Here is a 72,089-nt window from a genome sequence, read left to right on the forward strand (position 1 = left end):
AAGAAGCAAGATGTGACCGCCCCTCCAAATTGGTACTGAGCCATGTGACTAACATAGATAAGAATAATAGGTTAATATAAGTTATAAGAGTTAATAAGAAGCCTGAGATAATGGGCAAATCAGTTTATAACTAATGTATACCTCTGTGTGATTTCTTTAGGACCTAATGATTGCAGGGACTACGTAGGACAGAAAAACATCTGACAACAAACGGTGCCCAACATGGGACAATTGCATCCACATAAGCCTGAGAGAGCTTGGAAAGTTATTCTAGATAAAAAAGAATAGAGTTAAACATGTCTTCCTAATAACAGCATTTTCTCAGATGGGCTCTTTTTGCGAGAGACAAGTGCTCTCATTTAAGAGAGGCTTCCTGACTCAGCTTGAGCTGTAAAACCTTGCAGCTCTTTTAAAATGTCCTACCACAAAACACTTAAATGGTGTTGATGAAAAGCTGCCTGCATGCTTTTTGGTTTTCAGCTACAGCGGAAAAAAACTGCCCCATTTTAAAATGCTTGCTTTCTGAGCCATCCTGCCAGCACAAACTCTGATTCTTTCAGGCTGGAAGTCCAGCTACAGAGCATTTGACTGTGGTTTGTGAGCACACTTTTACAGCTTGCTTGCTTGCAGGGACATTGAGATACCATACAGTTTTGGCAATAAACATGGCTCTGGTACTGAATGCCTCTAGGTACTGATTGCAATGCACTGTGAGTGACTGTTCGTGAGCCCAACAGAATGGGTCCTGAAGCAGTAAATATAGTAACTTTGAATTGATGCTGTGCTGGGACAATGAAGAATGCCAGGTTAATAGCGCTTCTAGATGGCAGGCCCATGTAACATCCAAAAGAGAAAAGTCAGAGAGTTGCAAGAGATGCAACCACAGCCCGCTAATTATATCTCCTCTTATACTTCAATCTTGAACACCACTTGGCCTTTGATGGTCATGTCTCCTAAATGTCTTGTGAGATCCTATGTATTACACACGGACACATGGAAACAGAGCATCCAAGAATCTGTGTCCTCTAGGATCCAACCATAGCTGAGGAGTAAACACAAAACAGAATGCATTGATTAACTCTTGCCATGGATGGTAACCAAAGCCTCCAACTTTAATTGCAAGGGCACATCACACATCATTTCCAGAAAGTGTACTCAGAAAACAAGCAGCTCAATATAATGTGATCCAAAGCCTACAGGCCTGCTATTCAACTTGCTTTGACAAGGTTCACAAATTCAGCTTCCTGTTGTCTCACAGCCATGCCAGAGGGAAAGTCAAAGGTTATATGTCAGAAAGAGCCTGAAGTTCTAGTGCCTGAAGACTTAATTCTGTCATTAACACAGCCAATCCAAAGCAGTTCATGAGAGAAGGGCGGGTTCAGATAGAAAGATATTTGGGATTTATAGCATGAGTAAGGAGTTGCTGTGCCAGATTCTGGAACCTCAAACACCTCTGAAGAGTTGAGACTGTGGAGTGAACTGAGTCATCACCACAGATAGGTAAGACCCTGTGTTTACAAAGGCAGAAATGTAGGTGACATTGGGGGAGGTGTTTTGAGAGATTCCAGGGAAAATCAAGTGAATACCAAGACTATAATATAAGCCTCAGCAACCCTGGTGTGTATAGCTGTAGTGGAATAGGTAGGAAAGTGAAAGATGACACCACATCCCTTATAGGTCTGTTTGGATAGAGTCCCATTACGTGAAAGCCTGGATCTGTCCCCATAGATTTACAGTTGGTTCTTTGAACACCAGTAAACATCACTGGCACTTACTGGTCCAGAAGAGATCATCTCTTGCACATAACCTCAGAATGAATCTGTTTTCAGTTCACATGGACAGATGTAGTAGCAGATGGTATGTTCCTATCAAGTCCTTTGGGCAGTGTTGCTTTCGAGAAAAAGCAAATTCAGAAACTGATCATTCCACTATCGACTTGCTATTGTCCTTCACCTACTCCCATGGTTCTGGCTTCCTGTTGGTTTTTTATGTGATATAGGTAGTGAGTTTTATTTCACATTTGCAAGGATAGAACACAAGGAATAGTAAATGACTTTTCCAGCATTCTTATAGAAGATATTTCACAATGCTGTACTAAAAAGGGGAGGGTTAAAGTCAATCCCACTACTCTCTGCATATTAGAAAGGCTTATGGTGCCATGTGGTCTCAATCCTGAAGCTCACCTTGAAAGTAGAATCCAATACCATGTGATAGAAGTTTTGCTTGGTATAAACAATGACTCAGTGATATCCTAGACTATGATAGCTTTTTTGCTTATGTTCCTCACAGTGGGTGAAGACATGTCTGAAGTAATAAGATGCATTTCACCTCAAGTTTTCATTGCTAGAATTCTGGGCTCATGCTTTACATTTTGTATAAAATCTAATAATAATCATTTGATGACTCAGTTCAAACACATCCTACAACTTTTCTGCAGTCTCTCAAAAATTATTTGGAAGAATAATTCAAAACTTTTATTGACCACAATGGATTAATTTATTATGCGGGAGTAAGAAGACATAAAATTATTTCTGTAGTTATGTCTTCATTTCTCTTTCTTATCCAGGCTCTTCAGCGATGACTCCTGCTGTCTTCCTGTTCAACCTGTGCTTAGGAGTTGGGTCACTTGTTTTGGCACTTGATCCCAGTTTGGATGCTAAATGGGAAGAGTGGAAGATATTCTATGAAAAATCATACAGCCTGGTTGGTATCCTGGAAACTGTCCAGAAGGGCCCGAGAGTGCAGCTGTCTAGGCATAGTAGAGGTCATAAGTTCCCCACTACAACTACCACCATGAGGTTGCTTAATCACAACCATTGTGAGCAATGGGTAACCAGATTCCCTTTCATCAGTATGAGGAGAATGTGTGACTATTGAGTCCTAGACTAGCTCTCCTGGGCCTCTAATTACCTGGACAGCAAAACTATATCAGCTTGTACAGGAGTTTAATTATAAAGAAATGTCACCTATTATGTTCTTATCCAGGAGGAAGAAGCACTGAGGAGAACAGTATGGGAAAAGAACATGAAAATGATTAAACTTCACAATGGGGAGAATGGCCTGGGGAAGAATGGCTACACCATGAAAATGAATGCCTTTGGTGACATGGTGAGAGTGACATGCATTACTTCACACTGTGCTCTCTTGAGTGCTTTACATGGAGTCTTTTCTTTTATAATCATTTATGTATGCTTTCTTGAAGACCGATGAAGAATTCAAGAAAATGATGGTTAATTTCCCAATGCAAACTCACAAGAGGGGGAAAGGCATCTGGAAACGAGCTCTTAGCGGTTTACCCAAATTTGTGGATTGGCGAAAAGAAGGATATGTGACCCCTGTGCGGTACCAGGTTTGACAGTGCCACCTGCCCTTCTTATTAAACTTATTGAAGAGGAAAGAACTTAGTGTCTGTTTTCTTATTGAATGAGGAGAGATTTGCAGCTCATTTTTTAAATAATATTTTTCCTTCTTTGAAATCTTCATACATTTTCCAATATTTATTGATCTTAAAAGTCCACCAAACATACTCTACGGATATGAACTTCTACCATATCTCATTGTAGAGTTCATGTCCCTTCTATTGTCATTAATTACCGATAAAAGCAAGAAGTCTTTCACAAATATGGGTGGGAGAACCCACAAATCATGTGCATACAACCAGCATCCAAGTTTTCTTTGAGACTGACAATTCTTTCTAGACATCTGTCAACTGCCAATTCCTCATTTTCACAAATTATTCACCTCTCTATGTTGTTAGCTGAGTTAGTATTTGTTTGTGAAAGACCATATTTTCTTCACTCTAGGGCAACTGCGGTTCTTGTTGGGCTTTTGCTGCAGCTGGTGCCATAGAAGGACAAATGTACAAAAAGACAGGCAAACTCATTCCTCTGAGTGTGCAGAACCTAGTGGACTGTTCTAAACCTCATGGCAATAATGGCTGTGATTGGGGTAACACATCCTTTGCCTTTCGGTATGTTTTGCACAATGGAGGTGTGGAGGCTGAGGCGACCTACCCATATAAAGGAAAAGTAAGTAGACCTCATATATTGTCATTTCACCTCAACATTGAGTGAAAGACAACTGTAGATATGATACACCATCCGCAGCACTCAGATCGGTGATAGAATCTCTCTCTATACTCTCATTTCAGTAAATAAATATTGACCTTTGCATATATTTTTGGTGCAATGGTTTTGGTGTGGTTCTCTTCGATGTACATAGAGAATATAGAATTTATTGTACCTGTAATAGAGATTTCTGTCATGATATAGGATGTCCTGTTGTATATATGTTGCTTTTATTGGCTGATGAATAAATCAGTTGTGGTCAATGATTTAGTGAAGTAAAGCCAATTGTGATATTCAAACAGAGATAGAGAGAAAGAGAGAGTAATCAGTGTCAAGGTGATGCCATGTAGCTGCTGAAGGAGAAAGATGTCAGAACATTACTGGTAAGCCACAGCTTTGAGGCAATACATAGATTCATAAAATTGGGTTATTTTAAGATATAAGAGCTAGCTATGAATATACCTGAGCCATTGGCCAAATATTGATGCAACTAATATAGGTCCTAGGTGATTATTTTTGTCTGGGTGGAAGGGATATGAAAGCACAGTCTCAACTTACACTGCAGCAATAAAAATTCTTATGGATACGAGGAAATATTAGTTGTCACTGAGGACAAGAGAACTTATTTTCAATTCTAGATCTTCCAGTACCATTTCACTTCTTGGGATGATTTACAATAATGTAGAATTTTGCATGCTCAGTTACAAAGTGGTTGTGATTCTCTCCTATGACATGGAGAGAAGAAACTGAGTCTTTTATCTCTTCACCTTTTAAAGGAAGGACCTTGCAGGTACAATCCTCAGAATGTAGCTGCTAAAATCAGAGAATTTGTGGCCCTCCCAGAATATGAGGATATTCTAATGGATGCTGTAGCAACTCAAGGGCCCATTCCTGCTTCAATTGATGCTCTCCATGATTCTTTTAAGTTCTACGATGAAGGTTAGCATATTTCTTTCCAGATATAGAAAAGGCCATTGTGACATCTCTATGTCATGACAAGTTTACAGACTGGCTACTATGTAAAAAATGTGATATGAATGTTTAACTTCCTGGATTTTACTAATCTAATACTAGTAGTGAGTAAAGAATTTCAACTGGTATGCACCCTCATATAAAAGTTGATGTGTCCCATTTAATAAAATATATTGGTTAACTAATTTCTCAACTCCTCTCCTTTTCATGGACCTTTTAGTTGTTTATCAAAACTGATTATCTGAAATGAAATTATAACAGAGACTTTGAATTAAATAATTTATGCCTTATAAGTTTAACTTGGCATTAGACACTAGTAGATAAACTGTTAAGTTCCAAGGAGTCATTTCATGTTCATGCAGCAAGTAGCTATCAATAAACCTCACTATTTTGAATATTTTCAGTTTTCTGTGAAATTGTATGTTTATGTGTCTGTGTGTGCACCCATGTGTGAGTATTAGTATACTTGTGAACAACTAACTAGCTCAAGTCTGTTTGTATCATTTCACTGATTGTTGAAACAGATCTATTGTTGGTGGCTGTGGTCACTGCCAGGTGTCCTGTGCATCTCACATTAGTTTCTGTGTTATTTCTCAGGCATTTATCATGAACCAAATTGCAGCCGTTATAATTTGAGCCATGCAGTTCTGGTAGTTGGCTATGGATTTGATGGAAATGAAACAGATGGCAATAACTACTGGACAATTAAAAACAGGTATAAATTGTCATAAAAATCTTTATTTGAAATTTTGGGGGCTGGAGAAATGGTTCAGTGCTTAATGACACTGGAGGCACGTACAGGGGATTTTTGATGAGATTGCAATTTTCAGACAATATTTTGATATAAAGTTAAAAGATTTTGTTTCATTTAATTTGAACAAAATCTGTTCTTGTTTTCCCATGTGCATGGATGAAGTACATTTGACTGTCTGCATGTCTGTGGACATGTGTTCACCAGTGAACATGTGTAGAGATCTGATGTCATCATCAGTTGTTTCTCAATCACTATATAACTTCTATATTAAGACAGTGTTCTTTTCTGATCTAAGAGTTCACAATTTAATCTGGCTTACCAGCTTGTTCTTGGTATGTTCTGTGTCCACGTCTCGAGAATGAGGTTTACAGGCATACTATAATATCAATCTGGCTTTCCAGTCACTCTTGAAACTGATCTCATCTCTTTAACGGCTGAGCTCCCTGAAGCTCTCAGAACGTACTAACAGTATGTTCTCAAAAAAATTCCAAACCCTTCATTGGTTTCTAGGGTATCAATGTCATGTGTGTGACATTGATTTTGTACAAAGCTACACGTTTGATAGTTTTGAAACATATAACAATAGAAATGCATTATACTGTGATGTTCACATTCCTGTGTGAGGCACCTCTTGGTGCTCAGGAATAGACCCTCTGCCTTTCCTAATCATTTTGTTAGGTTGGCCTCTTAACAAATCCGTCATGTGGTAAGCATTGTACTAAATGGAAAATATGATTTATTTCAGCTGGGGACAAAGCTGGGGCATGAACGGCTACATGAAAATTGCCAAGGACAGAAACAACCACTGTGGAATTGTTTCATTTGCCCAATACCCTCTTGTGTGAGCAGCCTGATGCCCACAATCACTTGGCAGGAGACTGCATTTCCAGAGATGTTATATCCACTTCAAAAAGGAGCCTTTGCTTAGTGTGTTAAACTGCCGAGTCTCTCAGGGTCCACACTGCAGTGTGAATTCTGGGAGATTTCAAATATTTCAAATTACAAGCTTTATAACTGGTTCTCTAACTAATGAGTGTTTATGATTCCAGAGACAACTTTATTTTCACTCTTAATGCTTGTGTAAATAAAATCATTTAACATTAATTTCAAGTGTCATTTCTAGTTTCTTATGTGCAGTGACTTTTTTGTGGTCAAGTACTCAATTCACCTTGTAGAGGGGACTGAGTGTTGTGCTGGTGTCTGGAAGAAAGGGTTGGACTGTCCTCCTTGATGGGTGGCATTCTTCATTGTTGTGGTTTGCTTTCAGTGTTCTGTTTTCCACCAGCAACCTTGCTCTGAAAGACTCTATGATAATTTCTGGATTTGACACCTTTAGCTGACACACATGTGGGAGCCCACAGAAGTGGATCCATTCCACATTGACTACAGGTCAGAGAGCTCACACGTTTTCTTGTTTCTTCAATGCTATTGACAAGAGGGTGACTTAAGGTGTGGCTTTAAACAAGATGTCTTAGCTTATGGTGTGGTTGTTTGGTGTTTTGTGTATTAAGATGGCCCATAGAGGGAATCTCTTCCACCTTGACTGAAGGTCAGAGAGTTCAAGCCTATTCCTGTTCCTTCAAGGATATGACAGAAGGCTTGACCCCGGGAATTACTGAATACAGAATACGTGGTCCAAGGTGTGATTGTTGCATTTCCTGCTTAAACAACATATACTTAATTCCAAATACAGTTGTTTGATATTTCAGTATTAATGAGGTAGGCTTGGAAGTAAAAGAAAAAGGACAAAGACTTTATAGAAGGGAGACTAGTTGAGTGTGGTAGCACAGACCTTTAATCCTAACACTTTGGAGGCAGAGGCAGGTGGATCTCTATGAGCTAAAGGGCTTCCTGGTCTACATAGTGAGTCCCAGGACAGCCAAAGATACACAGAGTAATCCTGTGTGAAAAGAAATTAAAAATAAAAATTAAAAAATAGAGCTTAAAATAAAACCACATAAAGATGGTAACACACAGAATATGAATACTATATGCTATTGTGTTGTTTTTTACTTGTTTGATGGCTGAGGAAGAAGCTATATTTGTGAATAATTACTCTGTAATTATTCCTTACATAACTATTTGTTTTGAAGAGACAGAGAAGTGTGGATCTGGATGGCAGGGAATGTGGGGAGGAATTGGGAGGAGAGGATGAGAAATCATAATCAGGGTATACTGGTTGAAAAAAGTTTATTTTCAACTAAAGAAAAATTATATCAAAAAAGATACAAAACCTCTATTTCATTATATTGTGAAGGGAATTTAGATACATATGATACAAAATTAAGACAAAAAGAACTGAATCATTAAACAGATCTATAATCAGCAATCAGGTTGAAGCAACAATAAATGTCTAAATAAATCACATCTACCCTCAACTCATAAATAAATACCAGGGACAGATGGCTAACTATGAACTTCTAAGAGAACCCAGAGCAGCAGGGATTCATCTACAGCAGTGAGTGCCCATGAATGAAGCCTTGTCACAATTTTAAGATGTGGAGTATGTTCTTTTTCACTCATTCATGAACAATTATTGCACTGAGGCATTTTTCTGCTGAGATATTTTTCTATGTTTGGTTCTTAACTGACGAAGGATATTTCAATTAGCCAGATATAGAGGTGAAAGGGTGTAAGGAAGTCAGCTACATGACAAAGAAAGAGAGTATAGGTTCTCCTTACTCTATCAGGAGGCACTTGCGTAGATGTGACTCAGGAGAAATGGATTGTTTTGGCCCAAGGCTTCCGTTCCTGTTGACTAGCTCCTTCATGCTGATTGTATCTATCTCTTAGGGCTCAGAGAGCATCTGACTCAAGGTCCGGAATCATTTGTCACTGGGACACAGAGTGATGGAAGTTCACCTGTATGACTTTTCACAGTATGGTTCACTGTAATTGCCTGGTCCAAGGTCACACAAGTGTTTTCATGTGTTCTGACCATTTTACCCCACAACTAATATAAACTGAAAAATGAGGGTCTTAGAGGTATATGCTAGAGTTTGTAGAATGGGTCTCTACATTTGGAAACAGAAAAATAAAGAGGAGAATCCTTTAGAGATCAGCAAACAAATTCACAGTACAGTGTGGACTAGGTCTTCTGCTTACCCACATACATGAGGTGTGACATTTACTGTGTAATACTTCTGCTGGTAACGAAGTGGAAAGATTTCCTGCCATATTCTCCTGTTCAGTGACTTCAGTTCTTCACACATGGGTGTCTTTCAAAGGTTAGTGTGCTAAGAAAATTTAACAAGTTCCGCTGATATTTGAAAACTGTGCCAAGGTGATTATACTTTAAGAAATGTGAACTTACTAATTCAAATCAATCTGTATTTTCTTTTGAAATCCTCAGTCTGACTTCTGTATCTGAGGAGGTAATGAATGGGGGTATTTCAGATACTAAGAGTACAGGGAGAGGGAACTTTTTTCCAGTATCTCCAGGTTCTAAAAATATATTTAAATAAAGAATGAAGAATTTTAAAAACAACTTAATCCATGGTGATCTGATAAGACACAGGTGGTTACTAATAATTTTTTGTAACTGTGGATGTTTTCTTTGTTACCGACTATGTGGTCAATTTTCGAGAAGGTTCCATGAGCTGCAGAGAAGAAGGTATATTCTTTCCTATTTGGGTGGAATGTTCTATAGATGTCTGTTAAGTCCATTTGATTCATTACCTCCATTAATTCTCTTATTTCTCTGTTAGGTTTCTGTCTGATTGACCTGTCCATAGGTGAGAGAGGAGTGTTGAAGTCTCCTAATATTAGTGTGTGCGGTTTGAAGGCTGCCTTGAGTTTTAGCAATGTTTCTTTTATGTACGTGGGTGCTTTTATATTAGGGGCATAGATATTCAGGATTGAGACTTCATCCTGATGAACTGTTCCTGTTATGAATATAAAATGTCCCTCTCCATCTCTTCTGATTGATTTAAGTTTGAAGCTGGACTGTGACTGAAAAAGCATGGGATAAAACCGTACTCTCTGAACATGGCGGACAATGAGGGCTGATGAGAAGCCAAGGACAATGGCATGGGGTTTTGTTCCTACTTCATCTTGTGGCTTTGTGGGAGCCTAGCCAGTTTGGATATTCACTTTCCTAGACCTGGATGGAGGGGGGAGGACCTTGGACTTTCCACAGGGCAGGAAACCCTGACTGCTCTTCGGACTGGAGAGGGAGGGGGAGAGGAGTGGGGGAGGGGGAGAGGAGCGGGAGGAGGGGGAGGGAAATGGGAGGCTGGGAGGAGGAAGAAATTTTTTTTTCAATAAAAAAGACAAACACACACATACAACTGCAGCTTATGCATATGTAATTTTTACAGTCACTAAAAATATTTGCAAAGTAATGTAAGTTCCAAATGTTTGCTTTGAATAAAACAAAAAATAATTTTACACTTGGAAAAAAAACAATTTAAAAGCTCACAGGAAGCTATAATGAAGAGCCAAGTACAATATTGAGGAGTATTTGAGTGATCCTTGAGAGAGAGAGAGCCAATTTTACTAGAGTGAGGTAGGTGGTGGTCTTATCACAAATCTCAGGAAAGATGCATTTGCACCATCGGTTATATTTTGATTAGTGTTTTTGGTCAAGTAATATTCATTTTACTTCTGTGTCGAGGAGAAGACTAGAAAATCAAAAGCCAGTTTTTGTTTAATACAAAATCAGAGGGAATATTTGGGACCAACTAACTCTACATCCAACAGAGAATTAGTGTCCTGAATATGCACAACACTGAAAAATGATAAACAAGAAACAAACCAATTAGAAAGATGGGCTTTCTAACTGGACATAAAGTTCTCAAAAAGAAAGAAAGAAAAATGGCTAGTAAATACTTCTAAAACTTTTAAAAATACATACTTGGGAAATGCAGATTAAAACTAGGTAAATAATTCTGTTTGATGTCAATCTTGATGGCAATGATCAGAAAGAGACATGGCATATTCTAATGGGGAAAAGTGTGGGAAAGGGCACCCTTGCACACTGTTCCTGGTAAAAGGACAGCTTCATTTAGTGATCATACCAGGCTAATACACATTTGAACAGACATGCCAGTTATTCTTGGGAGGGTTATACTTTGCTATGAGAAAGTGAGAGAAGATCCTAGAAACCCAAATATCTAGCAGGAATTCAAACACCAATGCCACCTCTGACAGCACACATTCTCACAGCTCGGAGAGGACACCCCAGGATTTGATGTAGATAAGTATCTCCCTTGGACCCAATGCAGATCTAGTGAATGGAAGGGGCAGACACAGTCAGTGAGAAAGATGAAAGTGCCAATGTGCTTTTCTTATGTCAAGTTGATATAGACTGGAGTTATCTAAATAAAAGGGGGGAGCACCTCAACTAAGAAAATGTCTCCTTAAGATTAATCTTGTGATGGGGCCTTTCTTACCGATTGATGGGGTTGTGTCCAGTTATTCTATACAGTGTCACTTTTGATTTGATAATCTTGGGATCTATAACAAGCAGGCTTTGCAACCATGATGAACAAGCCAGTTGTCAGCACTCTTCCTTCATATCCTCATCGGCTATGTCTTCAAGGTCCCACCCCTGCTTGGGTTTCTGTTCTGACTTCCTTTGATAATGGACTGTGGTTTAGATGTATAATCTGAATGAAGCTTTTCTTCCCCAAGAGCTTTTGGTCATGGTGGTTTATTACAGCAACCTTAACTCTAAGACAGCCAAGAGATTAGTGTTTCAAAGCCTGGCAAATAATGACGTAAAAGCAAATTCCTATCTTTTGTCTATATAAATGCAATATATTTAGATTCAACTACATTTGTTATTTAACGCTAATCTGTATATAAGGCATGTTAAAAAGATGTGTTAATGAAAATTAGGACACTCCCATGAAGATTTATTTCCACCTGGTGTATATGATTTGCCTGTCATTAGACAAGAAATGAGATATATTGATATGAGTAGAATACACCATTGCTATACCAATATAGAATGCTATAGAAGCAAAATTGGTCAATTGGACAGATAATATCCAGCCTTGAAGATAAGAAGAGGAGCTAGACAGTCAATGAAAATTATGAATAAAGAACGTTGGTAGACGATGAAAAAGCAACATCTATGAACTGTCAGCATAGAAGGAAATAAATTCCAGCTGGATGGCATGGACCAAATCTTCAACATGTTTACAAAAGAACGTCCCGAATTGCTCAAACTAAGAGAAGTCATTCCCGTTCAAAAACAAAAAGACAGGAGAACAAATAGCACCAGAACAGAAACTGCACAACAAAAAGAGGGATTGAAAACTACCAGAGAAAATTCACAAACAAGGGCAAACCCATGAGAATAACAAGTAAATCCTCAATATAAACTACAAGATGAAAAGGATTAGAGGAACGTGCTCCTATTTCAATACATCACAGATGCCAGTCCAGTAACGTTATCAGCAAAATTTTGTGACACAGTTGAAGGACAGTGAAAAATCCTCCATGATAAAGGTTAGCAGACTATGTTTACCAAACCAGCCGTGATGGTTAATTCTGTGTGTTAACTAGACATAGATGGGAAAGAAACCCTCTATGAGAAAGAGCTTCCATCAGATTGGCCTGTAAGCATGTGTTTGGGTTATTGTCTTGACTGGTAATTGACACAGAGGGGCCCATCCCACTGGGGGTGACACCATTCCTGAACAGGTGGGCCTGGACTATACAAAAACTGTAGCTGAACATGGGACTGGAAGTAAGGCAGAATTTGACATTTGAGCATATATTTTACTTCAAACATATGCCATGTATCCCATTTGTCCCAATGGTGATCTATAAATTGTCAAATCAATTCTTTATTATTGTGGTCATGATGTCTAGCATAGCAACAAGAGCCACGATAGAACCAAATTGGTGAGGCTGAAAATGGTTTTTGCTATGGGAGTTCTCACTGCATTGTTTTGGAGGATTGTGCTTTCCTTTCAAGCTTTTCCTGTACTAGCCATTTTGAGCTCAGAGCTTAATGGACAGTTCGGTGGATTCTATAAATTATGTAGAATTTCAGATTCAAAACCAAATGTTGTTCATTGTTGTAATTCTCCTAGGTCAATCTGAGTGTGAAGCAATGAGAAAAAAGATGATGACAAGTGAATATTAATTATGTCTAGGAAAAAACACACATTACCCTACCATATGTTTCTGAATTTAGATTCTACCAATGTAAGGGAGAAAAATGGATAATTTATGAACCATGTTGTGTAGGTGGGAATGATGTAATGCATATGAGATCACACTTTGGCACCAGTAACTTTGGTAAGTGGTAGGCATCATGAGCAACCTACAGGCAGGCCACTAGGCAGCTCAGATATGCTCCTAGCCCAGGATATATCTGAAATATGCTAATGAGTTAAATCCAAGCTGGTGCTGATGTGCTAGGAAGGCAGCCCCAAGCTGTGAGCCCTGATAGGACAAAGCTACTGCCCAGTGAAAGGATAAAAAACAATGGCACTATGGGAATGGGTGTAGGATGATACTACTGTCCTCCAAAGACATGAATTCTCTAGCCTGGGTGTTGATGCCCATTTTAGACAGGACTAAAGATTCCATGCAGGGCCCTAGCCTCAGTGAGCACTGACTTTCAGAATGTAGGTAGGCCTACATAGGCCTCCTGTCAGTCATAACCATTCTCTAAGCTTAAAAAATATCCTGTACGGCTACCATTGCCACCCTCGTGATGCCGCAAATGAGGGACTTCACAGCTCAGGTGAGTCAAGCCTGAAGTCTTCCAAGAGTGCTCACCAGAGAATTTCTCCAGAAGAACCCACCTACAGCAGCATTACTACACAACAGAGGTTTCCTGCCTGCTGAAGTATCTGTTTACCAGTTATGCTGGTATCATATTATAAGGAATATTTGTACGACCATACTGAATATATTCAAAAGACAAATCTTTTGTTGAAATGCTAAAATCCTAATGTCTTACCATCCACATGCTTCAGCACTCTACAAAAATGATGGGTTATTTCGCCACCTGAGCATTGTGCTTGAAGCGAAAAAACAGATTATTCGTCCCTTATAAGTGAAGTTTATCCTGATGGACAGAAATTCAGAGCAGCAGGGATTCATCTATGTCAGTGAGTAACCCATGAATGAAGCCTTGTCACAATTTTAAAATGTGGAGTATGTTCTTTTTCACGCATTCATGAACAATTACTGCACTGAGGCATTTCTCGGCTGAGTTATTTTTTTCTATGTTTGGTTCTTAACTGACGAACGATATTTCAAAAAGGCAGATATAGAAGTGAAATGGTGTAAGGAAGTCAGCTACATGACAGAGAGAGTATAGGTTCTCCTTACTCTATCAGGAGGCACTTGCGTAGATGTGACTCAGGAGAAATGGATTGTTTTGGCCCAAGGCTTCCGTTCCTGTTGACTAGCTCCTTCATGCTGATTGAATCTATTTCTTAGGGCTCAGAGAGCATCTGACTCAAGGTCCGGAAACATTTGTCACTGGGACACAGAGTGATGGAAGTTCATTTGTACATCTTTTGAACGTAGGGTTCATTGTAATTGCCTGGTCCAAGGTCACTCAAGTGTTTTCATGTGATCTGGCCATTTTTCCCCCAAATAACATATACTGCCAAATGAAGGTCTTAGTGGTATATGCGTGAGTTTGTAGAACTGGTCTCTACATTTGGACATCAAATAAAGTGGAGAAAACACTATAGAACAGCAAAAAATAAAAATTCAAAAGGTGGATATGGGAGCAGGGAAGAAAATATCTTAATTAAGGGAGCCATTTTAGGGTTGGCAAGAGACTTTACTCTAGAGGAGTCCCTAGGTGTCCAAGGGGATGTCTCCAGCTAGGTCCTTGGGGAGTAGAGGAGAGGGTGCCTGAACTGGCCTTATCCCATAGCAACGCTGATGAATATCTTGAATATCACCATAGAACCTTCATCCAGTGATGAATGGAGGTAGAGATAGAGACCCACATTGGAGTACTGCACTGAGCTCCCAAGGTCCATTTGAAGAGCAGAAAGAGGGAGAAGATGAACAAGGAAGTCAGGACCACGAGGGGTTTGTCCACCCACTGAGATGGTGTGACTGATCTAAGGGGAGCTCAAAAACACCAACTGGACTGGGCTAGAAAGAGCATGTGATCCAACCAGACTCTCTGAATGTGGCTGACAATGGGGGCTGACTGAGAAGGCAATGATAATGACACTGGGATTTGATTCTATTGGTTTTTTGGGATCCTAGTCTGTTTGGATGGTCACCTCCCCAGCTCTGGATAGAGGGAGGAAGGCGGTGGACTTCCCACAGGTCAGGGTACCTTGCCCTCTCTTAGGACTGGAGGGAAAGGAGGAAGTGGGAAGGAAATAGGAGTAGTAGAGGAGTTGGAAATTTTGAAAAATGAATAAAGTATTAAAAATATTCAAAGTACAAGGTGAACTAGCTCTTCTGTTTAGACACATAGATGAGATGTGATGTTTTCTGTGTAATACTTTTCCTGGTAATAAAGAAAAAGATTTCCTGTCCTCCTCTCCTGCTCAGTGACTTCAGTTCTTCACACATGGGTACCTTTCAAAGGTTAGAGTGCTAATAGAATTAAAAAGCTCCCCTGATATTTGAGAACTGTGCCAAGGTGATTATAGTATATGAAATATGGACTTACTAATTCACATCAATCTATCTTTCTTTAGAATTGCTCACTCTAACTTCTTTATCTGAGGAGGTAATGACTGGGGGTATTTTAGACACAAAGAATACAGGGTGAGCCAACTTTTTACCCAGTATTTCCAGGATCATGAAAATATATTAAAAATTAATGATGAAGAATTTTAAAACTGACAGGAAGCAGTAACACAGATCCAAGTACACCATCAAGTGATATTTGAGTAATCCTTAAGAGAGAGACAATATTACTAGAGTGAGTTGGTGGTCTTATCAAAAATCCCAGGAAAGAAAGACTTGGACCATAGGTTATATTTTGATTAGTGTTTTTTCCCAAGCAATTTTCATTTTACTTTTGGGTGTAGGAAAAGACTCAAAAGTCAAAAGGCAGTTTATATTTAATCCAAATTTACTCTGAATAGTTGGGACCAAACTATTCTGTGGTAGAGGGTGTTCAACGTTCAAGATCACACAATCACCTTCCTTCTTCATTTTATATCAAGAAAGCATAATACAATTAAAACTGAGGTACAGCGAATAGAAGACCCTGACTTTAACCCACAAACCTATGAACACCTGATTTTTGATAAAGAAGCTAAAAGGATACAATGGAAAAAAAGAGAGCATCTTCAACAAATTGTGCTGGCAAAACTGGATGTCAATCTGTAGAAGAATGAAAATAGGTCCATATCTATCACCATGCACAAAACTCAAGTCCAAATGGATTAAAGACCTCAATATCAGTCTGAACACACTGAACCTGATAGAAGAGAAAGTGGGAAGTACTCTACAACAATGGACACAGGAAACCACTTCCTACATATAACCCCAGCAGCACAGACATTAAGGGCCTCATTGAATAAATGGGACCTCCTGAGACTGAGAAGCTTCTGTAAAGCAAAGGACACCGTCACAAAGACAAAAAGGCAACACACTTACTGGGAGAAGATCTTCACCAACCCCGCAACTGACAAAGGTCTGATCTCCAAAATATATTAAAAAAAACTCAAGAAATTAGACTGTAAAAAGTTAATCAACCCAATTATAAATTGGGGCACTGAACTGAACAGATTATTCTCAACAGAAGAAGTTCAAATGGCCAAAAGACACTTAAGGTCATGCTCGACTTCCTTAGTGATCAGGGAAATGCAAATCAAGACAACTTTAAGATACCCTCTTACACCTGTCAGAATGGCTAAAATAAAAAACACCAATGACAGCCTTTGCTGGAGAGGTTGTGGAATGCAAACTTGTGCAACCACTCTGGAAAGCAGTGTGGCGGTTTCTCGGGAAATTCGGGATCAACCTACCCCTGGACCCAGCAATACCACTCTTGGGAATATAACCAAGAGAGGCCCTATCATACAACAAAAGTATATGCTCAACTATGTTCATAGCAGCATTGTTTGTAATAGCCAGAACCTGGAAACAACCTAGATGCCCTTCAACGGAAGAATGGATGAAGAAAGTATGGAATATATACATATTAGAGTACTACTCAGCAGTAAAAAACAAGGACTTCTTGAATTTTGCATACAAGTGGATGGAAATAGAAAACACTATCCTGAGTGAGGCAAGCCAGACCCAAAAAGAGGAACATGGGATGTACTCACTCATATTTGGTTTCTAGCCATAAATAAAGGACATTGAGCTTATAATTCGCGATCCTAGAGAAGCTAAATAAGAAGGTGAATCCAAAGACAAACATATACGCATCATCCTGAATATTGACCTTCATCAGGTGATGAAAGGAGACAGAGACCCACATTGGAGCACCGGACTGAAATCTCAAGGTCCAAATCAGGAGCAGAAGGAGAGAGAGCACGAGCAAGGAACTCAGGACCACGAGGGGTGCACCCACACACTGAGACAATGGGGATGTTCTGTCGGGAACCCACTAAGGCCAGCTGGCCTGGGTCTGAAAAAGCATGGGATAAAACCGGACTTGCTGAACATAGCGGACAATGAGGACTACTGAGAACTCAAGAACAATGGCAATGGGTTTTTGATCCTACTGCACGTACTGGCTTTGTGGGAGCCTAGGCAGTTTGGATGCTCACCTTACTAGACCTGGATGGAGGTGGGTAGTCCTTGGACTTCCCACACATCAGGGAACACTGATTGCTCTTTGAACTAATGAGGGAGAGGGACTTGATCGGGGGAGGGGGAGGGAAATGGGAGGCGGTGGCGGGGAGGAGGCAGAAATCTTAAATAAATTAATTAAAAAACTGAGGTACAGCTATACATAGAGAATTCTAAAAAGAGTTAACTCAATGGTTGAGAAACACTTAAAGAAATGTTCAGCACTGTTAGTCATCAGGGAAAGACAAACCAAAAATACCTTGAGATTTTATTTTCCATTTGTCAGCTAAGACAGATAGTTAAGGTAAACAAAAGAAGTGGCAGTTCATACTCATGATGATGTTGAATAACGGGACAGGCAGTCATACATTGCTTTAAGACTGCAAACTTGTTAAACCTCTATGAAAATATGTGTGAAGATGCTTCAGGAAGTTAAGAATTGATCAACCTCAAGATTCAGCTCTACCACAATGGGTATGTAACAAAAATATGCTTCATCCTACCACAAAGGTACTTGATAAACCAAGATCATTACTGGTCTAGTCACAATATCAAAACTTTGAAACAATGGAGGGATCTTTCAGTGGATGGAAGTCCAAAGAAAATGAGTACACTTACACAATGAAGTACAACTTGACTGTTAAAAAATAAACTCAGAGGTAAATGGATGTAAGTAAAAATCATATTTATTGTGGTAGCTAATACCCATAGACAGATATAATATATTTTCTTCTATATGTGATTAGCTGTGAAGTAAATGTTAAACAAGTTACCATCCATAGAATATGGAGACAGGTACAAAGTAATGTACTTGGAGGTACTGATCAATCTTCTCAGGAAGGACAAAAATTAATAGTAATAGTCATCAAGAGCAGAGTAGCGAAACAGGAGACTCAAGTGGGGATCAGGACACATGCTGGATGAGACAGAGAATACAGAGAAAGACAGTTAAAGTGAAGGCTCACTTGAGTGTTAGTATGTCAACCTAATACTGTAGAAACTTCCTAAATGATTTACATATCTGAAGGATATCTATTCGCATTTGCCAAGTAATCAAAAGAAAGGATGACTGTGTCACTAAGTCCATATCTGTTTCTTCTACATTTTATTGGCCTGTTTTCCTTTGTTTTGATTATTGGTTTGTATATTTTTCCCATTCGATTTGTATTTATTATGTCTTATGTTTTATTTTACTTTAGTTCCCCTTTGTCCCTTACATTTCCTACAAGAGACAGAAAGGCTGGCATCAAAAAGTCAGTAAATGTGAAGAGGAATTGGGAAGATTGATGGAGGCGGAAACATAATCATGACACATTGTATGAAAAAAATCTATTTTCAGAACATACATAAGTGTAAAAATGAAAAATATTGCATTAATAATAGAAATAACTAAATATCTAGATATATGACTTAACAAATTTGAGACAAGAAGACCTAAAATCCTTAGAGTCTTTCAGCAGTAAGATTCAGGAAATATCTAATGTTTCACTGAAACATATCTGCCTCATCACCCCCAAAAGGCCCAGGAACATATGGTTAACCAGGAACTTGTAACAGAACTTTATCAAATTGACATTACCAATGCTCAAATTGTTACACAAAACAGAACAGGCAAATGGCCTTTGCTTTATTCCCTCAATAATAATGCCCTTCACACACTCATATCCTCTCACATTAAAGCTTCTCGTTCCAAACTTTTTAAATCTTTATGAATTCATTATTACCATGTGACCAAAATAAAATATAAAGTCATAGCAACCACAGGAAAATTAGACACCTATCTCCATGATCTACAAGGATTCTAAAATGGTTCAATAAAATGCTAACAAACAAAATGCGAAGACACATCAAAAACATCATTCTTCATGACCAAATTGTCTTTAATTCAAAGATTCAGTGGCAGACTAACATTTGGAAATCAAAAATGATATCAATCACATATATTGATTCAGTAAAATACCCAACATCATTCTTATAATAGAGGAGATAGTAAACCAACTAGACATCATATGTTACTAAATAATCCAAGTTCTAAGAATGAGTTTCATCTTTTTTAATCATGATGTGGTATATCCTTCAGTATATGTGTTGCTTTTATTAGTTGATGAATAAAGCTTTTTTCACCGATGGTCAGTTAAACTACAGCTAGGCAGGAAGTACAATCAAAGATACATGGAGAGTGTAAGTGGAATTAAGGTGACTCTGTGTAGTTACTGAAGGAGAAAGATGCCAAATTACAATCAGTATGCAATACATAGATTAATAGAACTTGGTTAATTTATGGTTTAAGAGCAAATAAGGAACATTCCTGAGTGATTATCCAAACAGTGTTGTACTTAATACAGTATCTGTGTGATTATTTAGGTGGGAGCCATCATGAAATGAAAGTGCAGTATGCATTTACATAATCATATAGCCTATCTTAGTCAGTGTTCTGCCATTACAGAGACATGACATGACTGTGGAAACACCTATAAAGGAAGACATTTAATAGGGTCTTACAGTTGCAGGGGCATTGCTCATTTTTATCATGGCAGGGAGCACAGCAGTATAAAGGCAGGCAGGCATGGTACTAGATAAGTAAGTGAGAATTTCAAATTCAAGTCTTCAAGCAGTACAAAAAGAGAGTGATACTGGATTGGCCTGTACTGTTTAAACCTCAAAAGCAACTCCCAGTTATGTATTTCCTCCATCAAAGCTATACCTCCTAATCCCTTCAGATACTTTCATTCACTGGTGAACTCTAAAATGAGGGCCTGCTTGTGGGGGTTTGTGTTCTACCCAGTTCCCACAGCAAGTAGGGCCCAAAGAAAATCACCCAGGGGTCTCCATAAGTTAAAAACCTATGGGCCCATCAGCTCAGACTTCTTATTAACTCTTATAACTTATATTAACCCATTATTCTTGCCTATGCTAGCTACATGGCTCAGTACCTTTTTTAGTGGGGTAGGTCACATCCTGATTTTCATTGTCTGGACAGGCTTGGATAAAGAGCTTCTTCCTTCCCAGAATACTCCTGCTCTTATTGTCAAAACTCAACTCCCTGTCTGGTTGTACCGCCTATACTTCCTGCCTGGCTACTGGCCAAGAAGTGTTTATTTAGAACATAATTTACAGAATACAGAGTTGTCCCACACCAGTGAACAAGCATCCAAATATGTGAGATTGTGGGAGAGATATTCTTTTCCATATCACCCCATTCCCCTCCCTGGAATCATAGGCTTATAGCCACATCAGAATGCAGAAATTCATTCAATCCAAATTAAAAATATTCCATATTCTATGACAGTCTCAACACTCTTTAAAAGTCCAATGTTCAAAGTCTCTAATACTTGTGTTAATGTCTTAACTGTAATCCCTTGTAAAATTAATCTTAAAGGCAGATCAAATCTTTCAAACATACAATGGTACAGGTAATATATTGCCATTACAAAAGTAAAGAGATTTTGGTTTTTTCCCCTGTAATACCTTTATTTTAGCAATCAGCTGAAAACATTTCTTTCTTTGTTTTATTTTTTGATAACATTTTTATTTATTTTTTCATTTATTTATTAAAGATTTCTGCCTCCTCCCCGCCACCGCCTTCCATTTCCCTCCTCTTCCCCCAATCAAGTACCCCTCTCTTGTCAACCCGAAGAGCAATCTGGGTTCCCTGCCCTGTGGGAAGTCCAAGGACCACCCACCTCCATCCAGGTCTAGTAAGGTGAGCATCCAAACCTCCTAGGCTCCCACAAAGCCAGTACATAGCCATTGCCATTGTTCTTGAGTTCTCAGTAGTCCTCATTGTCTGCTATGTTCAAATCCTACAATGGATTGGGTGCATGTGCAGAGACACATACAAACAGCAGGTGACCAAATCAGAAGGCACAGTTGAGGAATACTCCCAAACAAAAAGGACTGTAATGATTGGGCCTGTAAACTCAGCCCTTGGGAAGTCAGGCAAGAGGAGGGCCAGCTGGACTAGGCCAAACATGAAACAAAGAGAATGAAGGAGTGACAGGGAAGTGAGAGGGAGGAAAGTAGTTAAGAAGGAAGGAAAGAAGGATGATAAAAGAAAATGAGAGGAAAACTGGAAGGGAAGGAAGACACATAGGCAGAAAGATAAAAAAAAAGGAAGGAAAGAAAGAGACAGAGATAGAGAGGGGGTATTTGTTCAGCAGGTAAGCTGCTTGCTGTAGGAAGATGCTGATTTCCATTGCTGGCACCCACATCGTGGACAAAGTTTAGGTTGTGCTCTAACCTTCCCACATAATACAAGCTGTGTTATGCTTGGCTAAACTGTAGAGAAGAATTTTAGGATATTCTCTGTTTGAATGATTGGACATTAGTTTGCACAGTGCCTGTCTTTATGAAAAACATTGCCAAAAACCAATAAACAACAACAAAACTAGCAAAAAAAAAGTAAAGAGAGACTTTATAGTAAGAAAATACTATAACAAAAGAGCTACTAAAGCTTGAAGGGAAAACTTCAGGTTCTATATCTCCATGTCTGATGTTAAAGTATTCTTCAGATTTCAAAATCCTTTACCTTTGCTGACTGCAACACACTTCTCTCCCTTGGATTGGTTCCACACCCTGTTATCAGTGCTCATTATTGGGTATCTCCTGACTCTGGCATATAGAACATGTTGCTGTTTCTAAGACCATGTGGGTTTTACCATCACAGCTTCACACAATAACCTCCATTGATTTCTAGGCAGGGACGCTTCAGACACATGCCTTGCCTGAGCAGCCTTTCTAAGTCACAAAGAGATTGCACAAGCTCTAAAGGCAAACCATAGAGGCAAATTTGCTCAGTCCTTATGTTTTCTGGGCCTGGAACATAGTCCCTTAATTCTGAATGCCTCCAGGTACTGATTGCAGTACAATGTGATTGACTGTCCCTAGCCCACCAGGATGGGTCCTGAAGCAGTAAATATAGTAACTTTGAATTGATGCTGTGCTGGGACAATGAAGAATGCCAGGTAAATGGTGCTTCTAGATGGCTAGCCCATGTAACATCCAAAAGAGAAATGTCAGAGAGTTTCAAGAGATGCAGCCAGAGCCTGCCATTTATTTCCCCTCTTGTACTTTAACCTTGTAAACCATTTGCCCCTTTGAGGTTCATATCTCCTAAATGTCTTGTGAGATACAATGTATTCCATACAGACATATGGAAACAGAACATCCCAAGAATCTGTGTCCTCTAGGATCAAACCATAGCTAAGGAGTAAACACAAAAGAGAAGGCACTGATTGACTCCTTCCAGGGATGGTAACCAAAGCCACCCATTCTAACTGCAAGGGAACATCACACATCTTTTCCAGAAAGTGTATTCAGAAAACAATCAGCTCAGTATAATGTGATCCAAAGCCTACAGGACTGCTATTCAACTTGCTTTGTCACGGATCACAAAGTCAGGTTCCTGTTTTCCAGAGAGATATTCCAGAGCCATGCCAGAGGGAAAGTGATAGGTTATCTCTCAGAAAGAGCCTGAAGTACTAGTGCTTGAAGAATTATTCATGTCAGTAACACAGCCAATCAAAGGGAGAGCATGATTGATGGGTGGGTTCTAATGGATAGATATTTGAGATTTATAGCATGGGTAAGTTACTTCAGTGTTAGACTCTGGAACCTCAACAACCTCTGAAGACTTGAGACCGTGGAGTGGACTAAGGCAGTAGCCATCGCCACAGAGAGGTAAGACCATGACTTTCCAAGGCAAAATGTCACGTACTTGTGGGGTGGGGGTTGAGAGACTCCAGCGAAAATCAAGTAAATACCAAAGACTAGTCTAATCCCCATAAACCCAGGTGCGTGTAGGTATAGTGGAATAGGTAGCAAAGACAAAGATGGCACCAGATCCCTTATAGATTTGTTTGTATGGGGTCCCATTACGTGAAAGTCTGGATCTGCCCAGAGATTTACACCAGGTCTTTTGAATACCAGCAAACATCACTGGCACCTGCTGGTCCAGAAGAGATCATCTCTTCCACACACTCCAGAATGGATCTGTTTTCAGTTTACATGGACAGAAGTAGTAGCAGATGGTATGTTCCTATCAAGTGCTATGGGAATTGTTGCTTTAGAGATCCAGGATGTTCAGAATCTTTTAATTCCACTATCACCTTGCTATTGTACTCCACCTACTCCATGGTTCTGGGCTCCTGTTGGTTTTTGATATGACACTATTCTGATATAGGTAGTTAGCTGAGAATATGATTTCACAGTTCCAAGGGTAGAACACAAAGAATAATAAATGACTCTTTCAAATTTCTTATAGAAGATATTTTAAAATGTTTTATTAAAAAAGGGAGGTTTAAAGTCAAGCCCAGTACTTTATGCGTATTAGAAAGGCTTATGATGCCATGTCGTCCCAATCCTTAAGTTCATCTTGAAAGTAGAATCCAATACCATGTGATAGAAGTTTTGCTTGGTATAAACAATGACTCAGTGATATCCTAGACTATGATAGCTTTTTTCTTATGTTCCTCATAGTGAATGAAGACATTTCTGAAGTAATAAGAAGCATTTCACCTAAAGTTTTCATTGCTAGAATTCTGGGCTCATGCTCTACATTTTATATAGAATCTAATAATCATCATTTGATGACTCAGTTCAAACATATCCTAGAACTTTTCTGCAGTCTCTCAAAAATTATTTGGAAGAATAATTCAAAACTTTTATTGACCACAATGGATTAATTTATTATGAGGGAGTAAGAAGACATAAAATTATTTCTGTAGTTATGTCTTCATTTCTCTTTCTTATCCAGGCTCTTCAGCTATGACTCCTGCTGTCTTCCTGTTCATCCTGTGCTTAGGAGTTGGATCACGTGTTTCGGCACTTGATCCCAGTTTGGATGCTGAATGGGAAGAGTGGAAGATACTCTATGAAAAATCATACAGCCTGGTTGGTATCCTGGAAATTGTCCAAAAGGGCCCCAGAGTGCAGCTGTCAAGGCATAGTAGAGGTCATAAGTGCCCCACCACAACTACCACCATGAAGTTGCTTAATCACAACCATTGTGAACAATAGGAAGCCAAATTCCCTTTCGTCAATATGAGGAGAAGGTGTAACTATTGAGTCCTAGACTAGCTCTCCTGGGCCTCTAATCACCTGCACAGCCAATCTACATCAGCTTGTACAGGAGTTTAATTATAAGAAATGACACCCATTTTTGTTCTTATCCAGGAGGAAGAAGCACTGAGGAGAACAGTATGGGAAAAGAACATGAAAATGATTAAACTTCACAATGGGGAGAATGGCCTGGGGAAAAATGGCTACACCATGAAAATGAACGCCTTTGGTGACATGGTGAGTGTGACATGCATTACTTCACACTGTGCTCTCTTGAGTGCTTTACATGGAGTCTTTTCTTCTATAATCATTTATTTATGCTTTCTTGAAGACTGATAAAGAATTCAGGAAAATGATGGTTGATTTCCCAATGCAAAGTCACGAGAGGGGGAAAGGCATCTGGAAACGATCTCTTACTGATGTACCCAAATTTGTGGATTGGCGAAAAGAAGGATATGTGACCCCTGTGCGATTCCAGGTTTGACAGTGCCACCTGCCCTTCTTATTAAACCATATTGAAGAGGAATGAACTTAGTGTCTCTGTTTTCTTATAGAATGAGTAGAGATTTGCAGCTAATTTTTAATAATATTTTTTCTTCTTTGAATTCATATATTTTCCAATGTATATCGATCTTGACAGTCCACCAAACATGTTCTCCAGATATGAACTTCTACCACACCTCATTGTAGAGTTCATGTACCTTCTATTATCATTAATAACTAATAAAGCAAGAAGTCTTTCACAAATGTGGTGGTGGTGGTGGGGGGAACCCATAGGAGCATGTGTACACTACCAGCATCCAAGTTCTCTGGGAAACTGACAACTTCTTTCTAGGCATCTGTCAACTGCCATTTCCTCATTGTCATGAATTATTCACCTGTTTATGTTGTTACCTGGCTTAGAATTTGTTTGTGAAAGACCATATTTTCTTCACATTAGGGTAACTGCAGTTCTTGTTGGGCTTTTGCTGCAATTGGTGCCATAGAAGGACAAATGTACAAAAAGACAGGCAAACTCATTCCTCTGAGTGTCCAGAACCTAGTGGACTGTTCTAAACCTCATGGAAATCATGGCTGTGACTGGGGCAACACATACTTTGCCTTTTTGTCTGTTTGGATCAATGGAGGTTTGGAGGCTGAGGCGACCTACCCATATGAAGGAAAAGTAAGTGGACCTCATATGTTGTCAGTTCAGCTCAATGTAGCGAGGGACAACTGTAGATATGATACACTATCTTCAGCACTCAGATTGGATGGTAGAATCTCTCTATAGTCTCATTTCAGTCATTAAGTATCGACCTTTGCATATATTTTTGGTGTGATGATTTCAGTGTAGTTCCTTTCTGTGTACATAGAGAATATTGAATTTATTGTACATATAATAGAGTCTCTGCCGTGATGTAGGAGGTCCTGTCTTATATGTCTTACTTTTATTTTTTTAATGAGTAAATCATTTTGGCCAATGACTTAGTGAAGTAAAGCCAGTTGTGATATTCAAACAGAGATAGAGAGAAAGAGAGAGAGAAAGTAATCAGTGTCAAGGTGATTACAAGTAGTTGCTGAGAAAGAAAGATGGCAGAACATTACTGGTAAGCCACTCCTTTGTGGCAATACATAGATTCATAGAAATGGGTTAATTTAAAATATAAGAGCTAGCTAAGAATATGCGTGGGCCATTGGTTAAACATTGATGTAACTAATATAGTTTCTAGATGATTATTTGGGTCTGGGTTTGGGATATGAAAGCACATTCTCAACTTACACTGCAGAAAAAATATTCTTATGGATAGGAGGAAGTATTGGTTATCAATGAGGAAAAGAGAACTTATTTTCAATTCTAGCTATTCCAGTACTGTTTCACTTCCTGTGATGATTTATAATATTACAGTTTTTGCATGCTCAGTTGCAAAGAGCAGAGTGTGGTGGTTGTGATTTTCTCCCAGGATATGGAGGGAAGAAACTGAATCTCTTATATCTTCACCTTTTAAAGGAAGGACCCTGCAGGTACAATCCTCAGAATGCATCTGCTAAAATCGTATCATTTGCGGAACTCCTAGAATTTGAGGATATCCTAATGGATATTGTAGCAACTGAAGGGCCCGTTGCTGCTGCAATTGATGCTCTCCATGATTCTTTTAAGTTCTACAGTGAAGGTTAGAATATTTTCTTCTAAATATAAAGAAAAAGTCATTGGGACATCTCCATGTCATGACAAGTTCTCTGACTGGCTGCTATGTAAAAATGTGATATGAATAGTTAAGTTTCTAGATTTTATACATCTCCATATAATAGTCCTGAGTACTGAATTTCAACTGGTATGAACCGCCAGATGAAAGTTAATGTTTCCCTTTTAATAAAATAATTGGTTAAGTAACTTCTTAACTCCTCCTTTTTTGTGGACCTTTTAGTTGTTTATAGCAACTGATTATCTGAAATAGAACTGAAACAGAGACTTTAAATTAAATAATTTGGTCCTGTAATTTTAACTTGGCATGAGACTCTAGAAGAAAAACTGTAAAGTTCCAAGGAGTCATTTCATATGCATGCAGTTTGTAGCTATAAATAAATCTCACTATTTTGAATATTTTTAGTTTTCTGTGAAACTGTATGTTTAATTTTTTGTGTATGCCCCCATGTGTATTAGCATTTTTGTGAACATTTAACTAGCTCAAGTATGATTGTATCATTTCAATGATTGTTGAAACAGATCTATTGTTGGTGGCTGTGGTCACTGCCAGGTGTCCTGTGCATCTCACATTAGTTTCTGTGTTATTTCTCAGGCATTTATTATGAACCAAATTGCAGCCGTTATAATTTGAGCCATGCAGTTCTGGTGGTTGGCTATGGATTTGATGGAAATGAAACAGATGGCAATAACTACTGGCTGGTCAAGAACAGGTATAAATTGTCATAAAAAATCTATATTTGAAATTTTAGGAGCTAGAGAAATGGTTCATTGGTTAATGACACTGGAGGCACGTACAGGGGATTCTTGATGAGATTGCAATTTTGAGTCATTATTTTGATATAAAGTTAGAAGATTTTGTTTCATTTAAGTTGAACAAAATCTGTTCTTGTTTTCCCATGTGCATGATTGAGGTGTTTTTGACTGTTTGCATGTCTGTGGACATGTGTGCACCAGTGAACATGTGTAGAGGTCTGATGTCATCATCAGTTGTTTTTCAATCATTATATAACTTCTATATTAAGGCAGTGTTCTTTTCTGATCTAAGAGTTCACAATTTAATCTGGCTTGCCAGCTTGCTCTTGGTATGTTCTGTGTGTATGTCTCAAGAATGAGGTTTACATGCACACTATAATGTTAATCTGGCTTTCCAGTGTGGCTCTTGTGACTGATCTCAGCTCTTTAACTGCTGAGTTGCCTAAAGTTCCAAGAATTTACTAACAGTATGTTCTCATAAAATTCCCAACCCTTCATTGGTGTCTAGGGTATCAATGTCATGTATGTGACATTGATTTAGTATAATGTGACACATTTGAGAGTTCTGAATTATGTAATGGTAAAAAGGTATCCTGCTGTGGTTTTCACATTCCTGTATGAGGCCCTCTTGGTGCTCAGGAGTAGACCCTCTGCCTTTCCTGATCATTTTGTTAGGTTGGCCTCTTGACAAATCCACCATGTGGTAAGTTTTCTACTAAACGAAAAACATGATATTTTGCAGCTGGGGACAAAGCTGGGGCATGGACGGCTACATGAAAATTGCCAAGGACAGAAACAACCACTGTGGAATTGCTTCATTTGCCCAAATCCCTCAGGTGTGAACAGCCTCATGACCAAATAGAAGTGCTTGAAAGGAGACTGTATTTCCAGAAGGTTCATCAACTTCAAAGACAAGCCTTTGCTTACTGTGTTAAATTGCTGAGTCTCTCGTGGTCCACACTGCAGTGTGAATTCTGAGAGCTTTCAAATATTTCAAATTAGAAGCTTTATAACTGGTTCTCTGACTAATGAGAGTTTATGATTCCGGAGACAACTTTATTTTCACTCTTAATACCTGTGCAAATAAAGTCATTTAAAATTAATTTCAAGTGTCATTTCTAGTTTCTTATGTGCAGTGACTTTTTTGTGGTCAAGCACTCAATTCACCTTGTAGAGGGGACTGAGTGTTGTACTGGTGTCTGGAAGAAAGGGTTGGACTGTCTTCCTTGATGGGTAGCATTCTGCATTGTTGTGGTTTGCTTTCAGTGTTCTGTTTTCCACCAGCAACCTTGCTCTGAAAGACTCTATGATAATTTCTGGATTTGACACCTTTAGCTGACACACATGTGGGAGCCCACAGAAGTGGATCCATTCCACATTGACTACAGGTCAGAGAGCTCACACGTTTTCTTGCTTCTTCAATGCTATTGACAAGAGGGCGACTTAAGGTGTGGCTTTAAACAAGATGTCTTAGCTTACGGTGTGGTTGTTTGGTGTTTTGTCTCTTCCACCTTAACCAAGAGCAGAGACTCCAAGCCTCTTCCTGCTCCTTCAAGGATATGACAGAAGGCTTGACCCCGGGAATGACTGCATACAGGATGTTTGGTCCAAGGTGTGACTGCTGCATTATCTGCATAAACAGCAAAATAACTAACTCGGGATACATCTGTTTGATGTTTCAGGTATTAAAGACATAACTGCTCTGTTTCTTTTTTATATCAAGTTAAAGCAGTCTGTTGACTTTTGTTCCACTTTCTGGATTGGATACATAGGCATATGGAAAATAAACATATTTATCCAATGATGTGGAACCCAACAGATGTTGCCCCAACATGGGACCCTGACAGACAAATTCAACCAGTTTCAATTATTGTCCCCCCTCTGCTTTGCAATGTTACCATGTGATACTCCAATGCATTGAACTGGGCTGTGACTGTCCCTCAGTCATTAATTAACCTTGTGTTAGCTCCCATAGAGCCTAGCAACCCTACTAATGTAGGCTCTGATCAGTACAACATAATTGAAGCCCAAAGAATTGGAAATAGCCTTTATGACTATGATAAAATTTCTTAAAGATGGAATGAAGAAGTCAATGAAGAGGGAAACAGTCAAAGAAAATTAATAAATTAGTTCAGGACATAAGAGTAGATACAGGATCTATAAATAAAACTCAAAGAAAGAAAATGATAAAAATTCAAAATTTAGGAATGTGAAAATAAACCTCAGAGAAAGTCTTATTAACAGATTCGAAAAGAAGAAGGAAAAACACTTAGTAAATTGAGAAAATATAATACCATCGTCAGAGAATATATTAAATCTAAAAAAAATCTAGAATACCATGAAAAAGACCAAATCTAAAAATAATTGAAATAAAGAAAGGAGAGACAGAGGTTAATGTCACAGAGAAAATTTAACAACATCAGAGAAGAAAATAACCTAAACTAAAGGAAAACGTACCTGTCAAAGTAAAAGAAGTATACAGAACACAAAATAGTTGGCAAAAGAAAAGAAATCTGCCTCAACACATAATAAGCATGCAGAACAAAGAATGAATATTAAAGGTTGCAAGTAAAAAGACCAAGTAACATAAAAAGACAGGACTATTAGAATAATATATTACTTCAAAATTGAGACTTTAAGATCAGAAATGCCTGAAAATTGGTTCTAAAAACACTAAGGGAACAAAGAAAGTAGCTCAGCCTGCTATGTCCAGCAAAGCAGTCAATCAAAATAGATGGAGAAAGACAATTTATGACAGGTCTAAATTTAAACAGTACCTGTCTAAAAACCAGTCCTATTATAGATGCTATAGGGAAAGCTTCAACCTGAACAGGTTAACCAAACCTTAGAAAACACCAGAAAAAAATAACCTAAGACGAAAATTAAAAGAAGGGACAATACCACAACATAAAACAAAAACAAAACCAGGAATCAATAAATACTGCTCATTGTTAAATCTCAACAAAAATGATTTAAATAGACTCAAAGACCACCGAATGGCTGCAAAAAAAATTAATCCATTCTTCTGCTGAGTACAAGAAATAGACATTAACAACAACCTGGTAAAAGGATTTAAAAAGATATCTCAAGAAATGGACCCCAGATAAAAGTTGATGGATTCAGTTACTATCTGACAAAACAGACTAAAAACCAAAGCTAACAGAAGAGATAGAGGATACTACTCTAGTCAGAGTTTATCAACATCAAGGGGACATTTCATTTTAACATCTATGTATGAAGTCAAGTTCACAAACACAACTACAACCTAAATCACATACTGACCCTATAAACTGGCCCTTACACACCATACAGTGGGTGAAATCAATGCTGTACACTCACTAATAAACAGGACATCCAGAAAAAATAAACACAGAAATTCTGGAATTAAATAATATCTTAAACCATAAAAAACAACCCAACAGATAGTTACAGAAATTTTTACCCTTTACAAAAGAATATATCTTCTTCTAAGAAACTAATGGAACTTTCTCCACTTTTGACCACATACTCAAACACAAAGCAAGTCTCAAAAGACATAAGAAAGTTGAAATAACACCCTTTATCCATCCAATCTGATAGATTAAAACTGGTATCAACAATAGCAGAAACAATAGAAGCTTACATAACCAATGAAAACCAAAGAAGTGACTATTGAATAAATAATAGGTTAAGAGAGAAATATATTGACAAAGATATTAAAGACTACCTAGTATTGAATGAAAAAAGAATACAAAGGGTTATGGGACAAAATATAGGCTTTTCTAATAGACAAGTTCATACAAACAAGTGTCTTCATGAAGAAATCTGAGAAATTTCATACTGGTAACTTCATAGCATATTTGAAAACTTTAGAACAAACAGAAGAAATAACACCAAAAAGAACAAATGTCAAAAAAATCAAATTAAAGGGTAAGGGCAATAAATGAAGCAACAAAAACACAATACAAAGAATCAATGAAACTAAGAATTGGTTGTTGGAGAACAACAATAAGATTGACAAGTTTAGTGAATCAGCAAAATGGCAGAAAGAGAGAGAATCCAAATTTAATTAAATTAGACATGAAATTGGGAACATAATTACAGACACCTAGAAAACTCTAGATAATAATGAAGACATACTTTAAAATCCACTACTCCACCAAATAGAAAAATCTAAACTAATGGATAATTTTTTGACATTTCTCAGTTACCAAAATAAAATAAAAATCAGGTAAGCAATTTAAACAAACCTATAATCCCTCCAGAAATAGAAGCATTCATTAAAGTCGTAAAACTAAAAATAGCTCAGGATGATTTGAATTTATCACAAGATTACACCAGATTACCAAAGTAGGGTTAAAGCAAATACTCCATAAATTATTCTACAAAATTGAAACAGAAGGACTATTGCCCAATTCATCTTCTGAGGTCACAAGTAACCTGAAACTCAAAGCCATATAAAAGCCCCACAAAGAAAGAAAACAACATACCAATTTCCCTTATGAACATATATGTAAAATTTCTCAATAAAATATTGGCAAACCAAATCCAAGAAGGAGATGCAGGGTACTTCAGAATATTTAAATTGATAAATGCAATCCACCATATAAGTGGACTGAGAGAAAAATAAATGTATCGTCATCTTATTAGATGCAAAAAATCCTTTGACAAAAACCCAACACTGTTTCATTTAAAAAGAAAGGAATGCAGAGATTGGGAATACATAAATAGAAGATATATCTCAACATAATAAATGCAGTTTATAGCAGGCCCATAGCCAATATCAACTTAAAAGAAAGCTTGTCCACTTTCCATACCTATTCAATAAAGTACTTGCAATTTAATCTAGAGTAATAAAACAATTGAAGTAGATCAAGTGAGTAAAAATTAGAAAAGAATAACTCAAAGTATCTATGCTTTCAAATAATCTAATACCACTCATACAACTGAAAATGCTTTTGACAATGCACTAAGATAGAAATTTTACTCACAAAAATGAGAAACCTCATTTTTCCTATACAAATGACAAATGTACTAAAAGAGTACAGGAAAACAAAATCTTCACACTAGACTGATGTGGATTCCCCTCTGTATGCTGTGAATACCATTGGTTAATAAAGAAAACTGTCTTGGGCCTTCACAGGGAATAGAGGTAGGTAGGAAAAAGTAAACCAAATGCTGGGAGAAAGAAGGAGTGAGAGAGCAGCCATGTAGCCCAGCTTGACACAGATGCCAGAACTTTACCTGGTAAACCACAACCATGTAGCAATACACAGATTACAAGAAATGGGTTAAATTAAGATATAAGAGTTAGCCAGTAAGAAACTAGAGTTAATGGGCTAAGCAATGATTTAAATAACTTAGTTTCTGTGTGATAATTTTGGGTCTGAGCAGCCGAGCAGTCAGGAACAAACAGGCAGACCTCCTTACAAAAATAGCCTCAAATATATAGAGATGAATGTAATACAATGGGGTTACTGTAACCAAGCAAGTGAAAAACATGTATGATAAATAAAAACTTTAAGACTTAGAAAAAAGAAATTGAAAAAATATCAGAATATGGACTACATCCCTATCTCATGGATTGGTAGGATGAATACAGACAAAATGTTCATCCCAAAAGCAATATACACAGTTGATGCAATTCACATGAAAATTGGAATACAATTTTTCACTGAAATTGAAAAGACAAATTTCAATCTTATATAGAAATAAAAGACCAGGTAAGCTAAAAGTATTCTGAATAATGAAAGAAATGATGCAGGTATCATAGTTCCTGACCCCAAATTATACTACAAACTATGGTGATAGAAACAGGGTGATATTGGCACAAAAACAGATATGCTGATAAATAGAATCTAATGCAAAATCTAGACATAATTCCACATATATAGGGAGAACTGGATTTTAATAAAGAATCCAGAAATATACACTGGAAAAGGCATGCACCATCTTCAACAAATGGTGATCATAAAATAGTGTAGTTTCATGTATATAAATCCACATAGATCATCCTGAAAAAACCACAAGTCTAAGTGGATCAAAGACCAACCATCAAACCAGATTCACTGAACCTGATAAATAAAGTGAGGAATAGCCTTGAATGCATTTGCACTGGAGACGATTTCATGAACAGAACACAAATAGCAATACCACAGACACTAATATCAGCAATTAATAAATAGAGTCTCACGAAACTGGAAAGCTTCCATAAGGCAAAGGACACGAATTCAAGCAAAGCAGCAGCCTACAGAATAGGAAAAGATTTTTATCAACATTGCACCTGACAGACAAATAATATCCAAAATATATAAGGATTTATGAACCTGGATATTAAGAAAACAATTCAATTTTAAAACGGGATACAAATCCAAATAGAAAATTCTCAAAAGAATGAACTCAAATATCTGAGAAATACATAAGGAAATGTGCAGCATCCTTAGACATCAGGGAAATGCAGATAAAAATAACTACTTGAGATGTCATTTTGCACCAGTTGAAATATCTAACATCAACAAAACAAGTGGCAGCTCCTGCTGGTGATGATGTGAAGTAAGATGAATACTCACCCTTTGCTGGGAAAACTGCACACTTGTAAAACCACTATGGAAACTGATGTGGTGTTTTCACAGGAAGATGGAAACCAACTACCATTAGATGAAGCTGCAACACTATTGCGTATGTAGCCAATGAATCCTCAATCCTACCACAGAAATACTTGCACAAACTTGCTCACTACTGGTCTGGTCATAATATCAAGAATTTTGAAGCAACTGAGCTATTGTCAGTGGAAGAAAGGACAAGAAAATATGGCACATTTACAGAAAGTAGTATTAATCTGCAAATAAAAATATAAAGTAATAAAATTTACATGTAAGTGAATAGAAGTAGAAACATAATCATCATGAATTAAGTATCCCCAAACCAGAAAGGCAAATATTGTACTCATTTATATGTGGATTTTAACTGTTAAGTAGATGATAAGCAAACTACTATTCACAGAAAAAAAAAGAGATTGGCATACTGTAAGGTGGGGATATATCTCCCTAAGGAAAGAAAATATAATATATAGTTATGGATAACTAATATATAGTTATAGGTAGACTGGAACAGGAGGTATAAGTGATGGTGTGGAGGAGGAGAGATGAGAGGGACTTGGGAGAGAATACAGGAGAGACAACTAAAACTGAGGGTCATTTGGATGGTAGTATGAAAACCTAGTGCTGTGGGACAATGGTCTTGTACCCTGTGAAGATTTGTCAGTTGTATTGCCTTAATAAACTGCTGATTGTGAAGTGGTCTGTCCTGTCTCTTTAAGAGACAAACCACTGCTACTTCCTAACCTCCACCACATCCACTGAGGCAGGCAGATCTTCCTCCCTGCTTGCAGCCTGAGTCTCTTCCTTTTCCATCTTCCTCTCAAAAATGAAGCTTCTGCCTCTACCTAATTCTCCCATTTCCCCCTTCTTCCTCTCCCCCTTCTATCTCTGCCTCTCTGCTCTCTTCATCTCCATAACATACTAAATAAATATCCAACCTCACTCTGCATGGCATGCCTACCATCTGTCTCTCGCCTGCTGCCCAGGATCAGCTGTCTTTGGAGGCCTGTGGCATGGTCTCATGTGTGCCCATCTGGCAGACTTTCCACATGGCCTGCTGCAGCCACTCAAGGATCTGTGCCATCACTCTCTGGGATTGGCTGTTCTGGGGACTGCTGGGGAGCCTGCAGCATTTTGAATTAATCCATTACATTTGGTGCGCAGCATTTTGAATTAATCCATTACAGATTGGCCAGTAACCAAGCAGGAAGTATAGGTGGGGCAAACAGAATAGTAGAATTCTGGGAAGAGGAAAGGTTCAGCCTGAAGTCATCACCCAGACAAAGAGGGAGTAAGTTGAGACTGCCTCACTGATAAAAGGTACCAAGCCATGTAACTAACACATGCAAGAATTATAGGTTATTGTAATATGTAAGAATAAGTTAATAAGAACCCTGAGATTATAATAAGCCCACCAGATTATAATTAATATAGAACTTTGTGTATGGGGCGAGGGGGGGCAAACAGCTGTAGGGCTGGGTAGGACAGAAACCTCTGTCAACAAATGGCACCAGCATGGACAAGTACATCCACACAGAACCTGAGAGAGCTTAGGAACTAAATCTAGACACAAAAGAACAGAGTTAAGCATGGCTCCTTGGTTGCAGCATTTTCTCAGACGGGCTTTATTTGCTAGAGGCAAGCCTATCTCATTTAAGAGAGATTTCCTGACTCAGCTTTAGCTGCAAAAACCTTGCAGCTCTTTTAAAAGGCCCCATCATGAAACACCTAAATGGTTTTGATGGATAGCTGACAGCATGCTTTTTGGTGGTGGCAGTGACCTTGAAACTCCATAAAGTGGAGGGAATAAACATGGATCTGGCCAGTACATCTGCCATGAGGAAAGACTCTCAGAAAGGAAAATAAATGGGCTGGATTCAGCCAACAAAGCCATGGCTTTAATCCTAGCCATATCAGTTAACAAATTAAAGTCTTACGTGATTAGAAAAAGACAGATAGACAGTAAAGATAGATTCAGATAAAAAACTTTAAATTATTTACAGTGTGTTAAAAAATATATGTAGGCTTGGGAAAGAAAAGAAAAAGAACAAAGACCTATTATGTTGCTTTTTAATTGTTTGATGGCTGAAATAAAAGCTGCAATTGCAAAACGATATTTGATTATGAATGCTGCTGAATTAATCCAACCATATATATTTTGAAAATGCCTTGACTTCAAAATTTAAGTCAAAAGGTATGTTACTTTGGAGGAGAGGTTTTGCTTTTGGTTTCACAGGAAATGAGAGGCCCTGGATTCAATTAGTGCTAACAAAAATAAGGTTTGATCAAGGAAGACCCCCTAAAAATCTCTGATAGAAATGGGTGACCCAGGTGATCCAACATTTCAGAGAACCCCTGTTCGAGTTTTCCCTGAGTTCTAGATCCAGGGCAGCCTCAAGACTGCTGGATGAAATGATCAAGCCTCACTAAATATCCTAGTCAGGACTTGATCATAATTCTAAATATTCTTTATGTTCCCATAAGATTATCAGAATCCCCAAACACCAAGAAGTAGCCTGGAAAACTATGCTTACATTCCCCCCAAAAAATTGATTATGGATATTTAACTCATTTAGAATGTTCGTTATAAGTTTTTATGAATAATAGTCAGGAAAAATCTAAACAGAGGAGATTAAATTTAGAATTCTTATTTTGCAAGAAAAAGGGGGGAATGCTATGGGGCAATAATCTTGTATCCTGTAAAGATTTGTCAGTTGTATTGCATTAATAAAATGCTTAATGGACATGATTGGCCAATAGCCAGGCAGGAAGTATAAATGGGGCAATGAGAACAGGAGAATTCTGGGAAGAGCAAAGGTGCAGTTTGCAATCATCATCCAGACCTAGAAGAAGTAAGATGAGACTGCCTCACTGATAACAGGTATCAAGCAATGTGGCTAACACAGAGAAGAATTATGCGTTAATGTAAGATGTTAGAAATTAGTTAATAGAAGCCTCAGCTAATAGGCAAACAAGTTAATAATTAATGTAGGTTCTGTGCATTTCTTGGTACAAATGGCTGTGGGAACAGGTGTAATAGAAACCTCTGTCAACAACCTAAATCTGTAGAATCCTCTTAAAAATATACATACAAGAAGACCATATTGGGAAATAATCAAATTCTGGTGGAGAGTGGACAACTGTGACTCTCAATATATATCTTCTTGTGTGTTTTCTTCTTGGTTCTTTTTCTTTTGTTTGTTTTGACCTATTCTGATATTTTTGCTTTTATTTTATCTTCTTATATTTAACTCTGTAATTATTCCTTACATGACTATTTGTTTTGAAGAGACAGAGAAGTGTGGATCTGGATGGCAGGGGATGTGGGGAGGAATTGGGAGGAGAGGATAAGAAATCATAATCAGGATATACTAGTTGAAAAAAGTTTATTTTCAACTAAAGAAAAATTATATCAAAAAAAGATACAAAACCTCTATTTCATTATATTGTGAAGGGAATTTGGATACATATGACATCAAAATTAAGACAAAAAGAACTGAATCATTAAACAGATCTATAATCAGCAATCAGGTTGAAGCAACAATAAATGTCTAAATAAATCACGTCTACCCTCAACTCATAAATAAATACCAGGGACAGATGGCTAACTATGAACTTCTAAGAGAAACCAGAGCAGCAGGGATTCATCTATGGCAGTGAGTTAACCATGAATGAAGCCTTGTCACAATTTTTAAATGTAGAGTATGTTCTTTTTCACTCATTCATGAACAAATATTGCACTGAGGCATTTCTCTGCTGAGATATTTTCTATGCTTGGTTCATAACTGACAAAGAACATTTCAATTAGCAAGATATAGAAGTGAAAGGGTGTAAGGAAGTCAACTACCTGACAGAGAAAGAGAGTATAGGTTCTCCTTACGTCTATCAGGAGGCATTTGCGTAGATGTGACTCAGGAGAAGTGGATTGTTTTGGACCAAGGCTTCCGTTCCTGTTGACTAGTTCCTTCATGCTGATTGTATCTATCTCTTAGGGCTCAGGGTGCATCTGACTCAAGGTCCAGAATCATTTGTCAATGGGACACAGAATGATGGAATTTTATCTCTACATATTTCCAAGGTACAGTTCACTGTAATTGCATTCTCCAAGGTCACTTATGTGTATTCATGTGTAATGACCATTTTTCCCCACAACTCATATAAATTGAAAAATGAGGGTCTAGTGGTATATGCTACAGTTTGTAGAATGGGTCTCTACATTTGGAAACAGAAAAATAAAGAGGAGAATCTTTTAGAGATCAGCAAACAAATTCACAGTACCGTGTGGACTAGATCTTCTGTTTAGCCACATAGATGACTTGTGACGTTTACTGTGTACTACTTCTGCTGGTAACAAAGTTGAAAGATTTGCTTCCATTCTCTCTTGTTCAGTGACTTCAGTTATTCATACAACGGTGTCTTTCAAAGGTTAGTGTGCTAAAGAATTTAACAAGTTCCCCGGACATTTGAGAACTGTGCCAAGGTGATGATAGTTTAAGAAATATGGACTTACTAATTCAAGTCAATCTGTATTTTCTTTTGAAATCCTCAGTCTGACTTCTGTATGTGAGGAGGTAATGATTGGGGGTATTTCCGATACAAAGAGTACAGGGAGAGAGAACTTTATTCCAGTATCTCCAGGTTCTAAAAATATATTTAAATAAAGAATGAAGAATTTTAAAAATAAATTTAAAACTCACAGGAAGCTATAATGCAGAGCCAAGTAAACCACAGAGGAGTATTTGAGTGATCCTTGAGAGAGAGACAGCCAATTTTACTGAGTGAGTTGGTGGTCTTATCACAAATCTCAGGAAAGATGCATTTGCACCATAGGTTATATTTTGATTAGTGTTTTTGGACACGTAATATTCATTTTACTTATGTGTCAAGGAGAAGACTAGAAACTCAAAAGCCAAGTTTTGTTTAATATGATATCAGAGGGAATATTTGGAACCAACTACCTCTACATCCAACAGAGAATTAGTGTCCTGAATATGAACAACACTGAAAAATGATAAACAAGAAAAAAACCAATTAGAAAGATGGGCTTTCTAACTGGACATAAAGTTCTCAAAAAAAAAAAAAGAAATAGAAATGGCTAGTAAGTACTTTTTAAAGTTTTAAAAATACTTACATACTTGGGAAATGCAGATTAAAACTATGTAATTAATTCTGTCCATGTCAATCATAATGACAATGATCAGGAAGACACATGACAACAAATTCTTATGTGGATGTGGGAAAAGGACCCTTACACACTGTTCTTGGTTAAAGAACAGCTCCATTTAGTGATCAAACCAAGCTCATACAGATGTGAACAGACATGTCAGTCAGTCTTTTTTTTTATTTATTTTTTTATTGCGAAAAGAAGAAAAAAAACATAAACAAAAAACAAGTTTCCACCTCCTCCCAGCCTCCCATTTCCCTTCCCCTCCTCCCACCCTTCTCCCCCTCCTCCCACCCTTCTCCCCCTCCCCCCACTCCTTCCCCCCCCTCCCTCTCCAGTCCACAGAGCAGTCCGGGTTCCCTGCCCTGTGGTAAGTCCTAGGTCCTCCCCCCTCCGTCCATATCTAGGAAGGTGAACATCCAAACTGGCTAGGCTCCCACAAAGCCAGCACATTAAGTAGGATCAAAACCCTCTGCCATTGTCCTTGGTGTCTCATCAGCCCTCATTGTTCGCCATGTTCAGAGAGTCCGGTTTTATCTCATGCTTTTTCGGTCACAGTCCAGCTGGCCTTGGTGAGCTCCCCGTAGATCAGCTCTACTGTCTCAGTGGGTGGATGCACGCCTCGTGGTCCCGAATTCTTTGCTCATGTTCTCCCTCCTTCTGCTCCTCCTTGGGACCTTGGGAGCTCAGTCCAGTGCTCCTGTGTGGGTCTCTGTCTCTATCTCTATCCATCACCAGATGAAGATTCTTCTTACTTAGCTTCTTTAGGTTCACCTCTTGTAGACTCCGTGGTCCTTATTTATGGCTAGAAACCAATTATGAGTGAGTACATCCCATGTTCATCTTTTTGGGTCTGGGACACCTCACTCAGGATAGTGTTTTCTATTTCCATCCATTTGCATGCAAAATTCGAGAAGTCATTGTTTTTTACCGCAGCGTAGTACTCTAGTGTGTATATATTCCATACTTTCTTCATCCATTCTTCCATTGAAAGGCATCTAGGTTGTTTCCAGGTTCTGGCTATTACAAATAATACATTAAGGGCAACATTGAATAAATGGGACCTACTTAAACTGAGAAGCTTCTGTAAAGCAAAGGACATGGTCACTAAGACACAAAGGCAACCTACTGACTGGGAGAAGATTTTCACCAACCCCACAACAGCCAAAGTCTGATCTCCAAAATATATAGAGAACTCAAGAAACTAGACTTTAAAATGCTAATTAACCCAATTAAAAAATGGGGCACTGAACTGAACAGAGAATTCTCAACAGAAGAAGTTCAAATGGCCAAAAGACACTTAAGGTCGTGTTCAACTTCCTTAGCAATCAGGGAAATGCAAATCAAAACAACTTTGAGATATCATCTTACACCTGTCAGAATGGCTAAAGTCAAAAACACCAAGGATAACCTTTGCTGGAGAGGCTGTGGAGGAACGGGTACCCTCATCCATTGCTGGTGAAAATGCAATCTTGTGCAACCACTGTGGAAGTCAGTGTTTCGGTTTCTCAGGAAATTCGGGATCAAATTACCCCTGGACCCAGCAATACCACTCTTGGGAATATACCCAAGAGATGCTTTATCAAATGACAAAAGCATTTGGTCAGTCAGTCTTGAAAAGTTTAGACTTCCCTATGAGAAAGTGAGAGAAGATCCTAGAAACCCAAATATCTAGCAGGAATTCAAACACCAATGCCACCTCTGACAGCACACATTCTCACAGCTCGGAGAGGACACCCCAGGACTAGATGTAGATAAGTATCTTCCTTGGACCCAATGCAGATATAGTGAATGGAAGGGGCAGACACAGTCAGCGAGAAAGATGAAAATGCCAGGATATTGATGGGGTTGTAACCAGTTATTATGGACAGTGTCAGTCTTGAGTTGATGGATTTGGGTTCGGTAAGAAGCAGGTGTGCAACCATGATGAAGAAGCCAGTTAGCAGCAATCCATTACATCCTCATCAGCTATGGCTTCCAGGACCCACCATGCTTGAGTTCCTGTTTTGACATCCTTTGATGATGGACTGTGGTTTATATGTATAATCTGAATGAAGCTTTTCTTCCCCAAGAGCTTTTGGTCATGGTGGTTTATTACAGCAACCATAGCTCAAAGACAGCCAAGAGATTAGCATTTCAAAGCCTGGCAAATAATGACGTAAAAGCAAATTTCTATCTTTTGTCTATATAAATGAAATATATTAGGATTCACCTACATTTGATATTTAACCCTAGTCTGTATATAAGGCATGTTAAAAAGATGTGTTAAGAAACATTAGGCCATGCCCATGAAGGTTTACTTCCAGCAGGTGTATGTGATTTGCCTTTCATTAGACAAGAAATGAGATATATTGATATGACTAGAATACACCATTACTATAATAATATGGAATGCCTTTGAGACAAAATTGATAAATTGGAAGGATAATATTAAGCCTTGAAGATAAGAAGAGGATCTAGACAGACAATGAAAATTATGAATAAAGAACTTTGGTACACCATGAAAAGGTAACATCTATGAACTGTCAGCATAGAAGGAAATAAATTCCAGCTGGATGGCACAGACCAGATCTTCAACATGTTTACAAAAGACAACGTACCGAATTGCTCAAACTAAGATAAGTCATACCCATTCAAAATCAAAAAGACAGAACAACAAATAGCACCAGAACAGAAACTTCACAACAAAAAGAGGGATTGAAAACTACCAGAGAAAATTCACAAATCACAAACAAGGGCAAACCCATTAGAATAACAAGTAAATCCTCAATATAAACTACAAGATGAAAAAGATTAGAGGAACGTGCTCCTATTTCTAAGACATCACAGATGCCAGTCCAGTAACGCTATCAGCAAAACTATGTGACAGAGTTGAAGGACAAGAAAAATTCTCCATAATAAAGGCTAGCAGACTATGTTTACCAAACCAGCCGTGATGGTTAATTCTGTTTGTTAACTAGACATAGATGGGAAAGAAACCCTCTATGAGAAAGAGCTTCCATCAGATTGGCCTGTGGGCATGTGTTTGGGTTATTGTCTTGATTGGTAGTTGACACAGAGGGCCCATCCCACTGGGGGTGACACCATTCCTCCACAGGTGGGCCTGGACTATACAAAAACTGTAGCTGAACATGGGACTGGAAGTAAGGCAGAATTTGACATTTGAGCATACATTTTACTTCAAACATATGCCATGTATCCCATTTGTCCCAATGATGATCTATAAATTGTCAAATCAATTCTTTATTATCATGGTCATGATGTCTAGCATAGCAACAAGAGCCACAATAGAACCAAATTGGTGAGGCTGAAAATGGTTTTTGCTATGGGAGTTCTCACTGCATTGTTTTGGAGGATTGTGCTTTCCTTTCAAGCTTTTCCTGTACTAGCCATTTTGAGCTCAGAGCTTAATGGACAGTTCGGTGGATTCTATAAATTATGTAGAATTTCAGGTTCAAAAACAAATGTTGTTCATTGTTGTAATTCTCCTAGGTCAATCTGAGTGTGAAGCAATGAGGAAAGAGATGATGGCATAGTGAGAAAATTAATTATGTCTAGGAAATAACACACAATACCCTACCATATGTCTCTGAATTTAGATTCTACCAATGTAAGGAAGAAAATGAATAATTTATGAACCATGTTGTGAGGGTGGGAATGTAATGCATATGATATCAAAGTATGGCACCAGTGACTCTGGTAAGAGCTAGGCATCATGTTCAAGCTCCAGGCAGACCACTAGGCAGCTCAGATATGCGCCTAGCCCAGGATATATCTGAGATAAGCTAATTAGCTAAATCCAGCTGGTTCTGATGTGCTAGGAAGGCAGCACCAAGCTGTGAGCCCTGATAGTAAAAAGCTACTGCCCAATGAAAGGATTAAAAATAATGGAACTATGGGAATGTGTGTAGGATGATACTGCTGTCCTCCAAAGACATGAAGTCTCTAGCCTGGGTGTTGATGCTCATCTTAGAGTGGACTAAAGATTCCATGCAGGACCGTGGACTCAGTGACCACTGACTTTCAGATTGTAGGTAGGCCTACATAGGTCTCCTATCAGTCATAACCATTCTCTAAGATCAAAAGAATATCCTGTATGGCTACCATTGCCATCCGCATGATGCCGCAGATGAGGGACTTCACAGCTCAGGTGAGTCAAGCTTGAAGTCTTCCAAGAGTGCTCACCAGAGAATTTCTCCAGAAGAACCCAGCAACAGCAGCATTACTACACAACAGAGGTTTCCTGCCTGCTGAAGTATCTGTTTACCAGTTATGCTGATATAATAAGATATATTTGTATGAATGTACTGAACATATTCAAAAGACAAATCCTGTGTGGACATCCTAAGTGCCTAATGTCTTACAGTCCATATGCTCCAGCACTCTGCAGAAAGATGGGTCATTTTGGCACCTGAGCGTTGTCCTTTGTGGCAAGAAACAGATTATTTGTCCCTTATGAGTGAAGTTTATCCAGGTGGTCAGAAATTCAGAGCAGCATGGATTCATCTACGGCAGTGAGTGACCCATGAATGAAGCCTTGTCACAATTTTAAAATGTGGAGTATGTTCTTTTTTGCTCATTCATGAACAATTATTACACTGAGACATTTCTCTGCTGAGATATTTTCTATGCTTGGTTCATAACTGACGAAGGGCATTTCAATAAGGCAGATATAGAAGTGAAAGGTTATAAGGAAGTCAGCTACATGACAGAGAAAGAGAGTATAGGTTCTCCTTACGTCTATCAGGAGGCACTTGCGTAGATGTGACTCAGGAAAAATGGATTGTTTTGGCCCAAGGCTTCCGTTCCTGTTGACTAGCTCCTTCATGCTGATTGTATCTATCTCTTAGGGCTCAGAGAGCAAATGACTCAAGGTCCAGAATCATTTGTCACTGGGACACAGAGTGATGGAAGTTCACCTGTATGACTTTTCAAGGAAGGGTTCACTGCAATTGCCTATTCCAAGGTCACTTAAGTGTTTTCATGTTTTATGACCATTCCCCTTCCCCCAACTAACATATACTGCCAAATGAGGGTCTTAGTGGTATATGCTTGGGTTTGTGGAATTGGTGTTTACATTTGTACATCAAATAAAGCTGAGAAACCATTATAGAACAGCAAAAAAAAATTCAAAGTGTAGATATGGGAACAGGGAAGAAGATAATTAAGGAAGCCATTGTAAGGTTTGCAAGAGACTTGGTTCTAGAGAGGTTCCCAGGTATCCAAGGGGATGTCCCCAGCTAGGTGCTTGGGCAGTAGAGGACAGGGTACCTGAACTGGCCTTGTTTCATAGCCACACTGATGAATATCTTGAATATCACCATAGAATCTTCGTCCGGTGATGAATGGAGGTAGAGACAGAGACTCACATTGGAGTACTGCACTGAGCTCCCAAGGTCCAGATAAAGAGCAGAAAGAGGGAGAAGATGAACAAGGAAGTCCGGACCATAACGGGTTTGTCCACCCATTGAGACAGTGTGACTGTTCTAATTGGAACTCAATAACACCAACTGGACTGGGACTGAAGGAACATGTGATCAAACCAGACTCTCTGAATGTGGCTGACAATGGAGCTGACTGAGAAACCAATGATAATGACACTGGGATTTGATTCTACTGCATGTACTGGTTTTTTGGGATCCTAGTCTGTTTGGATGCACACCTTTCTAGGCTAGGATGGGGGGGGGAGCCTTGGTCTTCCCATAGGGCAGCGTACCCTGCCCTCTCTTAGGACTTGATGGTGAATTTGGGGAATGAGAGGGAAATGGGAGGAGGGAGACGTGCAAATTTTGATAAATTAATAAAGTATTAAAAAATTGAAAGTACAATGTGGACTAGGTCTTCTGTTTAGCCACATAGATGAGATATGAGGTTCACTGTGTAACACTTCTGCTGGTAATGAAGAGGAAAGATTTCCTGCCATTCTCTCCTGTTCGGTGACTTCAGTTCTTCACACATGGGTGTCTTCAAAGGTTAGTTTGAACAGAGAATTTAACAAGCTTCCTTGATACTTTAGAACTGTGCTAAGGTGATTCTAGTATAAGAAATATGAACTTACTAACTCACATCAATCAATCTTTCTTTAGAAATCCTAACTTTGTCTTATTTATCTGAGGAGGTAATTATTGGGGGTATTTTAGACACAAAGAGTACAGGGAGAGCCAACTTTCTACCCAGTATTTCAGGATCTTGAAAAAATTAAGTAAAAATTAAGGATGAAAAAACTTTAGGAGATTTTTAAAACTCACAGGAAGCTGTAATGCGGAGCCAAGTACATCATCGAGAAATATTTGAGTAATCCTTAAAAGAGAGACTATATGTTTTTCCTTGGGTTCACCTTCTTACTTAGCTTCTTTAGGTTCACCTACTGTAGACTCCGTGGTCCTTATTTATGGCTAGAAACCAATTATGAGTGAGTACATCCCATATTCATCTTTTTGGGTCTGGGACACCTCACTCAGGATAGTGTTTTCTATTTCCATCCATTTGCATGCAAAATTCGAGAAGTCATTGTTTTTTACTGCTGAGTAGTACTCTATCGTGTATATATTCCATACTTTCTTCATCCATTCTTCCATTGAAGGGCATCTAGGTTGTTTCCAGGTTCTGGCTATTACAAATAATACTGCTATGAACATAGTTGTCCTCTTGGCTAAGGGAAGTAGACCAAATTTCCGGGGAGAAAATGGGATCTTGGGGGTGGGGTGGGATAGGGGTAAAGGGAGATGGGGAGAGAAAAGGTAGAAGGGAAGGAGGGGGGACCTGGGAAACAGGAGAATTGGGATAAAGGAAAGGTGGATAGGAGAGCACGGAACCACAATTCTTAGTTAAGGGAGCCACTTTAGGGTGGGCAAGAGACTTGACCCTAGAGGGGCTCCCTAGAGCCCAAGATGAGGTTCCCAGTTACTTCCTTGGGCAGCTAAGGATTGGGAACCTGAAATGACCCTATCCTAGAGCAATACTGACGAATATCTTGCATATCATCATAGAACCTTCATCTGGTGATGGATAGAGATAGAGACAGAGACCCACACAGGAGCACTGGACTGAGCTCCCAAGGTCCCAAGGAGGAGCAGAAGGAGGGAGAACATGAGCAAAGAATTCGGGACCACGAGGCGTGCATCCACCCACTGAGACAGTGGAGCTGATCTACGGGGAGCTCACCAAGGCCAGCTGGACTGTGACCGAGAAAGCATGGGATAAAACCGGACTCTCTGAACATGGCGAACAATGAGGGCTGATGAGACACCAAGGACAATGGCAGGGGGTTTTGATCCTACTTAATGTGCTGGCTTTGTGGGAGCCTAGCCAGTTTGGATGTTCACCTTCCTAGATATGGGCGGAGGGGGGAGGACCTAGGGCTTAACACAGGGCAGGGAACCTGGACTGCTCTGTGGACTGAAGAGGGAGGGGGAGAGGAGTGGGGGAAGGGGGAGAAGGGTGGGAGGAGGGGGAGAAGGGTGGGAGGAGGGGAAGGGAAATGGGAGGCTGGGAGGAGGCGGAAACTTGTTTTTTGTTTATGTTTTTTTCTTCTTTTCACAATAAAAAAAAAAGAGAGAGCCTATATTCCTGGACTGAGTTGGCAGTCTTATCACCAATCTTAGAAAAGAAGCACTAGGACTATTGGTTATATTTTGATTAGTGTTTTTGTCCAAGCAATTTTCATTTTACTTTAGAGTCGAGGACAAGACTCAAAAGTCAAAAGCCAGTTTCTATTTAATCCAAATCCACAGGAAATAGTTGGGACCAAACTATTGTATGGTATGGGGTGTTCAACATTCAAAATCACACATTCACCTTCCTTCTTCATTTTATATCAAGAGAACATATAACACAATTAAAACTGAGCTACAGCTTACATGGAGAATTCTAAAAAGAGTTAACTCAATGGTTGAGAAACACTTAAAGAAATGTTCGGCACTGTTAGTCATCAGGGAAAGACAATTCAAAACTACCTTGACATTTCATTGTCCATCTGTCAGCTAAGACAGACAGATAAGGTCAACAAAAGAAGTGGCAGTTCATACTGATGATGATGTTGAATAACGGGACAGGCAGTCATACATTGCTTTAAGACGGCAAACTTGTAAAACCTCTATGAAAATATGTGTGAAGATGCTTCAGGAAGTTAAGGACAAATAGACATCACGATTCAGCTCTATCACATAGGGTATGTAACAAAAATATGCTTCATCCTACCACAGAGGTACTTGATAAAAACAAAATCATTACTGGTCTAGTCACAATATCAGAACTTTGAAAAAATGGAGGGATCTTTCAGTTGATGGAAGTCCAAAGAAAATGGGGACACTTACACAATGGAGTATGACTTGGCTGATAAAAAAATAAATTTACAGGTAAACGGATGTAACTAAAAAAAATCATCTTTATTGGGGTATCTAAAACCCAAAAGTCTTCCTTGAATTTAATGAAAATAAAGGGACAACATACTCAAACCTATGGGGCACAATGAAAGCAGTGCTAAGAGGAAAGTTCATAGCACTAAGTGCCCACTTAAAGAAAACGGAGAATGCATACATTGGGGACTTAACAACACACCTGAAAGCTCTAGAAAAAAAAAGCAGACACGCCCAGGAGAAGTAGAAGACTGGAAATAATAAAACTGAGGGCTGAAATCAACAAAATAGAAACACAGAAAACAGTCCAAAGAATCAATGAAACAAAAAGCTGGTTCTTGGTGAAAATCAACAAAATCGAAAACCCCTATCTAAACTAATTAAACGACACAGAGAGAACACGCAAATAAATGAGATCAGAAATGAAAAGGGGGACATAACCACAGACACAGAGGAAATTCAGAGAATCATTAGATCTTACTACAAAAGCTTGTATGCCACAAAACTAGAAAATACAAAAGAAATGGACATTTTTTTAAATAAGTACCATATACCAAAGCTAAACCAAGACCAGGTGAATGATCTAAAGAGACCTGTTACTCGCGAAGAATTAGAAATGGTTATCAAAAATCTCCCTACCAAAAAAAGGCCAGGACCAGATGGTTTCAATGCAGAATTCTACCAGAACTTCCAAGAAGAACTAATACCTATACTCCTTAAAGTATTTCACAATATAGAAACAGAAGAGGCATTGCCAAATTCCTTTTATGAAGCTACAGTTACCCTGATACCAAAACCACACAAAGACCCAACCAAGAAAGAGAATTACAGACCCATCTCTCTCATGAATATTGATGCAAAAATTCTCAATAAAATACTGGCAAACCGAATCCAAGAACACATAAGAAAAATTATCCGTTATGATCAAGTAGGCTTCATCCCAGAGATGCAGGGCTGGTTCAACATACGCAAATCTATCAATGTAATCCACCATATAAATAAACTGAAAGAAAAAAACCATATGATCATTTAATTAGATGCTGAAAAAGCATTCGACAAAATTCAACACCCCTTTATGATAAAGGTCTTGGAGAGAATAGGGATACAAGAGTCCTACCTAAATATAATAAAAGCTATTTACAGCAAGCCAACAGCTAACATTAAATTAAACGGAGAAAAACTCAAAGCCATCCCACTAAAATCAGGAACACGACAAGGATGTCCACTCTCTCCATACCGCTTCAATATAGTACTTGAAGTTCTAGCAAAAGCAATAAGACAACATAAGGAGATCAAGGGGATTCGAATTGGAAAGGAAGAAGTTAAGCTGTCGTTATTTGCAGATGATATGATAGTATACATAAGCGACCCCAAAAATTCTACCAAAGAACTCCTACAGCTGATAAACACCTTTAGTAATGTGGCAGAATACAAGATCAACTCCAAAAAATCAGTTGCCTTCCTATACACTAAGGATAAGGAAGCAGAGAGGGAAATCAGAGAAGCATCACCTTTCACGATAGCCACAAATAGCATAAAATATCTTGGGGTAACTCTGACCAAGGAAGTGAAAGATCTATTTGACAAGAACTATAAGTCATTGAAGAAAGAAAGTGAAGAAGACACCAGAAAATGGAAGGACCTCCCTTGCTCTTGGATTGGGAGGACCAACAAAGTAAAAATGGCAATTCTACCAAAAGCAATCTATACATTCAATGCAATCCCCCATCAAAATCCCATCAAAATTCTTCACAGATCTGGAGAAGACAATAATCAACTTTATATGGAAAAACAAAAAACCCAGGATAGCCAAAACAATCTTATACAATAAAGGATTGTCTGGAGGCATTACCATCCCTGACTTCAAACTCTATTACAGAGCTACAGTATTGAAAACAGCTTGGTATTGGCATAAAAACAGAGAAGTCGACCAATGGAATCGAATAGAAGACCCTGACTTTAACCCACAAACCTATGAACACCTGATTTTCGATAAAGGAGCTAAAAGTATACAATGGAAGAAAGAAAGCATCTTCAACAAATGGTGCTGGCAAAACTGGATGTCAACCTGTAGAAGAATGAAAATAGATCCATATCTATCACCATGCACAAAACTCAGGTCCAAATGGATTAAAGACCTCAATATCAGTCCGAACACACTGAACCTGATAGAAGAGAAAGTAGGAATTACTCTACAGCACATGGGCACAGGAGACCACTTCCTATGTATAACCCCAGCAGCACAGACACTAAGGGCATCATTGAATAAATGGGACCTCCTGAGGCTGAGAAGCTTCTATAAAGCAAAGGACACTGTCACTAAGACAAAAAGGCAACCCACTTACTGGGAGAAGATTTTCACCAACCCCGCAACTGACAAAGGTCTGATCTCCAAAATATATAAAGAAATCAAGAAACTAGACCATAAAAGGCTAATCAACCCAATTATAAAATGGGGCATGGAGCTGAACAGAGAATTCTCAATAGAAGAACTTCAAATGGCCAAAAGACACTTAAGGTCATGCTCAACTTCCCTAGCGATCAGGGAAATGCAAATCAAGACAACATTAAGATACCATCTAACACCTGTCAGAATGGCTAAAATAAAAAACACCGACTTCCACAGTGGTTGCACAAGATTGCATTCCCACCAGCAATGGATGAGGGTACCCCTTCCTCCACAGCCTCTCCAGCAAAGGCTATCCTAGGTATTTTTGACTTTAGCCATTCTTACAGGTGTAAGATGATATCTCAAAGTTGTTTTGATTTGCATTTCCCTGATTGCTAAGGAAGTTAAGCACGACCTTAAGTGTCTTTAGGCCATTTGAACTTCTTCTGTTGAGAATTCTCTGTTCAGTTCAGTGCCCCATTTTTTAATTGGATTAATTAGCATTTTAAAGTCTAGTTTCTTGAGTTCTCTATATATTTTGGAGATCAGACCTTTGTCTGTTGCGGGGTTGGTGAAGATCTTCTCCCAGTCAGTAGGTTGCCTTTGTGTCTTAGTGACCATGTCCTTTGCTTTACAGAAGCTTCTCAGCCTCAGGAGGTCCCATTTATTCAATGTTGCCCTTAATGTCTGTGCTTCTGGGGTTATACATAGGAAGCGATCTCCTGTGCCCATCTGTTGTAGGGGGGGCCTTGGGGAAACAGGAAAATTGGGATAAAGGAAGGTTGGACAGGGGAGCACGGAACCACAAATCTTAGTTAAGGGAGCCTCTTTAGGGTTGGCAAGAGACCTGACCCTAGAGAGGCACCCAGGTGCCCAAGCCGAGGTCCCCAGTTAGTTCCTGGGGCAGCTGAGGATAGGGAACCTGAAATGACCCTATCCTAGAGCAATAATGACGAATATCTTGCATATCATCATAGAACCTTCATCGGGTGATGGATGGAGATAGAGATAGAGACCCACACTGGAGCACTGGACTGAGCTCTCAAGGTCCCAATGAGGAGCAGAAGGAGGGAGAACATGAGCAAAGAAGTCGGGACCACGAGGGGTGCACCCACCCACTGAGACAGTGGAGCTGATCTATTGGGAGCTCACCAAGGCCAGCTGGACTGTGACTGAAAAAGCATGGGATAAAACTGGACTCTCTGAACATGGCGAACAATGAGGGCTGACGAGACGCAAAGGACAATGGCACGGGGTTTTGATCCTGCTTAATGTGCTGGCTTTGTGGGAGCCTAGCCAGTTTGGATGTTCACCTTCCTAGATATGGACGGAAGGGGGAGGACCTAGGACTTACCACAGGGCAGAAAACCCTGACTGCTCTTTGGACTGGAGAGGGAGGGGGAAAGGAGTGGGGGGAGGGGGAGAAAGGTGGGAGGAAGGGGAGAAGGGTGGGAGGAGGGGAAGGGAAATGGGAAGCTGGGAGGAGGTGGAAACTTGTTTTTTTTTCTCCTTTTCTCAATAAAAAAAAATACTCAATGAAATACTCCCCCAAAAAAAATAAAAAAAAAAAAACACCAATGATAGCCTTTGCTGGAGAGGTTGTGGAGAAAGTGGTACACTCATCCATTGCTGGTGGGAATGCAAACTTGTGCAACTACTCTGGAAAGCAGTGTTTCGGTTTCTCAGGAAATTCGGGATCAACCTACCCCTGGATCCAGCAATACCACTCTTGGGAATATACCCAAGAGAGGCCCTATCATACAACAAAAGTATATGCTCAACTATGTTCATGGCAGCATTGTTTGTAATAGCCAGAACCTGGAAACAACCTAGATGCCCTTCAACGGAAGAATGGATGAAGAAAGTATGGAATATATACATATTAGAGTATTACTCAGCAGTAAAAAACAAGGACTTCTTGAATTTTGCATACAAATGGATGGAAATAGAAAACACTACCCTGAGTGAGGTAAGCCAGACCCAAAAAGAGGAACATGGGATGTACTCACTCATATTTGGTTTCTAGCCATAAATAAAGGCCATTGAGCTTATAATTCATGTTCCTAGAGAAGCTAAATAAGAAGGTGAATCCAAAGACAAACACATAGGCATCCTCATGAATATTAACTTTCATCAGGCGATGAAAGGAGACAGAGACAGAGACCCACATTGGAGCACCGGACTGAAATCTCAAGGTCCAAATCAGGAGCAAAAGGAGAGAGAGCACGAGCAAGGAACTCAGGACCACGAGGGGTGTACCCACACACTGAGACAATGGGGATGTTCTATCGGGAACTCACCAAGGCCAACTGGCCTAGGTCTGAAAAAGCATGGGATAAATCCGGACTAGCTGAACATAGTAGACAATGCGGAATACTGAGTACTCAACAATCGCAGTGGGTTTTTGATCCTACTGCACGTACTGGCTTTGGGGGAGCCTAGGCAGTTTGGATGCTCACCTTAGGAGACCTGGATAGAGGTGGGCAGTCCTTGGGCTTCCCACAGGTCAGGGAACCCTGATTGCTCTTAGAACAGATGAGGGAGGGGGACTTGATCGGGGGAGGGGGAGGGAAATGGGAAGCAGTTGCGGGGAGGAGGCAGAAATCCTTAATAAATAAATAAATTAAAAAAAAAACCAAAAGGACAAATGAGGGATATTTTCTTCTATATGTGATTAGCTGTAAAGTAAATGTTAAACAAGTTACCATCCATAGAATATGGAGACAGGTACAAAGTAATGTACTTGGGTCACTGATCAATCTTCTCAGGAAGGACAAAAATTAATAGTAATAGTCATTGAGAGCAGGGTAGCAAAACAGGAGACTCAAGTGGGGATCAGGACACATGCTGGGATGAGACAGAGAATACAGAGAAAGACAGTTAAAGTTAAGGCTCACTCGAGTGTTAGTATGGCAACCTAATATGGTAGAAACTTCCTAAATGATTTACATATCTGAAGGATATCTATTCGCATTTGCCAAGTAATCAAAAAAAAGGATGACTGTACCACTAAGTCCATATCTATTTCTTCTACATTTTATTGGCCTGTTTTCCTTTGTTTTGTTTATTGGTTTGTATATTTTCCCATTCTTATTTGTATTTATTTTGTTTAATGTTTTATTTTACTTTAGTTCCCTTTTGTCCCTTTCATTTCCTACCAGAGACAGAAAGGCTGGCATCACAAAGTCAGTAAATGTGAAGAGGAATTGGGAAGATTGATGGAGGAGGAAACATAATCATGACACATTGTATGAAAAAAATCTATTTTAGTAAACAAAAGAATATACATAAGCGTAAAATTGAAAAATATCGTATTAGTAATTAGAAATAACTAAATATCTAGATATATGATTTAACAAATTTGAGACAAGTAACTTAAAATCCTTAGAGCCTTTCAGCAATAAGGTTCAGAAAATATCTAATGTTTCACTGAAACATATCTGCCTCATCACCCCAAAAGGCCCACGACCATCTGGTTAACTAGGGACTTGTAACAAAACTTTTTCAAATTGACATTAACAATGCTCAAATTATTACACTAAACAGAACAGGCAAATGGCCTTTGCTTTATTCCCTCAATAATAATGCCCTTCACACACTTAAAGCTTCTCATACCAAATTTTTTTAATCTTTATGAATTCATTATTACCATGGAACCAAAATAAAATACAGAGTCATAACAACCACAGGAAAATTAGACACCTATCTCCATGATCTACAGGGAGTCTATAATGATTACAAACAAAATCCAAGGACACATTAAAGAGATCATTCTGCATGACCAAATTGTCTTTAATCCAAAGATTCAGTGGCAGACTAATATAAGAAAATCAAAAATGATATTAATCACATATCTGGGGACCTCGGCTTGGGCATCTGGGAGCCACTCTAGGATAAAGTCTCTTGCCAACTCTAAGGTGGCTCCCTTAACTAAGAATTGTGCTTCCGTGCTCCCCTATCTAACCTTCCTTTATCCCAGTCCTCCTTTTTCCCCAAGTTCCCCCCATTCTCCCCTTCTCCCTTTTCTCTCCCCATCTCCCCTTACCCCCATCCCACCCCACCCCCAAGATCTCAATTTTCTCCCCGGCAATTTTGTCTACTTCCCATAGCCAAGAGGACAACTATATGTTTTTCCTTTGGTTCACCTTCTTACTTAGCTTCTTTGGGATCACCAATTGTAGACTCCGTGACCCTTGTTTATGGCTAGAAACCAATTATGAGTGAGTACATCCCATATTCATCTTTTTGGGTCTGGGTTACCTCACTCAGGATAGTGTTTTCTATTTCCATCCATTTGCATGCAAAATTTGAGAGGTCATTGTTTTTACCGCAGCGTAGTACTCTAATGTGTAGATATTCCACACTTTCTTCATCCATTCTTCCATTGAAGGGCATCTAGGTTGTTTCCAGGTTCTGGCTATTACAAATAATACTGCAATGAACATAGTTGAACAAATGCTCTTGTCATATGATAGGGCATCTCTTGGGTATATTCCCAGGAGTGGTATTGCTGGGTCCAGGGGTAGGTTGATCCCGAATTTCCTGAGAAACCAAAACACCTATTTCCAAAGTGGTTGCACAAGATTGCATTCCCACCAACAATGGATGAGTGTACCCCTTTCTCCACAGCCTCTCCAGCAAAGGCTATCATTGGAGTTTTTTATTTTAGCCATTCTGACAGGTGAAAGATGATATCTCAAAGTTGTTTTGATTTGCATTTCCCTGATCGCTAAGGAGGTTGAGCATGACCTTAAGTGTCTTTTGGCCATTTGAACTTCTTCTGCTGAGAATTCTCTGTTCAGTTCAGTGCCCCATTTTTTAATTGGGTTAATTAGCATTTTAAAGTCTAGTTTCCTGAGTTCTCTATATATTTTGGGGATCAGACCTTTGTCTGTTGCAGGGTTGGTGAAGATCTTCTCCCAGTCAGTAGGTTGCCTTTTTGTCTTGGTGACAGTGTCCTTTACTTTACAGAAGCTTCTCAGTTTTAGTAGGTCCCATTTATTCAATGTTGCCCTTAATGTCTGTGCTGTTGGGGTTACACATAGGAAGCAATCTCCTGTGCCCATCTCCTGTAGGGTACTTCCCACTTTCTCTTCTATCAGGTTCAATGTGTTCTGACTGATAGTGAGGTCTTTAATCCATTTGGACTTGAGTTTTGTGCATGGTGATTGATATGGGTCTATTTTCATTCTTCTACAGGTTGACATCCAGTTATGCCAGCACAATTTGTTGAAGATGCTTTCTTTCTTCCATTGTATACTTTTGGCTCCTTTATCAAAAATGAGTGTTCATAGGTTTGTGGGTTAAAATTCGGGTCTTCTATTCGATTCCATTGGTCGACTTCTCTGTTTTTATGCCAGTGCCACACTGTTTTCATCACTGTAGCTCTGTAATAGAGTTTGAAGTCAGGGATGGTAATGCCTCCAGACAATCCTTTATTGTATAGGATTGTTTTGGCTATCCTGGGTTTTTTGTTTTTCCATATAAAGTTGATTATTGTCCTCTCAAGATCTGTGAAGAATTTTGATGGGACCTTTATGGGGATTGCATTGAATCTGTAAATTGCCTTGGGTAGAATTGCCATTTTTACTATGTTGATCCTCCCAATCCAAGAGCAAGGGAGGGCCTTCCATTTTCTGGTATACTCCTCACTTTCTTTCTTCAATGCCTTAAAGTTCTTGTCAAATAGATCTTTCACTTCCTTGGTCAGAGTTACCCCAAGATATTTTATGCTGTTTGTGGCTATCGTGAATGGTGAAGCTTCTCTGATTTCCCTCTCTGCTTCCATATTCTTTGTGTATAAGAGGGCAACTGATTTTTTGGAGTTGATCTTGTATCCTGCCACATTACTAAAGGTGTTTATCAGCTGTAGGAGTTCTTTGGTGGAGTTTTGGGGGTCGCTTATGTATACTATCATATCATCTGCGAATAACGAAAGTTTAACTTCTTCCTTTCCAATTCGAATCCCCTTGATCTCCTTATGTTGTCTTATTGCTATTGCTAGAACTTCAAGCACTATATTGAAGAGGTATGGCGAGAGTGGACATCCTTGTCATGTTCTTGAGTTTAGTGGGATGGCTTTAAGTTTCTCTCCATTTAATTTGATGTTAGCTGTCGGCTTGCTGTATATAGCTTTTATTATATTTAGGTATGACCCTTGTATCCCTAATCTCTCCAATACTTTTATCATAAAGGGATGTTGAATTTTGTCAAATGCTTTTTCAGCATCTAATGAAATGATCATATGGTTTTTTTCTTTCAGTTTATTTATATGGTGGATTACATTGATAGATTTTCGTATGTTGAACCAGCCCTGCATCTCTGGGATGAAGCCTACTTGATCATAATGGATAATTTTCCTAATGTGTTCTTGGATTCGGTTTGCCAGTATTTTGTTGAGGATTTTTGCATCGATGTTCATGAGGGAGATTGGTTTATAATTTTCTTTCTTGGTTGGGTCTTTGTGCGGTTTTGGTATCAGGGTAACTGTAGCTTCATAAAAGGAATTTGGCAATGCCTCTTCTGTTTCTATATTGTGAAATACCTTAAGGAGTATAGGTATTAGTTCTTCTTGGAAGTTCTGGAAGAATTCCGCATTGAAGCCATCTGGTCCTGGGATTTTTATGGTAGGGAGGTTTTTGATAACCTCTTCTAATTCTTCGCGACTAACAGGTCTATTTAGATCATTCACCTGGTCCTGGTTTAACATTGGTATATGCTATTTATATAAAAAAGTGTCCATTTCCTTTACATTTTCCAGTTTTGTGGCATATAAGCTTTTGTAGTAAGATCTAATGATTCTCTGAATTTCCTCTGTGTGTGTGGTTATGTCCCCCTTTTCATTTCTGATCTTATTAATTTGCAAATTCTCTCTCTGCCATTTGATTAGTTTGGATAGGGGTTTTTCAATCTTGTTAATTTTCTCCAGGAACCAGCTTTTTGTTTCATTGATTCTTTGTATTGTTTTCTGTGTCTCTCTTTTGTTGATTTCAGCCCTCAGTTTGATTATTTCCAGTCTTCTACTCCTCCTAGGTGAGTCTGCTTCTTTTTTTTCTAGAGCTTTCAGGTGGGCTGTTAAGTCTCCAATGTGAGCTTTCTCTCTTTTCTTTAAGTGGGCACTTAGTGCTATGAACTTTCCTCTTAGGACTGCTTTCATAGTGTCCCATAAGTTTAAGTATGTTGTTTCTTTATTTTCATTGAATTCCAGGAAGACTTTAATTTCTTTCTTAATTTCTTCCTTAATCCAGGTATGGTTCAGTAGTTGACTGTTCAGTTTCCATGAATTAGTAGGCTTTCTGGGGGTAAGATTGTTGTTGAATTCTAACTTTAATCCATGGTGATCTGATAAGAAACAGGTGGTTACTAATATTTTTTGTAACTGTGGATGTTTGCTTTGTTACCGACTATGTGGTCAATTTTTGACAAGGTTCCATGCGCTGCAGAGAAGAAGGTATATTCTTTCCTCTTTGGGTGGAATGTTCTATAGATGTCTGTTAAGTCCATTTGATTCATTACCGCCATTAATTCTCTTATTTCTGTTAGGTTTCTGTCTGATTGACCTGTCCATTGGTGAGAGAGAAGTGTTGAAGTCTCCTACTATTAGTGTGTGCGGTTTGATGGCTGCTTTGAGTTTTAGCAATGTTTCTTTTATGTACGTGGGTGCTTTTTTATTAGGGGCATAGATGTTCAGGATTGAGACTTCATCCTGCTGAAGTGTTCCTGTTATGAGTATAAAATGCCCCTCTCCATCTCTTCTGATTGATTTAAGTTTGAAGTCAACTTTGTTAGAGATTAGTATGGCCACACCTGCTTGTTTCTTAGGTCCATTTGCTTGATAAGCCTTTTCCCAGCCCTTTACTCTGAGTAGGGGCCTGTCTTTGTGGTTGAAGTGTGTTTCTTGTAAACAGCAGAATGTTGGATCCTGTTTTCGTATCCAATCTCTTAGCCTGTGCCTTTTAATAGGTAAGTTGAGTCCATTGACATTATGTGATATTAATGACCAGTGGTTGTTAACTCCTGTCATTTTTTTAGTCGTAGAGTTTGTGTGTTTCCCTTCTTTGATTTGTGTTGGTGAAGGGTCTCTAGATGTCTGAGTTATTGTGGTCATTGTTGGACTCCTTGGTTAGTGATTTTCCTTCTATTACTTTCTGTAAGGCTGGATTTGTGGCTGCGTATTGTTTAAATTTGTTTTTATCCTGGAAAATTTTATTTTCTCCATTTATAGTGAATGAAAGCTTGGCTGGGTATAGTAATCTGGGCTTGCATCCATGGTCTCTCAGTTTCTGCAGTACATCTATCCAGGACCTTCTGGCTTTCATGGTTTCCATGGAGAAGTCAGGTGTAAGTCTGATAGGTTTACCTTTATAAGTAATTTGGCCTTTTTCCTTTGCAGCTCTTCATATTCTTTCCTTCTTCTGTATGCTTTGTGTTTTGATAATTATATGGCGAGGGGATTTTTTTTTTTGATCCAGCCTATTTGGTGTTCTGTATGCTTCTTGAACCTTCATAGGTATATCTTTCTTCAGGTTGGGAAAGTTTTCTTCTATAATTTTATTAAATATATTTTCTGGACCATTGAGCTGCACTCCTTCTCCTTCTTCTACTCCTATTATTCTTAGGTTTGGTCTTTTTATTGTGTCCCGTATTTCCTGAATATTTTGTGATGAGAGTTTGTTGGACTTGCTGTTTTCTTTGATCAGTGTGTTTATTTTCTCTATGGTATCTTCAGAATCTGAGATTCTTTCTTCTAACTCTTGTATTCTGTTGGTTATGCTTGTTTCTGTAGACTCTGTTTGTTTACTTAAATTTTCCATGTCCAGCCGGCCCTCTGTTTGTGTTTTCTTCTTTGCCTCCATTTCAGTTTTCAAGTCTTGAACTGTTTCCATTATCTGTTTGATTGTTTTTCCTTGGTTTTCTAGGGCATCATTCACTGATTTATTCAATTCTTCAAACTTTCTGTTATATTTCTCATCCATTTCTATAAGGGCGTTTTTTACATGCTGTTTAAGGGCATCAATAACTTTCATGAAGTCAATCTTTTCTACTTCTTCTTGATTAAGGTGTTCATGTTCTCCCGTTGTGAGGTCGCTGGTTTCTGGTGGCTTCATGTTGCTTTTCAGCTTGTTGGGCGAATTCTTGCCTTGGCGTCTGCCCATCTCTTCTTCCAAATGCTCCCTTATGGATCTTCTTTTATCAGATCAGGTCTCCTTGCCTACCCAACGTTGGCTCTTCTCACGCAGAGAGATCAGGTCTCCGTGCTGGTTGGGCAGGTCGCAAACAAAGCGCCTACCCTGCTTGGTGCAGGCAGGCCATAGAAACAAAGGAACTCCCGCCTGCTTGGGTGCCCCGAGGATTCGGACCCAGTGCCCAGACAGGCTGGGCTGGGTGATGTTATATGCAGAAAGAGGGCGGTGGGGCCGAAGTGGGGAGGGTTCTGGAAGGAAGCTGGGTGGGCCCAAGGCTGTCTCTCCTGGAGCCGAGAGATCAGGCCTCCGTGCTGGTGGGCAGGTCGCAAACAAAGCGCCTACCCTGCTTGGTGCAGGCCGGCGATAGAAACAAAGGGACTTCCGCCCGCTTGGGTGCCCCAAGGGTTTGGACCCAGTGCCCAGACAGGCTGGGCTGGGTGACGTTATGTGCCGAAAGAGGGCAGTGGGGCCAAAGTGGGGAGGGTTCTGGATGGGAGCTGGGTGGGCTAGGAAGAAAGAGGTGGTATGCAGGGAGTGGAGGCCCTGCAGAGAGCCCAAGAAGGACAGGGGGCCAAGGAACCTCTGAGCTCCCCTTCCCAGGCTGGCACCATGGGGCCAGAAACTCACCCCAACGCTGTCTCTCCTGGCGCCGAGAGATCAGGCCTCCGTGCTGGTGGGAAGGTCGCAAACAAAGCGCCTACCCTGCTTGGTGCAGGCAGGCAATAGAAACAAAGGGACTCCCGCCCGCTTGGGTGCCCCGAGGATTCGGACCCAGTGCCAATAACCCAAGTTCTAAGAATGAGTTTCATCTTTTTGAATCATGATGTGGTGTGTCCTTCGGTATATGTGTTGCTTTTATTGGTGGATAAATAAAGCTGTTTTCACCTATGGTCAGTCAAAATACCACTAGGCAGGAAGTTCAAACAAAGATACATGAAGAGTGTAAGTAGGATTAAGGTGACTCTGTGTAGTTACTGAAGGAAAAGGATGCCAAATTACTATCAATATGCTGCAGCACGTGGCAATGCATAGATTAATAGAATTTGGTTAATTTTTGTTTTAAAAGCAAATAAGGAATATTCCTGAGCAATTAGCCAAACAGTATTGTACTTAATACAGTATCTGTGTGATTATTTAGGTGGGAGCCATCATGAAATGATAGTGCATTCCCCAATTACATAATCAAATGGCCTATCTTAGTCAGTGTTCTGCCATTACAGAGACATGACATGACTGTGGAAACACCTATAAAGGAAGACATTTAATTGGGTCTTACAGTTGCAGGGGCATTGCTCATTTTTATCATGGCAGGGAGCACAGCAGTATAAAAGCTGGCAGGTATGGTACTAGATAATTAAGTGAGAATTACAAATTCAAGTCTGCAATCAGTATGAAAAGAGAATGACACTGGACTTGCCCTATACTGTTGAAACCACAAAATCAACTCCCAGTGATGTATTTCCTCCATCAAAGCCATACCTCCTAATCCCTTCAGATAGTTTCATAAAGTGGTGGACTGTAGGATGAGGGCCTGCTTGTGGGGTTTTGTGTTCTTCCCAGTTCCCACAGCAGATAGGCCCCAAAGAAAATCACACAGAGGTCTCCATAATTAAAAACCTATGGGCCCATCAGCTGAGGCTTCTTATTGACTCTTATAACTTATATTAACCCATTATTCTTGCCTATGCTAGCTACACGGCTCAGTACCTTTTTCAGTGGGGTAGGTCACATTCTGATTTTCAGTGTCTGGACAGGCCTGGAAATAGAGCTTCTTCCTTCCCAGAATATTCCTGCTCTCATTGCCCCACCTCAACTCCCTGTCTGGCTGTCCCACCTATAATTCCTGCCTGGCTACTGGCCAAGAAGTGTTTATATAGAACATAATTGACAGAATACAGAAGTGTTCCACACCAGTGAACAAGCATCCAAATATGGGAGATTGTGGGAGAGATATTCTTTTCCATATCACCCCATTCCCCTCCCCAGAATCATAGGCTTATAGCCACATCAGAATGCAGAAATACATTCAATCCAAATTAAAAATACTCCATATTCTATGACAGTCTGAACACTCTTTAAAAGTCCAATATTCAAAGTCTCTAATACTTGTGTCCATGTCTTAACTGTAATCCCTTGTAAAATTAAGCTTACAAGCAGATCAAATCTTTCAAGCATACAATTGCACAGGAAATACATTGCCATTACAAAGGTAAAGAGAGAGTTTATAGTAAGAAAATACTGTACCAAAAGAGCAACTAAAGCTGGAAGGGAAAACTTCAGGTTCTATATCTCTGTCTGATGTTAAAGTATTCTTCAGATTTCAAAATCCTTTCCTTTGGTGACTGCAACACACTTCCCTCCCTTGGATTGGTTCCACACCCTGTTATCAGCGCTCATTATTGGGTATCTCCTGACTCTGGCATATAGAACATCTTTCTATTTCTAAGACCATATGGGTTTTACCATCACAGCTTCACACAATAACCTCCATTGATTTCGAGCCAGGGACGCTTCAGACACATGCCTTGCCTGAGCAGCCTTCCTAAATCATAAAGAGATTGCACAAGCTCTTTTTATATCCATGGCTCTAAAGACAGAACCATGGAGGCAAATTTGCTCAGTCCTTATGTTTTCTAGGCCTGGAACATAGTTCCTTAATTATGAAAGCCTTTAGGTACTGATTGCAATACAATAAGACTGACTGTCCCTGAGTCCACCAGGATGTGTCCTGAAGCAGTAAATATAGTAACTTTGAATTGATGCTGTGCTGGTACAATGAAGAATGCCAGGTAAATGGTGCTTCTAGATGGCAGGCCCATGTAACATCCAAAAGAGAAAACTCAGGGGGTTTCAAGAGATACAGTCACAGCCTGCCAATTGTATCTCCTCTTATACTTCAACCTTGAAAACCACTTGCCCCTTTGATAGTGATGTCTCCTAAATGTCTTCTGAGATACAATGTATAACACACTGACAAATTGAAACAGAGCATCCCATGAATCTGTGTCCTCTAGGATCCAACCAGATCTGAGGAGTAAATACAAAACAGAATGCATTGATTAACTCCTGCCAGGGATGGTAACAAAAGCCTCCCATTCTAATGGTGAGGGCACATCACACATCTTTTCCAGTATGTGTAATAACAGAATACAAGCAGCACAGTATAATGTGATCCAAAGCTTACAGGACTGCTATCCAACTTGCTTTAGCACAGTTCACAAAGTCAGCTTCCTGTTGTCCAGAGACATATCCCACAGCCATATCAGAGATTATCTCTCAGAAAGAACCTGAAGTACTAGATGCCTGATTAACACAGCCAATCAAAGGGAGAGCATGAGTGAGGGGCGGGTTCAAATGGATAGATATATGAGATTTATAGCGTGAGTAAGTAACTGCTGTGTCAGACTCTGGAACCTCAACAACCTCTGAAGAGTTGAGACCGTGGAGTGGACTAAGGCAGTAGCCATCACTACAGAGAGGTAACACCATGATTTTCCAAGGCAGGATGTCAGGTACTTGTGGGGTGAGGGTAGAGAGACCCCAGGGAAAATCAAGTAAATACCAAAGACTATAGTCTAATCTTCAGAAACAGAGGTGTGTGTAGGTATATTGGAATAGGTAGCAAAGACAAAGATGGCACCACATCCCTTATAGATCTGTTTGTGTGGGGTCCCATTATGTGAAAGTCTGGATCTGCCCACAGAGATTTACACCAGGTCCTTTGAATACCAGTAAACATCACTGGCACCTGCTGGTCCAGAAGAGATTGTCTCTTCCACACAAACCCAGAATGGATCTGTTTTCAGTTCACATGGACAGAAGTAGTAGCAGATGGTATGTTCCTATCCAGTGCTATGGGCAGTGTTGCTTTAGAGATCCAGCAAGTTCAGAATCTTTTCATTTCACGATCAGCTTGCTATTGTACTCCACCTATTTCCATGGTTCGGGCCTCCTGTTGTTTTTTTAGCGTGATCCTATTCTGATATAGGTAGTTAGCTGAGAATATGATTTCACAGTTCCAAGGGTAGAATACAAGGAATAGTAAGTGACTTTTACAAAATTCTTATAGAAGATATTTTAAAATGGTTTATTAAAAAAGAGAGGGTTAAAGTCAAGCCTAGTACTTTATGCATGTTAGAAAAGCTTATGATGTCATTTAGTCCCAATCCTTAAGTTCACCTTGAAAATAGATTCCAATACCATATGACAGAAATTTTGATTGGTATAAACAATGACTCAGTGATATCCTAGACTATGATAGCTCTTTTACTTCTGTTCCTCACAGTGGGTGAAGACATTTCTGAAGTAATAAGATGCATTTCATCTAAAGTTTTCATTGCTAGAATTCTGGACTCATGCTCTTCATTTTGTATTGAATCTAATAAACATCATTTCATGACTCAGTTCAAACACATCCTACAACTTTTCTGCAGTCTCTCAAAAATTATTTGGAAGAATAAGTCAAAACTTTTATTGACCACAATGGATTAATTTATTATGAAGGAGTAAGAAGACATAAAATTATTTCTGTAGTTATGTCTTCATTTCTCTTTCTTATCCAGGCTCTTCAGCTATGACTCCTGCTGTCTTCCTGTTCATCCTGTGCTTAGGAGTTGGGTCACGTGTTTTGGCACTTGATCCCAGTTTCGATGCTGAATGGGAAGAGTGGAAGATACTCTATGAAAAATCATACAGCCTGGTTGGTATCCTGGAAACTGTCCAAAAGGGCCCCAGAGTGCAGCTGTCTAGGCATAGTAGAGGTCATAAGTGCCCCACCACAACTACCACCACTGAGGTTGCTTAATCACAACCATTGTGAGCAATGGGTAACCAGATTCCCTTTCGTCAATATGAGGAGAATGTGTGACTATTGTGTCCTAGACTAGCTCTCCTTGGCCTCTAATCACCTGCACAGTAAATCCACAACATCAGCTTGTATAGGAGTTTAATTATAAAGAAATGTCACCCATTTTTGTTCTTATCCAGGAGGAAGAAGCACTGAGGAGAACAGTATGGGAAAAGAACATGAAAATGATTAAACTTCACAATGGGGAGAATGGCCTGGGGAAAAATGGCTACACCATGAAAATGAACGCCTTTGGTGACATGGTGAGCGTGACATGGATTACTTCACACTGTGTTCTCTTGTGTGTTTTACATGGAGTCTTTTCTTTTATAATCATTTATGTACTTTTCCTTGAAGACTGATGAAGAATTCAAGAAAATGGTGGTTGATTTCCCAATGAAAATTTACCAGACGGGGGAAAGCTTCTGGAAACACTCTCTTAGTCATCTACCCAAACTTGTGGATTGGCGAGAAGAAGGCTATGTGACTCCTGTGCAGCACCAGGTTTGACGGTGCCACCTGCCCTTCTTCTTAAATCATATTGAAGAAGAAAAAACTTAGTGTCTCTGTTTTCTTTTTGAATGAGGAGATATTTGCAGCTCATTTTTTAAATAATATAATTTCTTCTTTGAATTCATACATTTTCCAATGTATATCGATCTTGACGTTCCACCAAACACATTCTCCAGATATGAACTTCTACCACATCTCATTTTAGAGTTCATGTCCCTTCTATTGTCATTAATAACTTATAAAGCAAGAAGTCTTTCACAAATGTGGTAGTGGGGACTCACAGGAGCATGTGCACACTATCAGTATCCAAGTCCACTGGGAGACTGACAACTCCTTTCTAGGCATCTGTCAACTGCCATTTCCTCATTTTCATGAATTATTCACTTGTTTATGTTGTTACCTGAGTTAACATTTGTTTGTGAAAAAACATATTTTCTTCCCTTAGGGCAATTGCGGCTCCTCTTGGGCTTTTGCTACAACTGGTGCCATAGAAGGACAAATGTACAAAAAGACAGGCAAACTCATTCCTCTGAGTGTCCAGAACCTAGTGGACTGTTCTCAATCTTATGGAAATCATGGCTGTGATTGGGGTAACACATACTTTGCCTTTTTCTATGTTTGGCTCAATAACGGATTGGAGGCTGAGGCGACCTACCCATATGAAGGAAAAGTAAGTGGACTTCATATATTGTCATTTCAGCTCAACGTAGCGAGGGACAACTGTAGATATGATACACTATCTTCAGCACTCAGATTGGATGGTAGAATCTCTCTATATACTCTTATTTCAGTCATTAAGTATCGACCTTTGCATATATTTTTGGTGTGATGATTTTGGTGTAGTTCCTTTCTGTGTACATTGAGAATATAGAATTTATTGCACATAAAATAGAATCTCTGCCGTGATGTAGGATGTCCTGATTTATATGTGTTACTTTTGTTTTTTCGATAACTTATAATTTTTATTGTTTTCATTTTTGGTATTCTCAGCACATGTTTATTTTTTTATTATTATTGAAAAATTACTGCCTCCTCCTCACCATATAATAATCAAAACACAAAACATACAGGGTATACTTTTATTTTTTAATGAATAAATCAGTTTTGGCCAATGACTTAGTGGAGTAAAACCAGTTGAGATATTCAAACAGAGATAGAGAGAAAGAGAGAGAGTAATCAGTTTCAAGGTGATTACAAGCAGCTGCTGAAGGACAAAGATGTCAGAACATTACTGGTAAGCCACACCTCTGTGGCAATACATAGATACAATGAAATGGGTTAATTTAAGATATAAGAGCTAGCTATGAATATGCCTGAGCTATTGGCAAAATATTGATGTAACTAATATAGTTTCTAGATGATTATTTAGGTCTGGGTTGCTGTGATAGGAAAGCATATACTCAACTTACCATGCAGCAATAAAAAATTATTATAAATAGGAGAAAATATTAGTTGTCACTGAGGACAAGAGAACTTATTTTCATTTCTAGATCTGCTAGTACCAATTCACTTCCTAGGATGATTTACAATAATCCAGACTTGTGTGCTCAATTGCAAAGAGCAGAGTGTGGTGGTTGTGATTCTCTCCCAGGACATGGAGGGAAGAAACTGAGTCTCTTATCTCTTCACATTTCAAAGGAAGGACCCTGCAGGTACAATCGTCAGAAGGCATCTGCTAAAATTGAAAGATTTGTGTCCCTCCCAGAACATGAGGATTTCCTAATGAATGCTGTAGCAAATGAAGGGCCCATTCCTGTTGCAATTGATGCGCTCCATGAATCTTTTAAGTTCTACAGTAAAGGTTAGATTATTTCCTTCTAGATATTAAAAAAAAGCCATTGAGACACCTCCATGTCATGACAAGTTCTCAGACTGGCTGCTATGTAAAAATGTGATATGGATTGTTAAGTTTCTAGATTTTACTCATCTCCATATAATAGTCCTGAGTATTGAATTTCAACTGGTATGAACTGCCAGATAAACGTGAATGTTTCCCATTTAATAAAATATATTGCTTAAGTAATTTCTCAATGCCTCTTCTTTTCGTGGACCTTTTAGATGTTTATAGAAACTGATTATCTGAAATAGAATTGAAACAGAGACTTTAAATTAAATAATTTAGTCCTGTAATTTTAACTTGGCATGAGACTCTAGAAGAAAAACTGTGAAGTTCCAAGGAGTCATTTCATATGCATGCATCAAGTAGCTATCAATAAATCTCACTATATTGAATATTTTCAGTTTTGTGTGAAACTGTATGTTTAATTTTTTGTGTGTGCCCCCATGTGTGAGTATTAGCATTCTTGTGAACAACTAACTAGCTCAAGTCTGTTTGTATCATTTCACTGATTGTTGAAATAGATCTATTGTTGGTGGCTGTGGTCACTGCCAGGTGTCCTGTGCATCTCACATTAGTTTCTGTGTTATTTCTCAGGCATTTATCATGAACCAAATTGCAGCCGTTTTAATTTGAGTCATGCAGTTCTGGTAGTTGGGTATGGATTTGATGGAAATGAAACAGATGGCAATAACTACTGGCTGGTCAAGAACAGGTATAAATTGTCATAAAAATCTTTATTTGAAATTTTAGGAGCTAGAGAAATGGTTCATTGGTTAATGACACTGGAGGCACGTAAAGGGGATTCTTGATGAGATTGCAATTTTGAGTCATTATTTTGATACAAAGTTAGAAGATTTTGTTTCATTTAAGTTGAACAAAATCTGTTCTTGTTTTCCCATGTGCATGAATGAGGTGTATTTGACTGTCTGCATGTCTGTAGACATGTGTGCACCAGTGAACATGTGTAGAGGTCTGATGTCATCATCAGTTATTTCTCAATCATTATATAACTTCTATATTAAGGCAGTGTTCTTTTCTGATCTAAGAGTTCACAATTTAATCTGGTTTATCAGCTTGCTCTTGGTATGTTCTGAGTGTATGTCTCAAGAATAAGTTTACATACCCACTATAATGTTAATCTGACTTTCCAGTGTGGCTCTTAAGACTGATCTCAGCTCTTTTACTGCTGAGTTGCCTAAAGTTCCAAGAATTTACTAACAGTATGTTCTCATAAAATTCAAAAACTTTCATTGGTGTCTAGGGTATCAATGTCATGTATGTGACATTGATTTAGTATAATGTGACACATTTGAGAGTTCTGAATTACGTAATTATAGAAAGGTATCCTGCTGTGGTTTTCACATTTCTTTGTGAGGCCCTCTTGGTGCTCAGGAGTAGACCCTCTGCCTTTCCTGATCATTTTGTTAGGTTGGCCTCTTGACATTTCCATCATGTGGTAAGTTTTCTACTAAATGAAAAATATGATCTCTTGCAGCTGGGGACAAAGCTGGGGCATGGACGGCTACATGAAAATTGCCAAGGACAGAAACAACCACTGTGGAATTGCTTCATTTGTCAAATACCCTCAGGTGTGACAGACTTATGACCAAATAGAAGCGCTTAGAAGGAGACTGCAGTTCCAGAAGTTTCATCAACTTCACAGACCAGCCTTTGCTTACTGTGTTAAATTGCTGAGTCTCTCATGGTCCACACTGCAGTGTAAATTCTGGGAGCTTTCAAATATTTCAAATTACAAGCTTTATAACTGGTTCTCTAACTAATGAGTGTTTATGATTCTAGAGACAACTTAATTTTCACTCTTAATACCTGTGTAAATAAAATCATTTAAAATTAATTTCAAGTGTCATTTCTAGTTTCTTTTCTTTTGTGCAGTGACTTTTTTGTGGTCAAGGATGCAATTCACCTTATAGTGGGGAATGAGTGTTGTGCTGGTGTCTGGAAAAAAAAGTGGGAGGGTCCTCCTTGTTGGGTGGCATTCTGTATTGTTGTAGTTTGCTTTCAGTGTTCTGTTTTTCCACCAGCATCCTTGCCAACTTTCTCCCAGTATCTCCAGGTTCTAAAAATATATTAAAAATTAAGGATGAAGAATTTTATAAACAAATTTAAAACTCACAGGAAGCTGTAATGCAGAGCGAAGTAAACCATCGAGGAGGATTTGAGTGATCGTTGAGAGAGAGCTTATACTACTGGAGTGAGTTGGTGGTCTCATCACAAATCTTAGGAAAGATGTATTTGCACCATAGGTTATATTTTGATTAGTGTTTTTCGCCACGTAATATTCATTTTACTTCTGTGTCAAGGAGAAGACTAGAAACTCAAAAGCCAGGTTTTTTTTTAGAAAATCACAGGGAATATTTGGGACCAACTAACTGTACACCCAACAGAGAATAAAGGCCTAAATATGGAAAACACTGAAAAATGATAAACAAGAAAAAAACCAAGTAGAAAGATGGACTTTCTAACTGGACATAAAGTTCTCAAAAAAAAAAGAAATAGAAATGGCTAGTAAGTACTTTTAAAAGTTTTAAAAATACTTACATACTTGGGAAATACAGATTAAAACTATGTAAATAATTCTGTCTGATGTCAATCATAATGGCAATGATCAGGAAGACATATGACAACAAATTCTGATGTGGATATGAGAAGGGAACACTTACACACTGTTCCTGGTAAAAGAACAGCTCCATTTACTGATCATCCCAGGCTCATATAGATTTGCCAGTCAGTCTTGAAAGGCTGAGACTTCCCTATGAAAAAGTGAGAGAAGATCCTAGAAACCCAAATATCTAGCAGGAATTCAAACACCAATGCCACCTCTGACCGCACACATTCTCACAGCTCGGAGAGGACACCCCAGGACTAGATGTAGATAAGTATCTCCCTTGGACCCAATGCAGATATAGTGAATGGAAGGGGCCAGACACAGTCAGCGAGAAAGATGAAAATGCCAGGATATTGATGGGGTTGTAACCAGTTATTATGCACAGTGTCAGTCTTGAGTTGATGGATTTGGGTTCGGTAAGAAGCAGGTGTGCAACTATGATGAAGAAGCCAGTTAGCAGCAATCCATTACATCCTCATCAGCTATGGCTTCCAGGACCCACCATGCTTGAGTTCCTGTCTTGACATCCTTTGATGATGGACTGTGGTTTATATGTATAATCTGAATGAAGCTTTTCTTCCCCAAGAGCTTTTGGTCATGGTGGTTTATTACAGCAACCATAGCTCAAAGACAGCCAAGAGATTAGCATTTCAAAGCCTGGCAAATAATGACGTAAGAGCAAATTTCTATCTTTTGTCAATATAAATGAAATATATTAGGATTCAACTACATTTGATATTTAACCCTAGTCTGTATATAAGGCATGTTAAAAAGATGTGTTAAGGAAAAATAGACCATCCCATGAAGATTTACTTCCAACAGGTGTATGTGATTTGCCTTTCATTAGACAAGAAATGAGATATATTGATATGACTAGAATACACCATTACTACACTAATATGGAAAGCCTTAGTAGCAAAATTGATCAATTGGAAGCATAATATCAAGCCTTGAAGATAAGAAGAGGATCTAGACAGTCAATGAAAATTATGAATAAAGAACGTTGGTAGACCATGAAAAGGCAACATCTATGAACTGTCAGCATAGAAGGAAATAAATTACAGCTGGATGGCACAGACCAGATCTTCAACATGTTCACAAAAGACAACGTCCCGAATTGCTCAAACTAAGAGAAGTCATACCCGTTCAAAAACAAAAAGACAGAACAACAAATAGCACCAGAACAGAAACTCCACCAATCATTTCATACAAAAAGTGGTGAATAGGCAGAGCAAAAAGAGGGATTGAAAACTACCAGAGAAAATTCACAAATCACAAACAAGGGCAAACCCATGAGAATAACAAGTAAATCCTCAGTATAAACTACAAGATGAAAAGGATTAGAGGAACGTGCTCCTATTTCAAGACATCACAGATGCCAGTCCAGTAACGTTATCAGCAAAATTATGTGACAGAGGTGAAGGCCAGGGAAAAATTCTCCATGATAAAGGCTAGCTGACTATGTTTACCAAACCAGCCGTGATGGTTAATTCTGTGTGTTAACTAGACATAGATGGGAAAGAAACCCTCTTTTGAGAAAGAGCTTCCATCAGATTGGCCTGTGGGCATGTGTTTGGGTTATTGTCTTGACTGGTAATTGACACAGAGGGGCCCATCCCACTGGGGGTGACACCATTCCTGAACAGGTGGGCCTGGACTATACAAAAACTGTAGCTGAACATGGGACTGGAGTAAGGCAGAATTTAACATTTGAGCATACATTTTACTTCAAACATATGCCATGTATCCCATTTGTCCCAATGATGATCTATAAATTGTCAAATCAATTCTTTATTATCGTGGTCATGATGTCTAGCATAGCAACAAGAGCCACGATAGAACCAAATTGGTGAGGCTGAAAATGGTTTTTGCTATGGGAGTTCTCTCTGCATTGTTTTGGAGGATTGTGCTTTCCTTTCAAGCTTTTCCTGTACTAGCCATTTTGAGCTCAGAGCTTAATGGACAGTTCGGTGGATTCTATAAATTATGTAGAATTTCAGATTCAAAACCAAATGTTGTTCGTTGTTGTAATTCTCCTAGGTCAATCTGAGTGTGAAGCAATGAGGGAAGAGATGATGGCATAGTGTGAATATTAATTATGTATAGGAAAAAACGCACAATACCCTACCATATGTCTCTGAATTTAGATTCTTCCAATGTAAGGAAGAAAAAGGATAATTTATGAACAATGGTGTGTGGGTGGGAATGATGTAATGCATATGAGAACACACTTTGACACCAGTGACTCTGGTAAGAGCTAGGGATCATGGGCAAGCTACAGGCAGGCTACTAGGCAACTCAGATATGAGCCTAGCCCCAGGATATATCTGAGATATGCTAATGGGATAAATCCAAGCTGGTATTGATGTGATAGGAAGGCAGCACCAAGCTGTGAGCTCTGAAAGTACAAAGCTACTGCCCAATGAAAGGACTAAAAATAATGTAACTATGGGAATGGGTGTAGGATGATACTGCTGTCCTCCAAAGACATGAATTCTCTAGCCTGGGTGTTGATGCCCATCTTAGAGTGGACTAAAGATTCCATGTAGGCCCTGGCCTCAGTGACCACTGACTTTCAGAATGTAGGTAGGCCTACATAGGTCTCCTATAAGTCATAACCATTCTCTAAGATCAAAAGAATGTCCTGTACGGCTACTATTGCCACCCTCATGATGCCGCAAATGAGGGACTTCACAGCTCAGGTGAGTCAAGCCTGAAGTCTTCCAAGAGTGCTCACCAGAGAATTTCTCCAGAAGAACCCAGCAACAGCAGCATTACTACACAACAGAGGTTTCCTGCCTTCTGAAATATCTGTTTACCAGTTATATTGGTATCATAAGAAATATTTGTATGAATGTACTGAACATATTCAAAAGACAAATCCTGTGTGGACATCCTAAGTGCCTAATGTCTTACAGTCCATACGCTCCAGCACTCTGCAGAAAGATGGGTCATTTTGGCACCTGAGCATTGTCCTTGGTGCCAAGAAACAGATTATTTGTCCCTTATGAGTGAAGTTTATCCAGGTGGTCAGAAATTCAGAGCAGCACAGATTCATCTACAGCAGTGAGTGACCCATGAATGAAGCCTTGTCACAATTT

At 39.0% G+C, this 72,089-nt stretch overlaps 3 protein-coding genes across 5 annotated transcripts; all 3 read left to right on the top strand.

The window, feature by feature from the left end:
- The first annotated feature begins 2,577 nt into the window (after positions 1–2,577).
- Positions 2,578–6,638, top strand: LOC121453477 (cathepsin Q-like). Of its 2 annotated transcripts, none has more exons than XM_041660285.1 (7): positions 2,578–2,703; positions 2,986–3,108; positions 3,203–3,349; positions 3,804–4,028; positions 4,844–5,006; positions 5,637–5,754; positions 6,539–6,638. In XM_041660285.1, the coding sequence occupies exons 1-7, from the start codon at positions 2,578–2,580 to the stop codon at positions 6,636–6,638; spliced, it is 1,002 nt and encodes a 333-aa protein (XP_041516219.1). The 2 variants fall into 2 exon arrangements, with proteins under 2 accessions (XP_041516219.1, XP_041516221.1); XM_041660287.1 differs by having other exon boundaries at positions 2,989–3,108.
- A 17,617-nt stretch (positions 6,639–24,255) lies between these two features.
- LOC121453497 (cathepsin Q-like) lies at positions 24,256–28,332 on the top strand. 2 transcript variants are annotated; one of them, XM_041660316.1, is made up of 7 exons: positions 24,256–24,381; positions 24,664–24,786; positions 24,881–25,027; positions 25,490–25,714; positions 26,540–26,702; positions 27,330–27,447; positions 28,233–28,332. In XM_041660316.1, the coding sequence occupies exons 1-7, from the start codon at positions 24,256–24,258 to the stop codon at positions 28,330–28,332; spliced, it is 1,002 nt and encodes a 333-aa protein (XP_041516250.1). The 2 variants fall into 2 exon arrangements, with proteins under 2 accessions (XP_041516250.1, XP_041516251.1); XM_041660317.1 differs by having other exon boundaries at positions 24,667–24,786.
- A 35,404-nt stretch (positions 28,333–63,736) lies between these two features.
- LOC121453481 (cathepsin J-like) lies at positions 63,737–67,957 on the top strand. Its single transcript, XM_041660294.1, has 7 exons — positions 63,737–63,862; positions 64,150–64,272; positions 64,367–64,513; positions 64,968–65,192; positions 66,161–66,323; positions 66,957–67,074; positions 67,858–67,957. Exons 1-7 carry the CDS (start codon positions 63,737–63,739, stop codon positions 67,955–67,957), a joined length of 1,002 nt encoding a protein of 333 aa, XP_041516228.1.
- The last annotated feature ends 4,132 nt before the right edge of the window (positions 67,958–72,089 follow it).

This window comes from Microtus oregoni, unplaced genomic scaffold (genome assembly GCF_018167655.1).
Source record: "Microtus oregoni isolate MIOR12 unplaced genomic scaffold, Mior012 000011F_ref0000422, whole genome shotgun sequence".
Classification (NCBI taxonomy): Eukaryota; Metazoa; Chordata; class Mammalia; order Rodentia; family Cricetidae; genus Microtus; species Microtus oregoni.

Excerpts from the sequence above, each read along its gene's own strand:
- LOC121453477 (XM_041660285.1), top strand. The coding sequence starts at position 2,578 with ATGACTCCTGCTGTCTTCCTGTTCAACCTGTGCTTAGGAGTTGGGTCA. Across the intron at positions 2,704-2,985 it reads ATGAAAAATCATACAGCCTG|GAGGAAGAAGCACTGAGGAG; the intron begins GTTGGTATCCTG and ends GTTCTTATCCAG. Across the intron at positions 4,029-4,843 it reads CCTACCCATATAAAGGAAAA|GAAGGACCTTGCAGGTACAA; the intron begins GTAAGTAGACCT and ends CACCTTTTAAAG.
- LOC121453481 (XM_041660294.1), top strand. The coding sequence starts at position 63,737 with ATGACTCCTGCTGTCTTCCTGTTCATCCTGTGCTTAGGAGTTGGGTCA. Across the intron at positions 64,514-64,967 it reads TGACTCCTGTGCAGCACCAG|GGCAATTGCGGCTCCTCTTG; the intron begins GTTTGACGGTGC and ends TTCTTCCCTTAG. Across the intron at positions 67,075-67,857 it reads TACTGGCTGGTCAAGAACAG|CTGGGGACAAAGCTGGGGCA; the intron begins GTATAAATTGTC and ends GATCTCTTGCAG.
- LOC121453497 (XM_041660316.1), top strand. The coding sequence starts at position 24,256 with ATGACTCCTGCTGTCTTCCTGTTCATCCTGTGCTTAGGAGTTGGATCA. Across the intron at positions 26,703-27,329 it reads TTTTAAGTTCTACAGTGAAG|GCATTTATTATGAACCAAAT; the intron begins GTTAGAATATTT and ends GTTATTTCTCAG. Across the intron at positions 27,448-28,232 it reads TACTGGCTGGTCAAGAACAG|CTGGGGACAAAGCTGGGGCA; the intron begins GTATAAATTGTC and ends GATATTTTGCAG.